Source organism: Xenopus tropicalis, chromosome 10 (assembly GCF_000004195.4).
Source record: "Xenopus tropicalis strain Nigerian chromosome 10, UCB_Xtro_10.0, whole genome shotgun sequence".
NCBI lineage: Eukaryota > Metazoa > Chordata > Amphibia > Anura > Pipidae > Xenopus > Xenopus tropicalis.
Window position 1 is genome coordinate 6,436,236 of NC_030686.2, and position 72,089 is coordinate 6,508,324.

The following is a 72,089-nucleotide window of genomic DNA, read 5'->3' on the forward strand; positions in this document are numbered from 1 at the left end:
ATAGTTTATATAAATACCCCGCTGTGTAGCCCCGGGGGCAGCCATTCCTGCACTGGTACAGCTGGGGTGTTTGCTACAGAAACCCTACTATAGTTTATATAAATACCCCGCTGTGTAGCCCCGGGGCAGCCATTCCTGCACTGGTACAGCTGGGGTGTTTGCTACAGAAACCCTACTATAGTTTATATAAATACCCCGCTGTGTAGCCCCGGGGGCAGCCGTTCCTGCACTGGTACAGCTGGGGTGTTTGCTACAGAAACCCTACTATAGTTTATATAAATACCCCGCTGTGTAGCCCCGGGGGCAGCCATTCCTGCACTGGTACAGCTGGGGTGTTTGCTACAGAAACCCTACTATAGTTTATATAAATACCCCGCTGTGTAGCCCCGGGGGCAGCCGTTCCTGCACTGGTACAGCTGGGGTGTTTGCTACAGAAACCCTACTATAGTTTATATAAATACCCCGCTGTGTAGCCCCGGGGGCAGCCGTTCCTGCACTGGTACAGCTGGGGTGTTTGCTACAGAAACCCTACTATAGTTTATATAAATACCCCGCTGTGTAGCCCCGGGGGCAGCCATTCCTGCACTGGTACAGCTGGGGTGTTTGCTACAGAAACCCTACTATAGTTTATATAAATACCCCGCTGTGTAGCCCCGGGGCAGCCGTTCCTGCACTGGTACAGCTGGGGTGTTTGCTACAGAAACCCTACTATAGTTTATATAAATACCCTGCTGTTTATCCCCCAGGGCAGCCATTCAAGCTGGAAAAAGGAGAAGAGGCACAGTTACACAGTAGATAAACAGATAAAACACCATTGTATTCTACAGAGTCTATCCGCTATATAACCTGTGCCTATTCATGGCTGCCCCCATGGCTACACAACAGGGTTAATATATAAACTATAATAGTCTCTCTGAAGCAAACACATAACTTGTACTGCTGCCCTGCACTGGTAAATTATAGGTTAATTACTTTGATAAATTTTCATTTTTTGGTGTTACTGTTCCTTTAAAGTGAGACCTTTCTTTTACTGGACGGTGCCCATAGTGGCACCCATAGTATTTTATATGTGACATATCACATTAAAGGGACATTATAGGTTCCTCTGCTGACTGATAATGTTCCTTGTATCAGTTTTGTTTACAGCAAGTTACTGCTTGTTGGTATTCAATAGCATTGCTTTTATAGCTAAAAACCACATATGTTCCTTTGACGGGAGGACTTCATGCGAGCCTTAAGGAACCAGCCTTTTAAAAGCTTTAACCGTTTGCACTTTGTATTTCATGGAAAGCTGATAACGTTCTCATTTTTCAATATATTAACTATTGGTAATGTTAATGGTACAGGTATGAGACCCGTTATCCAGAAACATGTTACAGGTTTCCCAACAGACTCCATTTTAAGGAAATGATTCACATTTTTTTAAAAATATTTCTCTGTAATAATAAAACAGTACCTGTACTTGATCCCAACAAAGATATAATTACCCCTTATTGGGGGCAGAACAGCCCTATTGGGTTTATTTAATGGTTAAATGATTCCCTTTTCTCTGTAATAATAAAACAGTACCTGTACTTGATCCCAACTAAGATATAATTACCCCTTATTGGGGGCAGAACAGCCCTATTGGGTTTATTTCATGGTTAAATGATTCCCTTTTCTCTGTAATAATAAAACAGTACCTGTACTTGATCCCAACTAAGATATAAATACCCCTTATTGGGGGCAGAACAGCCCTATTGGGTTTATTTCATGGTTAAATGATTCCCTTTTCTCTGTAATAATAAAACAGTACCTGTACTTGATCCCAACAAAGATATAATTACCCCTTATTGGGGGCAGAACAGCCCTATTGGGTTTATTTAATGGTTAAATGATTCCCTTTTCTCTGTAATAATAAAACAGTACCTGTACTTGATCCCAACTAAGATATAATTACCCCTTATTGGGGGCAGAACAGCCCTATTGGGTTTATTTCATGGTTAAATGATTCCCTTTTCTCTGTAATAATAAAACAGTACCTGTACTTGATCCCAACTAAGATATAAATACCCCTTATTGGGGGCAGAACAGCCCTATTGGGTTTATTTCATGGTTAAATTATTCCCTTTTCTCTGTAATAATAAAACAGTACCTGTACTTGATCCCAACTAAGATATAATTACCCCTTATTGGGGGCAGAACAGCCCAATTGGGTTTATTTCATGGTTAAATTATTCCCTTTTCTCTGTAATAATAAAAAAGTACAGTATAATTACCACTTATTGGGGGCAGAACTGCTAAGGTATGGAGATCCCTTTTAAGATCCCTTATCTGGAAAACCCCAGGTCCCGAGCATTCCGGATAACAGGTCCCATACCTGTATTATTATCTTTATGATAGTTACCACTTGATCAGACCTTACCAATTTAACATTTGTCCGGACTGGCGAGCACGTTGGTGTTGGTGCCAAGCAGCACCGAGCACTACCATCCAACAGGGCAGAAAAACACATTCAGCCGACTTGGCACAAGTATTCGCTTTCAGAAACGTTACAACTTTCCTCACAGGAACGTCCGTTTAATCATGAGATAGATCAGACTGTCGGGGCTCCGTCAGGACTCCCCGGTTTGGACAATAACGAGTTCCCTCGACCCCAACGTCTGTATTCTAAAGTGTGTTTGTGTGTTTCCCTCTCTTCCTACCTAACTATGCATTCCCTTTACAACGTCCCTTATAGCAGGTAATCTTTCTAAGCTTTGTACCTTTCTTAGTGATATTTGTTTTTTCTATCTATTTCTATAAATCTTCTATCGCTCTATCCATTGTATATAAGGTATTCGTTGGTCAACACAAGTTTTGCCACAGCCTTTTTTTTTAAAGTTGCAAATTGCTTATAAAACGCGTACGCTTTATGGCACAGATTTATGGCTGAATATCATCACGATACTTAGAGCCATAAAACTGTGGCATAGGGGACTATTGCCCATAAGGTTTAATCAGTGTTATAATGTTAAAGTTCTGTTTATCAATTATGCAATGTTCTCTACATCAGTATTTTCATAGTATAATATGGACTGCAGTCTTATAATGTGTCCCTCTGTAACTTGCTTAAAACCAATTCTTAAATAAAGACATAAAAAAACATTTGGTTGTGCTCTTGTGAGTTTTCATGCATTAAGTCTTTAAGTCATTGCCTTTACAGGGGTTGTTCACCTTTAGATTAACTATTAATATGAAGAGAGTGATAGTCTGAGACAAATTGCAGTTAGTCTTCATTTTTTATTAATTGTAGTTTTTAAATTATTTAGCTTTTTATGTAGCAGCTCTCTAGTCTGGAATGTCAGCAGCTATCTGGTTGCTAGGGTCCAAATTACCCTAGCAACCAGGCATTGATTTTAATGAGAGACTGGAATATGAATAGGAGGGTGACTGAATAGAAAGGTAAGTAATAAAAAAGAAATACTTTTTTGGCTCCTGGGGTCATTTGAAATTTGGAAAGAGGCAGGTTGGGTGGGGAAAAGGCTGATAGGACAGGGGAATGGGTGGGGGAATGGGCAGATCTGGTGGGAAAATAGGCAGGGCAGAGGTGTGCCTGTGACTATAAAGGCTGAAAAAGGGAGGCATTTATAGATTATTATAAACCAACAAGTACATTGCGGTAAGTTTGTAATACAAGTGCTGGCCCTAGCTGGTGGGGTATTTGAGGGTATTTTCTAAAGGGGAAAATGTCACCATTACAAGAGGATTTATCACTGATCAAATGAAGTCTTGTGCCAAAGCAGAGGCTTTTTCCTAGAATATTGACAAGGCAGCCTCCAGGGCTTCGTCATTTAGGGCCACAGTGGGAGATTAGATTTCTAGTGTGGCCCCTTCCTCCAGCACAGTTGGTTCCAGTTCAAGAGGGACAAATATGAACGGATGTATCACTATGCCATTGACGCCTATAAAATATTGGAAAAGTGTTGCACCAGGGTGCAAGTGCTGGAGCATGGGTTATTGGGGGCATAATTATCAGGTGGTAGGGGGCTCCATAATTTCCTTGGGTAAAAGTTGTCACACTTTATAGGAAAAGTAGGCCATGATATTAGGTTTTACCTTTCCTGACTTAAGGCCCACTGAGTCCCACTACAGCCACTCCAGGCCCTGCCAGGGGAAGACTTTCAGAACCTTGGTGGCACCTTATGAAGGGCTGAAAAAGTCACCCCTGATAATTATAGCAGCCAAATATATGTTTTGTGACTGGAAATTTGACTCTTTGAGCACGGGCAATTGGGCTCTCTATACCAATGAAATAGTGAAGCACAGGTTGACCCAAAACCCACCGGGGCTCTTCAACCTAGGGTTGAAATTTGGGAAACTATTGCAGGGTTGGGTGTGGGTCAGACTGGGGAAATACACTGGGGAAATATGCTCCTTTGCTCCTGTTAAAAAGTACCTCTCTTGGGTTGAGTGCATGTCCTACAATGGCAACATTTTGGGTTCAGGTTAAGCTTTAGCAGGTTAGGGTCGGGTTTGGGTTAAGTTCTTCCTGACCCGCACATCACTACAACAAATCCACCTGTGAAATACTTGCCATAAAATAAGAGGCAGAGCAGCTCTATATCTTGCAGGAATCCAACATTCTCTGTTCTAAAAAAATACTGGAAATAAATATCACCGTTGATGTTGCCCATAGCAACCAATCAGATCTTTGCTTTTATTTTCTGACTTGTAGGTGACTGTTTAAATCTAATTGCTGATTGGCTGTTATGGGCAACCTCACCGGTGATATTTATCTCTAATCTTAGGATGAGTGACTGTTAAACTGGCTATACATTATAAAAGCCGCTCATTTGGTGAGGTTGCCAAACGAGCGCAGGGTCGGACTGGGGGGTGCAGGGCCCACCGGGGCTCCCGCCCCAGGGGGGTCCCCCACCCGATGTCCTCCCCTGAGCACCAAATAACACGTCAGGGGAGGAACGGTCGGGCAGAGGGAGCGCCGGCAAGGGTCGGGTCTGGGCCGCCGGGGCCCACCAGGATTTTTTTCGGCAGCCCAGTCCGACCCTGAACAAGCGTATCTTTCCCCAAGGTGGACAATATCTGGCTGAATTGATTATTTAGATCACAACAACAGAGAAACAGATTGTCGGGGTGGGGACTGCATCAATGAGCCAATGTGGTCCTCAATCCAACAGGAAAATTAAACTTATCCAATCGACATCTGCCTGATTTTTGGCCGGGTCTGTCAGGTAGGCCTGTCCCAGAACCACTCATACAGGTAAATTAACTCCTGAATTGGTCTGAAACGGAAGCTTAAATCCGCCAGCGTATGGCCACCTTAACTCACAGTGCCTTGAAAACACAAGGGGCCCCTCAAACTATTTCATGTATTCATTAAATTTGATTAGTAGAGCGGAGGGGGGACCATTCTCTTTATTCCATTTTGCCCACTTCACAGACCTACCCTCCTATGTAAAGGTATACATGGGCTGATAAAAGCTGCGACTGTCTTTCTAGACCAAATTCCCAGAAAAGTCACCAGCGCTCGGTCTAACTCACTACAGAGCTGACCAGCTGCTATAAACGACTAGAGCCACCAGCTGCTCACAAAGAGAAAAAGAAAAAAAATTGCCAGCGCTCAGTTTGCCTTTAAAAGTGATTTTTACAAAATATGAGGTGTTAGTAAAACACTTTGGCCAAAATATATATGTAATCTCACGTGCCACGTCAAGGCCCCTCATTTTACATGAGTCCTGCACTGCCTATTAACATTATAAGTCTGTAATTCAATTAAATTCAAGTCCCCCAGTGAACAATGTGACTGAGTAGTAAGACCCCATTGCGCCTACCCTTTACCTCAGGGGGTGACTGAGTAGTAAGACCCTATTGCACCTACCCTTTACCTCAGGGGGTGACTGAGTAGTAAGACCCCATTGCGCCTACCCTTTACCTCAGGGGGTGACTGAGTAGTAAGACCCCATTGCGCCTACCCTTTACCTCAGGGGGTGACTGAGTAGTAAGACCCTATTGCACCTACCCTTTACCTCAGGGGGTGATGCAATTCAATTCAAGTCCCCCAGTGAACAATGTGACTGAGTAGTTAGACCCTATTGCACCTACCCTTTACCTCAGGGGGTGATGCAATTAAATTCATGTCCCCCAGTGAACAATGTGACTGAGTAGTAAGACCCCATTGCACCTATCCTTTACCTCAGGGGGTGACTAAGTAGTAAGACCCTATTGCACCTACCCTTTACCTCAGGGGGTGACTGAGTAGTAAGACCCCATTAAACCTACCCTTTACCTCAGGGGGTGATGCAATTCAATTCAAGACCCCCAGTGAACAACATGACTGAGTAGTAAGACCCCATTGCACCTACCCTTTACCTCAGGGGGTGACTAAGCAGTAAGACCCCATTGCACCTACCCTTTACTACAGGGGGTGACTGAGTAGTAAGACCCTATTGCGCCTACCCTTTACCTCAGGGGGTGACTAAGCAGTAAGACCCCATTGCACCTACCCTTTACCTCAGGGGTGACTAAGCAGTAAGACCCTATTGCACCTACCCTTTACCTCAGGGGGTGACTGAGTAGTAAGACCCCATTGCACCTACCCTTTACCTCAGGGGGTGACTGAGTAGTAAGACCCCATTGCGCCTACCCTTTACCTCAGGGGGTGACTGAGTAGTAAGACCCCATTGCGCCTACCCTTTACCTCAGGGGGTGACTGAGTAGTAAGACCCCATTGCGCCTACCCTTTACCTCAGGGGGTGACTGAGTAGTAAGACCCCATTGCACCTACCCTTTACCTCAGGGGGTGATGCAATTCAATTCATGTCCCCCAGTGAACAACATGACTGAGTAGTAAGACCCTATTGCGCCTACCCTTTACCTCAGGGGGTGACTGAGTAGTAAGACCCCATTGCGCCTACCCTTTACCTCAGGGGGTGACTGAGTAGTAAGACCCCATTGCGCCTACCCTTTACCTCAGGGGGTGACTGAGTAGTAAGACCCCATTGCGCCTACCCTTTACCTCAGGGGGTGACTGAGTAGTAAGACCCCATTGCACCTACCCTTTACCTCAGGGGGTGACTGAGTAGTAAGACCCCATTGCGCCTACCCTTTACCTCAGGGGGTGACTGAGTAGTAAGACCCCATTGCGCCTACCCTTTACCTCAGGGGGTGACTGAGTAGTAAGACCCCATTGCGCCTACCCTTTACCTCAGGGGGTGACTGAGTAGTAAGACCCCATTGCGCCTACCCTTTACCTCAGGGGGTGACTGAGTAGTAAGACCCCATTGCGCCTACCCTTTACCTCAGGGGGTGACTGAGTAGTAAGACCCCATTGCGCCTACCCTTTACCTCAGGGGGTGACTGAGTAGTAAGACCCCATTGCGCCTACCCTTTACCTCAGGGGGTGACTGAGTAGTAAGACCCCATTGCGCCTACCCTTTACCTCAGGGGGTGATGCAATTAAATTTAAGTCCCCCAGTGACTAGGCCCCCTCATATGATGACTATTAGCCCAATTTGGCCCAGTGTCTGTGTGGCTAAACTGGGCCCACATTGGCCAATGAGCAGATGTTCAAGTGAACGCCACTACTAGTGTTTTTACTACTTTTTAGAAAGCACACACGGGGGGCGGGGCTACAGAGTGGGCGGGGACATACGGGAAGAGTTTATGGCTGGGGGCGGTGTTTGAACGATAGAGATACGGGAAGAGGCAGGAAAGCCACATTCTGCGTCCAACCACCTTCAATTGTCAGACATTATGTTTCATTCATCCTTCCTGCTGTTTCCTCCTTCACTTATCAAACTCCCTCCAGTTTTGCCACCCCCTTTACACATCTTTTCCAAGAGAAAATGACCTGCTGTTTGTGACACATTGAAAGCAAATTATTAAATGGAAACGCTAAACATCCCGATTCTCCACACACATTGAAAAAAAAAGACACGTTTTTGTGTCAAAAGTTAATTTACTTCAACTCAACCGCATACACTACAAGCTGCTAAATTCGCTTAGCTGTGATTGGCTGAAAATAAACTTGCCGCAGCCTTCTATTGGTTGATATTGATCAGCCCGCCCTCTGGATAGCGATGATTGGTTGTTATGGAATGGAGCGGTGACAGGAGGAATGGTGCGTAGGGGATTCCAATATCTGTGTGTTTGTGTTCGCTGACGGAGAACTGACGGGAAGCAGTTTATTAAACTTGGCTGGGGGCGGAAATAGGGGCCCCGGTGCCGTGGGTAGACCCCCCCCCTGTGCTGAGGTAAAGAGATTAGTTTCGATTTGTAGCAGCCAATAGGTGGCGCTATTGAGTGAGCGGCGTGTATGGGATGGGACGTTCTGTCACTGTAGCAGTAAGTAACGGGGAACCGGAGCAGCGCAAGGAACCCACTGACTGCGTTACAACCGGTATATGCCTGAGCTGGGGAACCCGGGCTGAACCACTTCTCTGTGCGGAGAGGGTGCAACTGAGCACCCCTTAAGGTAAGAGCACAATGCCCTGAGCGTATGGGGGCTTGGGAACTACAAATCCCAGCATGCACCGGTAACATAAACATTTTGGCAACTACTAATCCCAGCATGCACTGTTAACTCATTTCAACTATGTTACGTTTATTATGTATTACTTTCATTGGAATATGGGAACACTGTACATAATATTGGCAGGTTTAGCATTGGAACCTTTCTGTAAATGTCATGTTGAAATTTAATGTAGGTTAGTATTTTGTTAGACCTCGCAACAGGTGATTGTGCCTAGGGCGGAAGCCCTTGGGTGCCTATATAGTCAATCAATCAATACAAAAAATAGGAACCCTCCCCAGCCCTCAGTGTTGGAAATCGCTGGAACATATATGATGTCACTCCCACAAGTACATGTGACATCACTTATACAACCTAGGGGGGCATATAGGTCGGGTGCCTAGGGTGTCATTGACCCTAAATACAGCGCTGGTAGGACCCCCCCAATACGACATCCCTGGATTTTAAGCATGAATTAACCCCCATCGAGGTCCCATACAGCAAAGCTGCATTTTTTCCCCCCCCGGGGTGCGTTCTACTGTATCTTTCTTTAAAATTTAGCACAAGACTTGTGTTGAAAATGTGTCTGTTCTTGTATTCTTTCCCCTTATATTAATTTTTCTTATCTAAAGTTGTTTTTTTGTTTTTTAACCGAATGCATTACCCTTTAAACAGGGTGATTTGTTCAAGGTGAGGTAATGAGCTCTGTATAAACAAGCCCTGATTTGCAGCCTCTGTTAGGCTTTGAGATAAGTAGCAGCTCATTATTTAGGGCTGATCTGGGGATGGGTAATTTCCTTTACCGGCTTCTTCTCTGCTCAGCAGAAACATGCATGTGACAGTCCTGTCTGGCATTAGCCATAAGCTGCTCATTATCAGGGCTACTCAGTTGGCTGGTAATTAGTTTTAGCAGGTACCAGGAAGTGCTCATCAGAACCAGGAAGTGCTAAAGTGAAACTGGTTTCATGATCTTCTTTTGTGCCAGAAATAACAAAAAATCAGAGATATTTCTAACTTAATAGGCAAAAAATGAGGTTCAGCCAGATCATGGTGAAAAGGGGGTGTATACTTTCCCCTTGAGTCGTAGCAACCTGCATCCTATGTATTTCTTAGTGAAGACCAACTGAAATGTTGCTAAGAATAGATCATTCTATAACTAAAAGTTAACCCGAAGGGGAACCACGTCGCTAATATTTGCTATCAAACCCCATGTTATGAATATTTCCCCCCGTGGTTAGTTCCCCTTTAGATATAATCCATCAGACATTGTGATGCCCCAGTAAGTGCCTGAGGCTGTTATATACATGTCAGTCTGAGCAGGGAAGTCAGTTCAGTCACCGAGTGTTTTCTTCCCGGATTACAGTCAGTCTCCTCCTCCTCCTCCTCCTCCTCTCCACTTACTGGAAATGAGCCTGGCATCAGGAACTGTCTCTCCTATGCCCTGTGCCTGCACTCACTCACATATATTCATTGTTCTGCCGCTCTCTTACCTTCTCTCTGACACTCTCATTTTGCCTTATGTGGCATTCTTGCCATCTGGTACATATACATAACTGCACAGCAGTCTGCCTGGAACGTTCAGCAGCTCTCCTGTTTGGAATTTTAGCAGCTATCTTGTTGCTAGGTTCTTCTTTACCTTAGCAGCCAGGCAGTAGGTTGAATGAGAGACTGGAATATGAATAGGAGAGGGACTGAGTAGAAAGATAAGTAATATAAATAATAATAAAATCGTAAGATCGCAGAACAGAGATTCGCAGAGATTTGGGATCTTGCCAATCTATCCCTTAGGCTGCCCCCCCCCCCCTTTGCAAGGCTCTGAGCACCCTTGGGGGGGGCACAGCCACAGGGAGACGATGGCGTAAGGTATGAAAGAAGTGTTTTATTCTTGTAGTATACGGGCAAAGTTTTTCCCAGTCCAGTAACTAAAAGTGACCAATAAGTTTAGGATCGGACTGGGCCGCCAGATCCGATCCCTGTTAGCGCTTCACTGCCCGATGGTGTCCTCCCCGGGCGGGGGGCACTATAGGGGGGTGCAGGCCCTGCACGCTCCAGTCCAACCATGAGTAACTTAGCTTAATGGTCTAAAGATGAAGGCAAATATCTGATTTGTTACCAAGGTTGCTGAACAGGGGCATTGGGCAAACCTTGTCCATGTTAGTAAGCAAGCCTCTGGTTTTGTGACCTTATTGTAAAGGTGGCCATATAGGGGCAGATTTCAGCTGCTGGTTTGGGTCGTTCAGACCAATTGGGCAGCTTATCTGCCGGTGTATGGGCACCCCCGACAGCCCTTCCCGACCAATATCTCGATCAAGCTGGTTTGATCTTCCCATTGAACCGATGGGGTCCTTGATTAGACGGCACATATACAGGTATGGGATCCCTTATCCAGAAACCCGTTATCCAGAAAGCTCCGAATTACGGAAAGCCCGTCTCCCATAGACTCCATCAAATAATTCAGAATTTTAAAACTGATTTCCTTTTTCTCTGTAGTAATAAAACAGTACCTGTACTTGATCCCAACTAAGATATAATTACCCCTTATTGGGGCAGAACAGCCCTATTGGGTTTATTTCATGGTTAAATGATTCCCTTTTCTCTGTAATAATAAAACAGTACCTGTACTTGATCCCAACTAAGATATAATTACCCCTTATTGGGGGCAGAACAGCCCTATTGGGTTTATTTCATGGTTAAATGATTCCCTTTTCTCTGTAATAATAAAACAGTACCTGTACTTGATCCCAACTAAGATATAATTACCCCTTATTGGGGCAGAACAGTCCTATTGGGTTTATTTAATCATTAAATGATTCCCTTTTCTCTGTAATAATAAAACAGTACCTGTACTTGATCCCAACTAAGATATAATTACCCCTTATTGGGGCAGAACAGCCCTATTGGGTTTATTTAATCATTAAATGATTCCCTTTTCTCTGTAATAATAAAACAGTACCTGTACTTGATCCCAACTAAGATATAATTACCCCTTATTGGGGCAGAACAGCCCTATTGGGTTTATTTAATGGTTAAATGATTCCCTTTTCTCTGTAATAATAAAACAGTACCTGTACTTGATCCCAACTAAGATATAATTACCCCTTATTGGGGGCAGAACAGCCCTATTGGGTTTATTTCATGGTTAAATGATTCCCTTTTCTCTGTAATAATAAAACAGTACCTGTACTTGATCCCAACTAAGATATAATTACCCCTTATTGGGGCAGAACAGCCCTATTGGGTTTATTTAATGGTTAAATGATTCCCTTTTCTCTGTAATAATAAAACAGTACCTGTACTTGATCCCAACTAAGATATAATTACCCCTTATTGGGGCAGAACAGCCCTATTGGGTTTATTTCATGGTTAAATTATTCCCTTTTCTCTGTAATAATAAAACAGTACCTGTACTTGATCCCAACTAAGATAAAAATAATCCTTGTTGGATACAAAACAATCCTATTGGGTTTAATTAAGGTTTTATTGATTTTTTTAGTAGACTTAAGGCATGGAGTTCCAGATTACAGAAAGACCCCTTATCCAGAATACCCTTGGTCTCGAGAATTCTGGATAATGGGTCCTATACCTGTACCAGCTGATCAAATTAGTCGGATATCACCCACCTTAGGTGGACAGATCAGGAGACGATACGCTCGTATGGGCACATTAAGACAGTATGAAAGCAATGTTACTCCTCCCTGAGTGATATCTGGCTCCTACAAGAGTGAATACAACCATTGTAACAGTTTCTACCCTTGTTTCATTCAGCTATCTAGCACACAAAATGGCGCAGTGGAACCAATTGCAGCAGCTGGACACGAGATACTTGGAGCAGTTACACCAGCTCTATAGTGACAGCTTTCCAATGGAGCTTCGCCAGTTCCTTGCCCCGTGGATCGAGAGCCAAGACTGGTGAGATTCCTGCCACAAATGTGTTTTTCCTGCTCACTACTTTGGGGACTTTCTAAAATGCAAACAAAAGAGCAGAGGGTGCTCAAGCAGTGTAATGCGCCCCCTAGGGGCAAGTGAGTCCTACTGCTCTCTATGGATCCTGAACTCTTTTTAAATACATATATGTTTGCTTGTGAGATAGCGCTAGGCACAATCCGTATCCTAATTATCCCATTTGTTTATAGGGCATTTGCAGCCAGCAAGGAGTCCCATGCCACACTGGTGTTTCACAACCTACTGGGGGAGATAGACCAGCAATACAGCCGATTTCTGCAGGAATCCAACGTACTTTATCAACACAACCTGCGGCGGATTAAACAGTTCTTACAGGTAACCAGAGCGGTGTCTTTGTAATGCTATTTTTATATATATTTATATATGTGTGTATTCTGGATAACAGGTCCCATACATGTGTGTGTGTGTGTATATATATATATATATATATATATATATATATATATATATATATGTGTGTGTATGTATGGGACCTGTTATCCAGAATACTCAGGACCTGGGGTTTTCTGGTTAATAGGTCTTTCCATAATTTGGATCTTCATACTTTAAAGGGGTTGTTCACTTTGATTTAACTTTTAGTATGAGAGAATTATACTCTGAGACTTGGTACTGTTTTATTATTACAGAGAAAAGGGAATCATTTAACCATGAAATAAACCCAATAGGGCTGTTCTGCCCCAATAAGGCGTAATTATATCTTAGTTGGGATCAAGTACAGGTACTGTTTTATTATTACAGGGAAAAGGGAATCATTTAACCATTAAATAAACCCAATAGGGCTGTTCTGCCCCAATAAGAGGTAATTATATCTTAGTTGGGATCAAGTACAGGTACTGTTTTATTATTACAGAGAAAAGGGAATCATTTAACCATGAAATAAACCCAATAGGACTGTTCTGCCCCAATAAGGGGTAATTATATCTTAGTTGGGATCAAGTACAGGTACTGTTTTATTATTACAGAGAAAAGGGAATCATTTAACCATTAAATAAACCCAATAGGACTGTTCTGCCCCCAATAAGGGGTAATTATATCTTAGTTGGGATCAAGTACAGGTACTTTTTTATTATTACAGAGAAAAGGGGAATATTATTTTTATTATTATTTGATTATAATGCAGTCTAAGGAAGGTGGCCTTTCTGGATAATGGGTAAACATTCTTTACCAGCGGAGTAACTAGTGGATGCAAAAAAATGTTTGAAGAGGCCCAGCGTGAACAGCCAACCAACAGCCAATGCGTGACCAAATCCTCCACCCCTCGCCCTCCTGTCCGATCGCTTCTCCCCCACTCCCTATCCACTCTTAGGTAGGAGAGCGGCTGGGCAGGGGGGTAACAACAGAGGAAGCAGACCCTGCTGCCCTAGGCCTAGGTTTGTGTGGCTTTGTGTTAAAAGCCGTAGCAAAATGTAAGTAGATCACCTCTACTGAAACACCACTGTGACACCTACTACATAGGAAGTTCCTATTCCCGAAGCATTCGTTTTGTGATGTTTGTTTGCTCATTGACTGGGGGGGCAAAAATGTAGGTTCTGACTGTAACAGGAAGAATTGTAGGAGTTAAAGAAACCACTGTGACCCAGTGATTCCTTCTTAGTCACGTAAACAACTCTCATAGCGCAATCAGCACACATTGTTCATTATCACAGAAACAGAGGATTTTCTTTTGTTATAAAAGCATCTTTTTATTTATTGCAGTTGTAGCTAAATGTATTATAGAACGAACGGTGAAGGAAAAGGAAGAAGAAGCTTGAACCAAGGTCACATTACTCATGTAGTTTAGATGGGTGCTCTCCAAAACCCCACATTTGCCAGCCAGTGGCGTAACTACCAGGGGAGCAGTGGGTGCAACTGCACCCGTACCCCCCCCCCCCCCCCAGTAGGGCCTGACATAGTCACCATCACTAAGAAGTAATCCATTGAATGATGGGTAGCCCTCCTTTCTTCCTCCAGCATGACTCTCGGACCACAAGATCCTACATATTGTGCACATTATTTAGTAATTCATATAAAATGCAACATTAAATGAATACTCATAGACCGTAAAATCTGTCTATCATCTGTCTATCTATCTATCTATCATTATTTAATATAACATCTATCTATCTATCTATCATCTATCTATCATTATTTAATATAACATCTATCTATCTATCTCTATATCTTTTATTTTTTAATATGACATCCATCTATCTATCTAGCTATCTATGATTATTTAATATAACATCTATCTATCTATCTGTCTATCTATCTTTCATTATTTAATATGACATCTATCTATCTCTATCTATCTATCAATCATCTATTTAATATAACCTCTATTTATCTATCTATCATCTATCTATCTATCCAGTATACCAAATATCTATCTCAGGTTTTTACTCAGAGTTTGTTATCACAGACACATCTGAATTATTCTGGTGTCAGCGACTAAAATGTTTGCTCAGTAAATGCGTTCAGTAAATGCATCCAGTCAAGTCTTCCCATGACACTGTACCCCTTTTAAGTAGACAAAAATGGAGTTTGGGGGTGGTATCATAGTTTCTAATATAATATCTCTGTGAGAAAGAAATTCCCTTTTATGTGTACATAATGACTTGACTTGTAAACGCGTCTGTGGCAACTGAGCCATAGTTAGGTAAAACGAGAAGATTAAACACCAAAAGACCTTAACCTCTCTTTTGTCTGTTATTACAGAGTAGATATTTGGAAAAACCCATGGAAATTGCCCGAATCGTGGCCCGGTGTCTGTGGGAAGAAGGGCGACTTCTCCAAACTGCCGCAGCAGCTGCACAGGTAAGGGCTCTCTCTGTCTAGATCTTTCCCTGCCAGACAGTACTTATAGTAGTATAAGTATAGTACAGTAGTATATATATATAGGATATATATATATATATACAAGTATATATACTTTCCTATAAAAGGTTATTGAGATTTCTGACAGAGTCAGGTTGGGTCGACCTTTTCTCCTCTTGTGATATAGGCCATAGGCCTTAAAGGGGCGGTTCACCTTCAGTTTAACATTTAGCATGTTATAGAATGGCCTTTTCTTATTAATTATCTTTTTATATAGGCCCTCCACTATTCCCTTTTCCACTGCCTGGTTGCTAGGTTAAATTGGACTAGCAACCATATCGCTGCTGAAATTCCAAACTGTTGAGCTGCTGCACAAAAGGTTAAATAATTCAAAAACCACAAATAACAAGAAATGGAGACCAATTGCCCTAGAATAGCATTCTCTAAATCATACTAAACATTACAAAGGGGTGAAAAACCCCTTTTAATGAGCACATATCCAGCCAAGTATCTAATGAATGTGTCCATTGAACCAGTCTCTTTGTTTCCATACAGCAAGGTGGTCCAGCCTCGCACCCCACAGCAGCCGTGGTCACCGAAAAGCAGCAGATGTTGGAGCAACATTTACAAGACGTGCGGAAAAAAGTTCAGGTACGAGGTGGATTTTGTTTATCCCTGGCCGTTGATAAACCCCTGTATTTTTTGCCCAATTTCATTGATTGCACAAAATGTAACAATCGGTTTTGCAGGACCTGGAGCAGAAGATGAAAGTTGTCGAGAACCTTCAGGATGACTTTGATTTTAACTACAAAACTTTAAAAAGCCAAAGCGGTGAGTTAAATAGACTGCAGTATGGTATTTATTTTATTAAACTTGTCCACCTTTGAGTTAACTTTTAGTATGATGTAGAGAGTGATATTCTGTGACAATTTGCAATTGGTCTTCATTTTTTTTTCAACTATTTCAGTATTTGTTCACCAGTTTGGAAATTCAGCAGCTATTTGTTTGCTAAGATCCAAATTACCTTAGAAACCAGTGTGTGGTATGAATAAAAGACAAATAAGTAATATAAAGTAAAAAATAACAATTAAACTGGAGCCTCACAGAGCAATAGTTTTCTGGCTCAGGGGTCAGTGACCCTCATTTGAAAGCTACAAAGAGTTAGAAGAAGAAGGCAAATAAACTATGACAAATAAATAATGAAGACTAATTGCAAAGTTGCTTAGAATTGGCCTTTCCTTCTGTATTATATCACTGGTTGCTTTCTGTTCCTGCAGACCTTTCTGAGCTGAATGGCAACAATCAGTCAGTCACAAGGCAGAAGATGCAGCAGCTGGAGCAGATGTTGACTGCGTTGGATCAGTTGAGAAGGGTAAGGTGTCACTGATAACTGAATTATTTCTTACTATTTCTTAAGTTGTTCTATGTGTGTAAAACTTGAGATGGAAAAGCATCACTTAAACTTCAAAAAGCTTAAAGGGAAAAGAAAGTCAAAGTCACTTGGGGGTGCCAAAATGTTAGGCACCCCCAAGTGACTTTGACCACCTACCTTTTACCCCGGGCTGGTGCCCCTGTGAGGAGGGAACAGCACCAGCCCGGGGTAGCTGCAGGCGCTTCCTTCCTCTTGTTTCGCTGCGCGCGCATGCGCAGTAGAGAGAAAAGCCGAACTTAAACATTAAAGTCGGCTTTTCACTCTACTGCGCATGCGCCCACCGCTGGCATTCAGGAAGAGGAAGCCAGAACACGGAAGCGCTGCGCTCCAGGTGCCCCGGGCTGGTGCTGTTTTCTCCCAACAGGGGCACCAGCCCGGGGTACGAGGTAAGCGGTTAAAGTCACTTGGGGGTGCCTAACATTTTGGCACCCCCAAGTGACTTTACCTTTCGTTTCCCTTTAAGTTATGTTTGGGTGGAGTTCCCCTTTAAAGGGGAACTCCACCCAAACACAACCTAAGCTTTTTGAAAAGTAAAAATAATTTCAAGCAACTCTGCAATATACATCAATTAAACAATATGCAGCCTTTTCATGATGTTTAATGTAATAATCTGGTTTGGAACAGTTCCCTAAGCCCCGCCCCCTGTTCCCCTGCTGATCTGGCTGACTACTTTGTGACTCATATAAACTGTAACAGTAGTTGCCTGTCCCTGAGCCTGCCTTCAGCCTGCCTCATCCCAATCCCACAATTCCCTGCTGCACACGTGATGTCAATAAGGAAAGGAACATCCCAGTGCAATGCATTGTGGGTTATGTAGTTCCTGCATGCTGTCTGAAAGCTGTGGGGAAGTTGTTACAATGTGTAACATCAGTGTTTAGTCCCTCCTCCCCTGCCAGGATTACAAATGATGCAGAAAGAGAAGAACAGTTTTGCAGCTGGATTTCAGCATATAAAAATGGTATTTATTCCTACTGTTTGAAGGAACAGATTACAGGGATAGGGATATTAGGGGTTTCTGGGCTGTGTGGGGCTCTTTTACAAATTTTGGTTCTGAAGCCGGAGTTCCCCTTTAACATAAGACTTCAAAAAAGGTTTATGTCATAAAAGTGTTCTGTGTAAAATATGTATTAAAAACCACACGCATCTACACTCTCAACCACATAAAAAAAGAGTTGACATGAAGAGATGATTTCCATAGTTATAGGGTAGTCCCCTGCAAAAGTACTATATTGTGCAACATCATCTTGCTTGTCACACTGTTTAACCTTGTGGGTCCCTAAGGGCAGGTAAGTGACAGCAGCACAGAGTATGTGCAGGGAATCAGCAGAAAAGAAGATGGGGGGGCTACTGGGGCTTCTTTGGGGGTACAGATCTTCCCTGCTAAAGGGCTGTGGGTGCCTTGGGCTGGTACAGAAGTCCAAAATATAATGTACAGCATTTCTGCCCTACTTGTTTGTGTGCGGTGGGAAAAAAACACCTAAGGGTAACGTACAAGTTAACCTTTGTGGCCTAAAAGAAATTCCCTGTTTATATTCACTTTCTGTTTTGGTAAACGGGTTAGTAAACCTATTAGGAAGTGTTTTAATAAGACTGAATTAAACAATGTGACCCTATTATAGATTGATCTGTACTTTCAACTGGTCTATTCGCCACACATTCCCTACCAATTACAATGAGGGACACATTCCCCAATTACTCAAATATAAGGCCAGACCCTGATTATACCCTGACCAGAGCCCCCAGTCTGAACCAGCAGAAGAAAATAAAGTGTGAATAAAGAGCAAATTCAGTACAAGGGGGACTGTATAAGCCAGAAGTTACAAGAGGCGAGAGATACAGGGAAAGGGACAAAGGCCTGAGAAAATTCAATAAGAAAACTGCCCTAAATTTATAGGTTTATTGGATAGAAGGAAGCGGATGAGGAGGCAAAGCAATGGACTAATGAGTTATCAAAGATAGACCAGAATACTTAGGATGCTCTTCTGGCTGCCACCTGTATAGTGTCATACCTTTAAATGTATATAATATACAGTTTGGTCATTTCTCTATGGGACCAAACTGTTAATTATATCCTTATAAACGGTGCTTAGTGATGTCATCAGTTATAATCGGGGCTTAGTGACGTAATTACTGTCACATGATTTACTGAAACTTGAAAATTATAATAAATAAAGTGCCCCCTGTTGTAAAATATGAGGATATTAGAAGTCACCTCCGATTTCCATGTCCCTTTATATGGTCATGGAACTCCTCTGTTACCATTATGTTACTTATAATATCCCTATACGTTACAATAGGGGGTACTTTATTCACTATATATTATAAGGAACTCCTCGGGGGCTTATAATATCCCTATATGTTACAATAGGGGGCACTTTATTCACTATATATTATAAGGAACTCCTCGGGGGCTTATAATATCCCTATATGTTACAATAGGGGGCACTTTATTCACTATATATTATAAGGAACCCCTCGGGGGCTTATAATATCCCTATACGTTACAATAGGGGGTACTTTATTCACTATATATTATAAGGAACTCCTCGGGGACTACTAATATCCCTATATGTTACAATAGGGGGTACTTTATTCACTATATATTATAAGGAACTCCTCGGGGACTTATAATATCCCTATATGTTACAATAGGGGGCACTTTATTCACTATATATTATAAGGAACTCCTCGGGGGCTTATAATATCCCTATATGTTACAATAGGGGGCACTTTATTCACTATATATTATAAGGAACTCCTCGGGGACTTATAATATCCCTATATGTTACAATAGGGGGTACTTTATTCACTATATATTATAAGGAACTCCTCGGTGACTTATAATATCCCTATATGTTACAATAGGGGGTACTTTATTCACTATATATTATAAGGAACTCCTCGGTGACTTATAATATCCCTATATGTTACAATAGGGGGTACTTTATTCACTTTATATATTACATATAAGTGATTTTTACAGTGAGCTGGGGGTTTCACATAGGCGATTACCATTTTTCACCTCCCAGTGATTGTAACCTTCTCCATTAACATGTACGAGACAAATAACAGATTGTTTGCCACCTTTTCAACCTGCAGACTATTATTAGTGATCTGGCCAGTCTGCTGTCAGCCATGGAATATGTTCAGAAGAATCTGACCGACGAAGAGCTCGCTGACTGGAAGAGAAGGCAGCAGATTGCCTGCATTGGTGGGCCCCCAAATATTTGCCTTGATCGTCTGGAAAACTGGTAAGTTAAGGGTTAATATTTGTTATGAGCAACTTTAGTCACAGTTATAAAAAAAACCATGACTAAACCTCTAAACCCACAAAAATCCAAATGTTGATAAATCTGACCTACAGTGTTATAGAATGGCCAAGTTTTCAATTGCTATTTATTTTTTATAGTTTTTGAATAACTTCCAACTTTCAAATGGGGGTCACTGACCCCGGCAGCCTAATTACTATTGCTCTGTGGGGCTCCAGTTTTATTGTTATGTCTTAATACTTATTTTTCTATTCTGGTCCTCCCCTATAAATATATCCGACTTTCATTCAAGCCACTCCCTGGTTGCTAAGGTCATTTAAACCCTAGTAACCAGATAGCTGCTGAAATTCCAAACTGGAGAGCTGCTAAACAAAAAGTGAAATAATAAAAAAAAAACATAAATAATACAAAATGAAAACCAGCTGCACATTTTCTTAGAATATTACTCTCTATATCATACTAAAAACTTGTAGTTTTTGAATTATTTCAGTTTTGTTCAGCATCTTTGGAGTTTTAGTAGTTATCTGGTTGCTAGGGTCCAGATGACCTCAGTAACCAGAGAGTGGTTTGAATGAGACAATGGTATATGAATAGGAGAGGGCCTGAATAGAAAAATAAGCCATAAAAGTAATAACAATAAAACTCGAGCCTCACAGAGCAATAGTTTTTGGCTGCCGGGGTCAGTGACCCCCATTTGAAAGCTGGAAGGAGTCAGAAGACGAAATAAAATAATTAAAAAACTACAGAATTAAATAATGAAGATCAATTGGAATGTTGCTTAGAATTGGCCATTTTATAACATACTAAAAGTTAACCACCCTTTTAAGTTGGAAGTAAACTATTTCTTATAATACACAAGTTCACTGACATGAATGACACAATACAAATAACTTGAGTTAACATGTAATAAGCACCATCTGTAAGTCACACACCCATATATATATATATATATATATATATATAACAACCTGGCAGGGGATAGCTGGGTGTGTATGTAGTACTGTTCTCACCTTACAGATTTACTGGAAATATGTGTTAGTTGGGACATAGGTATTAATTCCTCAGCCTGTCACGCATTTATCTTAAAAAGCCACAAGCAGGTGTAGCTGCCAGTTATAGCACTTTACTGCTGGTTCCTTTCAGCTAATAAAAAGTGCCCAAGGCCCCTCTGCCATAACTCGTGCTTCTCTGCTGCAGTAAACAGAGTTGGAAACCTGTTGGACCATTGCATACCTCCCATCATTTGAAAAAATGTAAAAAGGGAAAAATTTTGGACCTTGCCCATTTTTGTGACCACACCCCCAAAATGCCCCTCCCATTTTGGGATCTTGTTTTATGTGTTATTACAGTTTTGCTAAAAAGGTAAAATTGCCCTTTTAAGCAGCAAGTCTTAGTTCCCCCAAGAAAACTATATATCTTATTAGTTATAGGGATGCATTGAATCCAGAATTCGGTTCGGGATTCAGCCAAGATTTGGCCTTTGGATTTGGATTCGGCCGAATCCATGCTTCTGGCCGAACCGAATCCTAAAAATCACGTGACTTTTTTTTCACGTAAACACGTAAGTTTAACATTTTTCCCAGATTTAACCCTTTCAAAACCTAATTAGCTTTAGGATTCTGTTCGGTATTCGACCAAATCCTTTATGAAGGGTTTGGGGGTTCGGTCGAATCCAAAAAAGTGGATTCGGTGCATCCCTAATTAGTTACAATTGTATCTCATTGCAGGGGGTGAGTATTCTGAGCTCTGCCAAAAGCTTCCTTATCTAATTCAACTTGAGAAACTTTGTATCTTTTTTGGCATATAGTGCAGCAGATCTAAGGGTAATGAGGGACTTTTCAATAAGAATCCGGGACTGCGGGTTGAGCTGTTGCAATTCGGGACACTTGGGAGGTATGCCAATGGAGCCATGCAGATTCTATTGACCTTAGACTGGAGTGTTGTGTCGGGTCAGGTACCCACAGAATACTGCCAGTGTGGTTGGGATTTGGTCGGAAAACCCCTGTTACCTGTCCTAATGGTTTTTGTGAGAAGGCCCGGGCCTAGGGCGGCACAAATTGAGGGGCGGCATGCCGCCCAGCCACACCTGAAGTTTTCTTACCCCCTGAGCACTGTGGTCTTGGCACGTGTCCCCTGTGCTTCGGGTGTAAGTCAAATGATGCATGTGATCCTGGGGTTGGGATGGCTAATGGTGCCAGCCTCTGGGCACACTACACAGAAATCCGACCCTGCTAACGGGTGGTCCGTGGGTACCCTGCAGGGGTAGTTGGGAAGGATGTGGGCTGTTTAGGTGTGGAGAGTTTTTATTTTTTTATAAAAATACTAGACATTTTCTGCAGTGCTCACAGATTCGCTGTCACTTTTCAGGTTTTTGTGATGTTACTTGACCAAGAATTGTATGGCTCTCAGCAGGGGGCATGTCGGACAATTTAGCATTTGTCTTCGGGCCAGTTTGGGTTGCCCTGTGAATAAGCAGCTGTGTGGGTAAACAGGTGGGGTTGGATCTGTAACTGGCGGATCTGGGTCAGGCGTGGGTCTATTACACCTACGCAGGATGTAGTCTTCACCAGATGGGATTTTCAGCCGCCCCAAACAGTATCTGACCGATGCCTGGTTGGGTATTTATCAGGAAGGCCCTGTACCTAAGCATATAAACTGTGGACTGGAATAATAATATGTAATAATAATAATATGGCCCCTTTGTGATGTACAGGATAACCTCCCTGGCTGAGTCCCAGCTCCAGACCCGACAGCAGATCAAAAAGCTAGAGGAGCTACAGCAAAAGGTTTCCTACAAGGGAGACCCGATAGTTCAGCACCGACCCATGCTGGAGGAGAGAATTGTGGAGTTATTTAGAAACCTCATGAAAAGGTAAGAGCAGCTGCCCATTCCTTTTTCTTTCATAACCGCTCAGGTATGTTATTATTTGGTTTGTTGGGGTTAGGTGAGATGGAGCAGCTTCCCTCAGGCCTCTGTTATGACTTATAGTTCCCCATATATTGTCAGGTTGATCCAAGTCCTTTTATAAAATGACAGCTTTTACCGAAACGGCACAAATATTCCGGAGCGCTTTATGGAAACATCGTTCACAGATATAATTACCCCTTATTGGGGCAGAACAGCCCTATTGGGTTTATTTCATGGTTAAATGATTCCCTTTTCTCTGTAATAATAAAACAGTACCTGTACTTGATCCCAACTAAGATATAATTACCCCTTATTGGGGCAGAACAGCCCTATTGGGTTTATTTCATGGTTAAATAATTCCCTTTTCCCTGTAATAATACAACAGTACCTGTACTTGATCCCAACTAAGATATAATTACCCCTTATTGGGGCAGAACAGTCCTATTGGGCTTATTTCATGGTTAAATGATTCCCTTTTCTCTGTAATAATAAAACAGTACCTGTACTTGATCCCAACTAAGATATAATTACCCCTTATTGGGGCAGAACAGCCCTATTGGGTTTATTTCATGGTTAAATGATTCTCTTTTCTCTGTAATAATAAAACAGTACCTGTACTTGATCCCAACTAAGATATAATTACCCCTTATTGGGGCAGAACAGCCCTATTGGGTTTATTTCATGGTTAAATGATTTCCTTTTCTCTGTAATAATAAAACAGTACCTGTACTTGATCCCAACTAAGATATAATTACCCCTTATTGGGGCAGAACAGCCCTATTGGGTTTATTTCATGGTTAAATGATTTCCTTTTCTCTGTAATAATAAAACAGTACCTGTACTTGATCCCAACTAAGATATAATTACCCCTTATTGGGGCAGAACAGCCCTATTGGGTTTATTTCATGGTTAAATGATTCTCTTTTCTCTGTAATAATAAAACAGTACCTGTACTTGATCCCAACTAAGATATAATTACCCCTTATTGGGGCAGAACAGCCCTATTGGGTTTATTTCATGGTTAAATGATTTCCTTTTCTCTGTAATAATAAAACAGTACCTGTACTTGATCCCAACTAAGATATAATTACCCCTTATTGGGGCAGAACAGCCCTATTGGGTTTATTTCATGGTTAAATGATTTCCTTTTCTCTGTAATAATAAAACAGTACCTGTACTTGATCCCAACTAAGATATAATTACCCCTTATTGGGGCAGAACAGCCCTATTGGGTTTATTTCATGGTTAAATAATTCCCTTTTCCCTGTAATAATACAACAGTACCTGTACTTGATCCCAACTAAGATATAATTACCCCTTATTGGGGCAGAACAGTCCTATTGGGCTTATTTCATGGTTAAATGATTCCCTTTTCTCTGTAATAATAAAACAGTACCTGTACTTGATCCCAACTAAGATATAATTACCCCTTATTGGGGCAGAACAGCCCTATTGGGTTTATTTCATGGTTAAATGATTCTCTTTTCTCTGTAATAATAAAACAGTACCTGTACTTGATCCCAACTAAGATATAATTACCCCTTATTGGGGCAGAACAGCCCTATTGGGTTTATTCAATATTTAAATGATTTTTAGTAGACTTAAGTTATGAAGATCCAAATTATGGAAAGACCCCTTATCCAGAAAACTCCAGGTCCCGAGCATTCTGGATAACCAGTCCCATACCTGTATTGTGTCTAATGATAGTATTGCTCTTATGGCTGAATTGCAGAGTATTTCATTCTAAAATACTGTATTAATCAGGTTTTTCATCCCCCCGCAGTTCCTTTGTAGTGGAGAGACAGCCGTGTATGCCGATGCACCCCGACCGACCCCTCGTTATCAAGACTGGAGTACAATTTACCAACAAAGTCAGGTTTGTTGCTTCGAAAGCTGGTTTAACATTCAGAAATTGGCATAAATGCTGCATTTAGTTCTAAAACATATGGGTTCGCTGACAAGCTTTTTACACACATTTCTGAAAAATGTGTCCATCTTATGATACCTTGTATGGAAGAGTCATTTTTTATATTTTTTTTGCAGCTGTGTACAGCATTTTAAAGGGGAACTCCGGCTTCTGAACCAAAACCAAGAGCCCCACACAACATAGAAACCCCTAATATCCCTATCCCTGTAATCTGTTCCTTCAAACAGTAGGAATAAATACCATTTTTATATGCTGAAATCCAGCTGCAAAACTGTTCTTCTCTTTCTGCATCATTTGAAATCCTGGCAGGGGAGGAGGGACTAAAACACTGATGTTACACATTGTAACAACTTCTCCCCAGCTTACAGACAGCATGCAGGAACTACATAACCCACAATGCATTGCACTGGGATGTTCCTTATTGACATCACGTGTGCCGCAGGGAATTGTGGGATTGGGAGGAGGCAGGCTGAGGGACAGGCGACTACTGTTACAGTTTATTTGAGTCACAAAGTAGTCAGCCAGATCAGCAGGGGAACAGGGGGCGGGGCTAAGGGAACAGGGGGCGGGGCTTAGGGAACTGTTCCAAACCAGATTATTACACATTAAACATCATGAAAAGGCTGCATATTGTTTAATTGATGTATATTGTAAAGTTGCTTGGAATTATATTTACTTTTCCAAAAAGTTGTGTTTGGGTGTTTGAGTTCCCCTTTAATGCAACTAAACAGAATGCAGCTACAGTGTGTGTTTATTTTCAGGCTGCTGGTCAAGTTCCCCGAGCTGAACTACCAACTGAAAATCAAAGTTTGCATTGACAAGTAAGCAGAATTCTCTGTGCTAAATATTATTTGGATAAACCTGTTCACATGTATCTATTTTCTGTTTTGCTCTTTATTGCCAGATCCCACATTCCCATATAAAATTCTCTTACATTCAAGTGACCCAGGCATGCACCAATTCCTAAATCTGGATATTATTTATTTAAAGGGACACTGCCATGATATTTATGGGGCACTTTTTATCTCTAAATGACACTGTTACACAGCAAATATTTCCCTCTGCCATTTATCCTTTTATTCTCAAACCAACAAATGTATTTGTAGCTGTAATATTGGTGTGTAGGCGCCATCTCAGTGCCTTGTGCCTGAGTCTGAGCTTTCAGCCATCGCTACACATTAGAACTGCTTTCAGCTAACCTATTGTTTCTCCTACTCCCATGTAACTGGAGGAGTCCCAAGCCGGACTTGGATTTCTTACTATTGAGTGCTATTCTGATACCTACTGGGAGCTGCTATCTTGCTCCCTTCCCATTGTTCTGCTGATCGGCTGCTGGGGGTGAGGGGGGGGGATATCACTCCAACTTGCAGCGCAGCAGTAAAGTGTGCCTGAGTCTGAGCTTTCAGCCAGCGCTACACATTAGAACTGCTTTCAGCTAACCTATTGTTTCTCCTACTCCCATGTAACTGGAGGAGTCCCAAGCCGGACTTGGATTTCTTACTATTGAGTGCTATTCTGATACCTACTGGGAGCTGCTATCTTGCTCCCTTCCCATTGTTCTGCTGATCGGCTGCTGGGGGTGAGGGGGGGATATCACTCCAACTTGCAGCGCAGCAGTAAAGTGTGCCTCAGAATTGTATAATAAATGGCATTTTCTCCCTTGCAGGGATTCGGGTGAAGGCGCTGCACTAAGAGGGTGAGAAATGTTTTTGTGTGTGCTTTTTCTCCTTTAAAAATATATGTAGATATATTAAAATATAATGTAGAAAAGGTGCATAAATATAAATGTAGTTTATTTCACACAGACATACCTGATTCCCCAGATTGAAAAGAAGCCATGATAGTCTGCAATTCCTGTCTGACCGCTTCTTTCTACCTTCTATACCTTCTAGTTCACGGAAGTTCAATATCCTCGGTACAAACACCAAAGTTATGAACATGGAGGAATCAAACAATGGGAGCCTCTCTGCTGAATTCAAACACTTGGTAAGGAAAGGCATGCTGGGAGCACAAGCTGCAATATTTTATAGAAAATTATATTTTGTTTCTATGGTTAATATAAAGGGAACTTGGTCTAGTACATGGGACGGCTTCAGAGCTCCATTGTTAGTGGGGAACTCCGGCTTCTGAACCCCCTAATATCCCTATCCCTGTAATCTGTTCCTTCCAACAGTAGAAATAAATCCCATTTTTATATGCTGAAATCCAGCTGCAAAACTGTTCTTCTCTTTCTGCATCATTTGTAATCCTGGCAGGGGAGGAGGGACTGAAACACTGATGTTACAAATTGTAACAACTTCTCCCCAGCTTACAGACAGCATGCAGGAACTACATAACCCACAATGCATTGCACTGGGATGTTCCTTTCCTTATTGACATCACGTATGCAGCAGGGAATTGTGGGATTGGGAGGAGGCAGGCTGAGGGACAGGCGCTACTGTTACAGTTTATTTGAGTCACAAAGTAGTCAGCCAGATCAGCAGGGGAACAGGGGGGCGGGGCTAAGGGAACAGGGGGCGGGGCTTAGGGAACTGTTCCAAACCAGATTATTACATTAAACATCATGAAAAGGCTGCATATTGTTTAACTGATGTATATTGCAAAGTTGCTTGGAATTATGTTCAAAAAGCTTAAGCTGTGTTTGGGTGGAGTTCCCCTTTAAAAATGGTTTTGCTATTGAATCATTTACTTGTTTTGTCTTTCCCTTTAGACTCTGAGAGAGCAGCGATGTGGCAATGGGGGAAGAGCAAACTGCGACGTGAGTGGTTGATAGAAGTAACGATATGGTGCCCGTTTATCAGACCAACTTAATGAAACTATTACCCCCTCCCCCCCCCACAGTAGCAAGTATTTCCTATTAATCCACAATATAAGCGGCTCATTTATGTCCACAAGTGCATTGCACAATTATTTGTGTTTCCCAATTGCATCTGATTCGGCAACATTACTGCAACAACGGCCAATTTTCTTTTCTTTCTGTTTTTTGTCGCTCCTGGCGCCTGTATTTTTGTGTCGTAGCGCCACCTGCTGGCAGCACCTTGGTATAGCTACTAAAAGAATATATTCAAATATACACCCACTAATATCTTTGCTCTGTTACGGGGGAGATTTAGAAACGTTCCAGTTTCTTTCCACAATCCAGTTTTTTTGCACTAAAAAAAACTTGAATTTGAATTACGATTCCAAAACTTGAATATCGGATCTATTAAGTGCAAAAAACCTGCAAAATTGTAAAAATTGACCATTTAAAAGTACACAAGCTTCATAGGAAGTCTATGGGAATTGTTCCAGGCAAAGTCAAACCATATTGTCAATTCGAGATATTTAAGTTTTTCAGAATTCTTGGAGTCACAGAAAACAGCGACTTTTTCTAATTGTTGCCCCAAAACTATAATTTTTACGAATTGTCGCACAATAAAAACCAAAAACCACTAAAGTTTCAAAGCAAAAGAAGGATCTTCCAGGGAAGGGACATCTGCCATTGGCTTCTACATGATCTCGGCAAGTTTGTCAGTTTGGGATTTGTAGCCATTTCGTCACATTACAAATCTCAGAAAAGTTTTTTTCTTTCTGCCGGAGGAAAAAAAATCGGACGCTTAGTAAATGGCCCCCAAATGACCCAAGCAATACATTTCCAAACGTGCTAAGCCCTCCATTAAACAATGCTTCATGGCTAAAATAGTTTTTATTGTCTTTTCTTAGGCCTCCCTTATAGTTACGGAAGAGCTGCATCTCATCACATTCGAAACTGAAGTTTATCATCAGGGGCTGAAGATCGACCTGGAGGTATGAGATCAATAATAACATCACCGAATAGCAGCCCTCTGTGCCTTGGGTTTCTTTTATTGGTAGGAGTCAGGTATTAGCAACTTGATAGGTAATGATTCAACTCACAGGTCATGCCAGAGAGTTATAGTCACACAGGCCCTACATCCCACTACTGTGTGCAACCAAATGACTGCCTTTCTGTTAAATAGGTGATTCAGCAATGTTTCTATATATCTGTAACCTTGTTATGGGCTAAGGGGGCCCAGCCTGAAGGCCAGTTAGGGGGGGGATTTGGGGTGAGTGCTTATTTGTGCCCTGGGTACCCCTGGAACTATAGTGGGGTGACTGTTACCCCAATGTTTCTATATATCTGTAACCTTGTTATGGGCTAAGGGGGCCCAGCCTGAAGGCCAGTTAGGGGGGGATTTGGGGTGAGTGCTTATTTGTGCCCTGGGTACCCCTGGAACTATAGCGGGGTGACTGTTACCCCAATGTTTCTATATATCTGTAACCTTGTTATGGGCTAAGGGGGCCCAGCCTGAAGGCCAGTTAGGGGGGGATTTGGGGTGAGTGCTTATTTGTGCCCTGGGTACCCCTGGAACTATAGCGGGGTGACTGTTACCCCAATGTTTCTATATATCTGTAACCTTGTTATGAGCTAAGGGGCCGAGGTCAAACGTAGGCTCTTAAATCCAGGGTTTGAACTAGAAAACCTCTGCATTAATTATATAAGTACTGTGCATATTTTTAACCCTAGATAGAAAAAGCATCTTTCTCTGGAACTAAAAATGTAATTTAATTAAATTAATTTACTATTGTCTACTTTTAATACAGACTCATTCCCTGCCGGTTGTGGTGATTTCCAATATCTGTCAGATGCCCAATGCTTGGGCTTCTATCCTGTGGTACAACATGCTGACCAACAACCCCAAGGTAGGACTGGAACCATCCACGCCTGGTATTTTAGTGCCTTCTTCCCTTATATTGCCTTAAGATACAAAAAAGTTTTATTTTCTTACTGTACTTGTAGATATAAAGGGTAAATAACCCACTAAAGGCCATTTTACTAAAACTGCTTGTGATTACTTTATCTTCCCCTTCAGAATGTCAACTTTTTCACCAAGCCCCCCATTGGCACTTGGGACCAGACGGCGGAGGTGCTCAGCTGGCAGTTTTCCTCGACCACCAAACGGGGACTGAGTATTGAGCAGCTCACGACTCTGGCAGAGAAACTGTTGGGTACGGACTGTGGGCACTTCCTAGGATAGAAGCCGTGGTACTGCCGGCTGTTTCTCAATAATCTTATTTTTCCCACAACAGGTCCCGGAGTCAATTATTCCGGATGCCAAATCACCTGGGCCAAATTCTGTAAGGTAGATTTTGTTTAATTATTTATGGAAAGGCTTTATGTTTAGAATGCCGCTGTCCCACAATCCCCCAACCCTCGTCCCTATTTATGGTCTCCCAGATTACACAGCATATTTATGCAGCCTGCACTATTTAGATTGGGCATCACCTACTATAGTTGTAGTTCAGCAGCTCTGAAGTTTCAGCAGCTATTTGGTTGCCAGGGTACAAGTTACCTTAGCAACCAGGAAGTGGTTTGGATGAGAGACTGGTATATGAATAGGAGAGGGACTGAATAGAAAAGAAAGTTACAAAAAGTAACAATAACAATAAAACTGGAGCCTCACAGAGCAATAGTTTCTTGGCTGCCGGGGTCAGTGACCCCCATCCAAAGAGTTAGACGAAGAAGGCAAATAATTAAGAAACTATAACAAATAAATAATAAAGACCAGTTATTAGTACATTTTATTAGATAATTAAATAGATCATTGCAACCAGTCTGTGATCAACACAATCCCATCTCCCCATGAAATTTCCCACCTGAACCTTTGGATAACTCTTTGCATTTTAATATCCTTCCTCAGTGACAGAAAGAGTTGGCGGTTTCATGTGGATTACATGATCCACCATCAGATCTTCTGCTTCTTGCATGTGGTTTGTGTATCGAGCTGCTCACTGCTGAACACTGCCATTGTATTTGCAGGAAAACATGGCCGGCAAAGGGTTCTCCTTCTGGGTTTGGCTGGACAACATCATTGATCTTGTGAAGAAATATATCCTGGCACTTTGGAATGAGGGGTGAGTCTTGCTTACTAGCTGTCATGTTGTTCCTAAATGTAAATTGTTAAAGGGACACTGCCATGATTTTTGTGGGATACTTTTTATTTCTAAATGACACTGTTACACAGCAAATAATTCCCTCTGCCATTTAACCTTTTATTCTTGTACCAACAAATGTATTTGTAGCTGTAATATTGGTGTGTAGGCGCCATCTCAGTGCCTTGTGCCTGAGTCTGAGCTTTCAGCCAGCGCTACACATTAGAACTGCTTTCAGCTAACCTATTGTTTCTCCTACTCCCATGTAACTGGAGGAGTCCCAAGCCGGACTTGGATTTCTTACTATTGAGTGCTATTCTGATACCTACTGGGAGCTGCTATCTTGCTCCCTTCCCATTGTTCTGCTGATCGGCTGCTGGGGGAGAGGGGGAGATATCACTCCAACTTGCAGCGCAGCAGTAAAGTGTGCCTGAGTCTGAGCTTTCAGCCAGCGCTACACATTAGAACTGCTTTCAGCTAACCTATTGTTTCTCCTACTCCCATGTAACTGGAGGAGTCCCAAGCCAGACTTGGATTTCTTACTATTGAGTGCTATTCTGATACCTACTGGGAGCTGCTATCTTGCTCCCTTCCCATTGTTCTGCTGATCGGCTGCTGGGGGTGAGGGGGGGGATATCACTCCAACTTGCAGCGCAGCAGTAAAGTGTGAGTGAAGTTTATCAGAGCACAGGTCACATGGCTGTGGCACCCTGGGAAATGAAGAATATGGCTAGCCCCATGGGAAAAACAGATTACAATGCAGGATTCTGCTGGAGAAACTCTATTAACTGATGGGCTTTGAAAAAAAATGTTTTCCCATGTCAGTGTTCCTTTATAACGTATTGCCTTTAATATCTAGGAAATGTATTTTAAAAGTTTACATTTGGAAGGGATTTTAAATTTTGGTGCCCAAAAGCAATTCTCTCTGGCCCAACACTAAGGCTAAGAACCCATGGCCTTATTCACTATATTTCAATTTAATAAGCTTCACAAACACAATAGAGTTGTAATAACTACGGAGAATTTTGATGTGGCACAACAATGTTTCCCTGCAGATTATTTCTGTCTGATGGTGAGTAGCAGTAGGGTGAGTTGGCGAGAAGCTCTTGTGTTCCTAGTAGGCTTATAATACCCATATTTGTGATCACTCAGGTATATTATGGGCTTCATCAGCAAAGAGCGTGAGCGAGCCATTCTGAGTACCAAGCCCCCGGGAACGTTCCTGCTGAGGTTCAGTGAAAGCAGCAAGGAGGGAGGCATCACCTTCACCTGGGTAGAGAAAGACATCAGTGGTAAATATATTAGTGGAAGTTGTGTGTGTGTAAATATATATCTATATATAGGCTATAGGCATTTGATCCATTATCCAGAATGTTGAATTACAGGGAGGCCATCTCCCATATCCCAACTAAGATATAATTACCCCTTATTGGGGCAGAACAGCCCTATTGGGTTTATTTCATGGTTAAATGATTCCCTTTTCTCTGTAATAATAAAACAGTACCTGTACTTGATCCCAACTAAGATATAATTACCCCTTATTGGGGGCAGAACAGCCCTATTGGGTTTATTTAATGGTTAAATGATTCCCTTTTCTCTGTAATAATAAAACAGTACCTGTACTTGATCCCAACTAAGATATAATTACCCCTTATTGGGGGCAGAACAGCCCTATTGGGTTTATTTAATGGTTAAATGATTCCCTTTTCTCTGTAATAATAAAACAGTACCTGTACTTGATCCCAACTAAGATATAATTACCCCTTATTGGGGGCAGAACAGCCCTATTGGGTTTATTTCATGGTTAAATGATTCCCTTTTCTCTGTAATAATAAAACAGTACCTGTACTTGATCCCAACTAAGATATAATTACCCCTTATTGGGGGCAGAACAGCCCTATTGGGTTTATTTAATGGTTAAATGATTCCCTTTTCTCTGTAATAATAAAACAGTACCTGTACTTGATCCCAACTAAGATATAATTACCCCTTATTGGGGGCAGAACAATCCCATCTTAAAGTAAACAGATTCAAATTACAGAAAGACCCCTTATGCAGAAAACCCCTGGTCCCGAGTATTCTGGATAACAGGTCCCATACCTCTGTATATATGTGTATATGTGTGTATATATATATATATATATATATATATATATATATATATATATATATATATATATATATATATATACACATAACATACATTTAATCGTATACTTAAATTAGGGATGCACCAAATCCACTATTTTGTGAAATCCTTATTATATAGTGAATAATGTACCCTCTATTGTAAAATATAGGGATATTATACAGGTCATGGAACTCCGAGGTGACTTCTAATATTTTCATATTTTACAACAGGGGGAGCCCTATGTATTATAATATACAAGTTTCAGTGAGTCATGTGACAGAAATGACATCACTAAGCTCTGATTATAACTGATGACATCACTAAGCACCGTTTATAAGGATATAATTTACAGTTTGGTCCCATAGGGAAATGATCAAACTGTATATTTCATAGATATAATGTCCCCATTGTGATTTCACACCCAGGTAAGACTCAGATTCAGTCAGTGGAACCCTACACCAAGCAACAACTGAGCAGCATGTCATTTGCTGAGATTATTATGGGATATAAAATCATGGACGCTACCAATATCCTGGTGTCCCCTTTGGTTTACCTGCACCCCGATATCCCTAAAGAGGAAGCCTTCGGAAAGTACTGCCGCCCCGAGAGCCAGGAGCATCAGGAGCCCACTGACCCAGGTAGTAGTTGATTTTCCTACTTGGTTTATCACCATGAAATGGTTTGCAGCACTCTTGAACTGCAAATAACAGTGCCCATCTTGAGGCAACCAGCCAGGGTTGGCTGCTGGGACACCGGGGAAACACCCAGTGGGCCCCAGCACTCCCCCACTGACCTTCTCCCCCCGATCGCACCTAGTTCAGTATGAAATATGCATGTCCCTGGGATGGTAGCCCCCTTGGGCCCTGCACACCCCAGTCCGACCCTGCCCCCAGCCCAGTAAATAGGGCCTTTCCAAGTAGGTCTTACTGCAACTGCTAATGAATAGAGCTTTGATAGTGAGTTTCCATGACTGACACAAGAAATCCAACTAAATGTGGCCATACACATAGCAATTTCTCTCTTTCGGGGGACCATTGGTCGCACAAAAGCTCGTTCCCGCCCTCTACTGACGTTCAGGGCTGAATCGTCCGATAGAAATTCTACCTCCACCTGGCGGTTCAGCCCTGAACATAGATTTTGCTCTGGAGCCTTTAATGGGACCTGATCAAAATCCGCAGCCTTTTGCAATATCGGTCGCCTCTTCGAGCAGCCATACACGCACCGAATATTGTATGGAACGGGGTTTAATATGATATTATTGGTGCGTGTATGGCTGGCTTAAATTAGCAACAGATACAAATTCCTGTGAGATTCAGCCAATCTCCATACAGCTCCAGTGTTGGTTGTGCACCATTATTAGGCTAGCTGTGTTAGGGAATGTCAGGGTCACAAGGTAAAAATTACAATTAATATTACTGATAGGTTAAGAAAGAGAATCTGTAAGTTACATCCCACTGATAGGTCCTGAATATATATATGATCAATCAACAAAAGTTTTCAGTGAAATAAACAACCATTTATTGGCTCAAAATTAAACAAACAATTTAAAAAAAAGCAAACATACTATACCAAACAATGGATAGGTGCATCCCAGTGCTTCCTAACGCATTTCGCACCATTGGGTGCTTCATTAGAGGAGGTGCAGCAAAAAATGGGGGTGAAAATGAGAGCCTCAGTAAGGAGACATTTGGGATAGGGGAAAGGGAGGGATAAGGGATAAGGGGGGGGTTATGTGAGGAGCAGCTAGGAACGGAGAGAAAGAAAAGGAGAAAAATACCTGAAAAGAGCAAACAATCTGGGATTAGCAGAAAGGTTCAATTAGCAAAAGAGGACAAATAATTGGTGGAAATTAAGGGAAATAGGACAGAAATACATAAGAAGCATGAAAAAAAAGTTCCAAAGCAAAGTGGGAGACAGAAGGGCCCATCAGGGGTAGAAAGATCAGAAGGACAGAGTGAGGTGGCCCTTGAGTCCCAACAGTGCCGGAGGTGGGCTGCACTTGTAATATATATATATATTTATTTGTCTGTATTTATTAGAACAGTAGTGATCACCCAAAGGCCAAACTATTGGATCACATTGACACGATAGATTAGAATCTGGCCAGTTTTTGGCCAGATATCAGTCGGGTCTGGGGGCCCCATAAACAACCAATAAACTGCAGACTCCGACCATGGCAGATTTTATTGACCAAGTATGTCAGTATCTGGTCCTCTATATCAAACAGGTTGGACAGTACTGGCGGATCTTGCCTCTCTAGGTATCGACCAATCAGAATGCTGTTTTAGAATACAGAGTGACTTCTATTTATTGCACTGATAATAATTATCTACAATATTCTCTATTCCTAGGCACGGCTCCGTATCTAAGGACCATGTTTATCTGCGTTACACCGTAAGTAATACTGTGTTGCTATAATAACGGTAATTATTAAGTTGTTATAAATATTAATATACAGTACCTTTGTATTTCGTGTGTCACTAATGCTAAATTTCAGGAGTCTGTGTCACCAAACAGTCTGTAAGGGTCATTTAATAAAGTGTAGGGCAGGGTGATAAATGGATAAAATGGCTGCACACAATCCTATTTCACGCTCACTGAAGGTGGCCATACATGGGCAGATTTAAGATGCTGATTTGGATCCTTCAGCCAATTCAGCAGCTTATCTGCCCATGTATGGGGCCCTCCAGCCTTGCTGACCCATATCTGGCCTGATTTTCCCATCGGACCGGGGAACGCATTGGCTCATTGATCAGATCCTTCGCTGACTGGCCCTATTCCTGTTGTTGTAAATCAGTCATTTTGCCCCAGTGCCAAAGATGGAATTACTCCAATATCCCCCACCTTAGGTGGTCAGATTCGCTCGTTTGTCAAGTTCGCCAAACGAGCGGATATTATAGAGCAGGGATCCCCAACCACTGGCTCGGGGGCAACATTTGCTCCCCAACCCCTTGGATTTTGCTCTCAGTGCCCCCAAACCAGGGAGTTATTTTTGAATTCCTGACTTGGGGGCAAGTTTTGGTTAAATAAAAACAAGATTTCCTACCAAATAAAGCCCCCTGTAAGCTGATAGGGTGCATAGAGGCCCCTAATAGCCAATCACAGCCCTTATTTGGCTCCTCTATGAACTTTTATGGTGCTTGTGTTGCTCTCCAAGTCTTTTTTACAAGTAAGAAAGGTTGGGGATTCCTGTTATAGTGTATGGGCAGCATAACTTGCACGTTATTCAGGAAACAATGGCTTTTCTGCCTGTCATAGGCCCAAGGTGTAGAGAGCAGTATATATGTGACTCTCCATATCTTTCAGTGGGGTAACTAGTGTGCACCTGACCCCCCCTTCAAAAAAAAATATCAAAGGGGGTGCATGGTGATCCATACCCTACCCACCCCCTGCCAACTTCTTCAGCCTGCCTGAGTTTTTCCTCCCCAGTCGCTCTACTACTTTCCAATGGGATGAAAGACTTTACAGCTATAGAGGAAGCAGACCCCCCTATTCCCAAGCCCCCCCCCCACAACTGTGGGGTCTGCTTCTTCTATAGCAGGGGTCCCCAACCTACACTGCTGATATCTATAGTGCCAGTGATTACGTTATGGGCAGGCAAAGGTTTTTGTATCACAGCCACGTGCAAGTTATTGGGTCTATTTCCTATTCCATACTTACATTTTATAGTAATATGACTTTATTTGATGCTATTCGTATTTAATTTGCCAGGACAACGTGCACGTTAGATTTGCCAATGTCTCCCGGGACTTTTGATTCTGTGATGCAGTTTCCAGGGGAAGGGGAAGAATCCTGTGTTCGGAACCAGTTTGGTAAGTATTTATTTCCCCTGTAGTACAGTATGGTATAAACAGTATAGCCGGCCTGGGGGTGCATGGAATAGAATGAAATCGTGAAGGCTCAGCTTCTTTAGCATATAAACCAGAATCTGCACTTTAAGCTCTTATTTTGGCTCACTACATGTCCTCTTTCAATCCACAGAGTCCCTAACCTTCGATGTGGTGCTACCAGGGTCCGAATGCGCAGCTTCTCCCATGTGACCTGCCACTTATCTTCCTTTCACTTATGTTTCTGCATTGCCAACCTAGGTTAGCATGTATATTGCCTTTTGCTGCCTTCACTTGGCCCTGCTGCCCATGTATATATGCTATCTGAGCTACCCTGGGTGCTGCCAGACTGCCCGGTGATGCATTGTGCCCATGTACCCGTGCTATCTGAGCTACCCTGGGTGCTGCCAGACTGCCCGGTGATGCATTGTGCCCATGTACCCGTGCTATCTGAGCTACCCTGGGTGCTGCCAGACTGCCCCGTGATGCATTGTGCCCATGTACCCGTGCTATCTGAGCTACCCTGGGTGCTGCCAGACTGCCCGGTGATGCATTGTGCCCATGTACCCGTGCTATCTGAGCTACCCTGGGTGCTGCCAGACTGCCCGGTGATGCATTGTGCCATGTACCCGTGCTATCTGAGCCACCCTGGTTGCTGTCAGACTGCCCGGTGATGCATTGTGCCCATGTACCCGTGCTATCTGAGCTACCCTGGTTGCTGTCAGACTGCCCGGTGATGCATTGTGCCCATGTACCCGTGCTATCTGAGCTACCCTGGGTGCTGCCAGACTGCCCGGTGATGCATTGTGCCCATGTACCCGTGCTATCTGAGCTACCCTGGTTGCTGTCAGACTGCCCGGTGATGCATTGTGCCCATGTACCCGTGCTATCTGAGCTACCCTGGGTGCTGCCAGACTGCCCGGTGATGCATTGTGCCCATGTACCCGTGCTATCTGAGCTACCCTGGGTGCTGCCAGACTGCACGGTGATGCATTGTGCCCATGTACCCGTGCTATCTGAGCTACCCTGGGTGCTGCCAGACTGCCCCGTGATGCATTGTGCCCATGCACCCGTGCTATCTGAGCTACCCTGGGTGCTGCCAGACTGCACGGTGATGCATTGTGCCCATGTACCCGTGCTATCTGAGCCACCCTGGTTGCTGCCAGACTGCCCGGTGATGCATTGTGCCCATGTACCCGTGCTATCTGAGCTACCCTGGGTGCTGCCAGACTGCCCCGTGATGCATTGTGCCCATGCACCCGTGCTATCTGAGCTACCCTGGGTGCTGCCAGACTGCCCGGTGATGCATTGTGCCCATGTAACCGTGCTATCTGAGCTACCCTGGGTGCTGCCAGACTGCCCGGTGATGCATTGTGCCCATGTACCCGTGCTATCTGAGCCACCCTGGGTGCTGCCAGACTGCCCGGTGATGCATTGTGCCCATGTACCCGTGCTATCTGAGCTACCCTGGTTGCTGCCAGACTGCCCGGTGATGCATTGTGCCCATGTACCCGTGCTATCTGAGCTACCCTGGGTGCTGCCAGACTGCCCGGTGATGCATTGTGCCCATGTACCCGTGCTATCTGAGCCACCCTGGGTGCTGCCAGACTGCCCGGTGATGCATTGTGCCCATTGTACCCATGCTATCTGAGCTACCCTGGGTGCTGCCAGACTGCCCGGTGATGCATTGTGCCCATGTACCCGTGCTATCTGAGCTACCCTGGTTGATGCCAGACTGCCCGGTAATTGGAGTTTCAGCAACTATCTGGTTGCTGGGGTCCAAATTACCTTAGCAACCAGGGAGTGGTTTGGACGAGAGACCGATATATGAATAGGAGAGGGACTGAATAGAAAAAAAAACTACAAAAAGTAACAATAACAATAAAACTGTAGCCTCACAGAGCAGTTGGAAGAAGAAGGCAAATAATTCAAAAACTATAACAAATAAATAACAAAGACCATCTGAAAAGTTGTTTAGAATAGGTAACATACTTAAAGTTAGATTAAAGGTGATCCACCCCCACCGCCGTAACAAGATGGCAGCACCAGGCTCTCGGCTACTTGCTATTGGACCAGGCATCTTAAGAACAACATTCTAGTGCCGGATTTGCTATTTGGTACAGTGGGAGGGGCTTGGGCTGCTTACAAGTCACTGTATTTACGGTCTAAACGAATGAAAACCTGTATATGACTTTATTTGTTTTGGGGTTTTTTCTGTATTTCCTTGTATTTAAAGAAAGAGCCGTCATAGTAGGAAATGCAATGTACAAAGAGAAATTGCCGTGGAAACGTGAATGTGACCCCACGGAACGAGGGGTACAAATGTGTGCCGCATTCGGATCAGAACCCCCATTCATTTCAGCCACAGTCACCTGATCTCACAGGTGCGCTCGCGGGTCACATGATCGTCGTTGGCTGCCATGATTGCAAGCAACATGGCATTTCCATCGAAGCCCTTATACTGCCCAGGGTGGTAGGGTAGATGGTTCTTAAACAGTTTTAGAAATGATCCCAATAATTCTTTTTTTAAATATATATATATATTTTTTAAAATGCTTAACCCATTCAGCAATGGCCAATATGTTCCTGTCCTATCAACACGAATCTTTAACTTTCACCCTATTTATGGTCTTTATTGCGGCTTCATTTGTACTTTTTTGGTTATTTTTTTTCTAAGTTAGGAGTTTCAGCAGCGATCTGGTTGCTAGGGTACAAATTACCATAGCAACCATGGAGTGGTTTGAATGAGAGGCTGGTATATGAATAGGAGAAGACCTGAATAGTATAACTATAAATCTGTAGCCTCACAGTTTGGACTTTCAGCGGCTATCTGGTTGCTAGGGTGTGAATTACCTTAGCAACCAGGGAGTGATTTGAATGAGAGACTGGTATATGAATAGGAGAGGGGCTGAATAGTAAAATAATTAATAAAAAGTAACAATAACAATAAAACTGGAGCCTCACAGAGCAATCGGTTTTTGGCTGCCGGGGTCAGTGACCCCCATTTGAAAGCTGGAAACGCAGATCATTAAAAAACGATGAAAAATAAATAATGAAGACCAATTGAAAAGTTGCTGGCTGTTCTATAACACACTGAAAGTTAATATAAAGGGGAACAACCCCTTTGAGTGGCCTTGGTATTATTAATAAAATATAAACTTTTTATTTTGCCATTAAATTAGCCTTTGTACTGTGGTCTGGAAATCCGCTTGTCTCATTTATGGGGGCGGGGTTTAGGGGGTGGGAGGGCCTAACACTGTCACCGCTGTCACTCTTTATGTTTAATACAATCAGGTGGGGGTTTCTCCCAGGGTATTATTGCTGTTATTTTCTCATTAGTTCCTTTCCCTTTGCCCCCACAAGAGGGCGCTGCCAACCAGTGGCTCAGGAGCATCATGGTTCTCACTTCCCCTTCAATGTTGGTCCCAGTGGCCCTAGGAGCCCATTTTATAAAATTTCTGGCTTGGAGAGAAGTTTTGGAAGCCCAGAAACACAGTTTTACCCCTCCTGCAGGCCACATGGAGCTGCCTAATAGCCAATCACAGCCCTTATTCGCCCCCCCCCAAAGAAGAGCAGGCTTTATACACAATGGTGGAAGACAAGATGGCGGTTTCCCTGAAGCACTGCCCATACAGTGGCGCTTTGCCGATCTTCCTGCAATGTCATAAAATCATTGTGCTGCCCTAGTAAGCGGCAAACAGCAGCTCTTAGCCGGGCCCTATAATGGCCATGTCCCCTGGCAGGGGAGGAGGGACTAAAACACTGATGTTACACATTGTAACAACTTCCCCACAGCTTACAGACAGCATGCAGGAACTACATAACCCACAATGCATTGCACTGGGATGTTTCTTCCCTTATTGGCATCACGTGTGCAGCAGGGAATTGTGGGATTGGGAGGAGGCAGGCTGAGGGACAGGCGCTACTGTTACAGTTTTGAGTCACAAAGTAGTCAGCCAGATCAGCAGGGGAACAGGGGGTGGGGCTTAGGGAACAGGGGGTGGGGCTTAGGGAACAGGGGCGGGCCTTAGGGAAGTTACAAGGGTGGGATAGTGAGTATAAATGACATAAAGCTCATTGTTCCTGAACTGGAATAACCAGTACGACGCTCACTGGTCCCTAGCGGGAACATCGTTCTCCCTCCGTGGGGAGGGGCAGCAATGAGAAAGGACAATCCTACAAATTAGAAAATGAAAGCAGAGATCCGATTGGTTTTCCCATAGTTCCAGGGGGAGTTACACGTGGCCCAAGCGATAAGCAGGAAGTAGTGTTCTGGCTATTATGTTAGACATCTGCCCACCCCAGCCTTTATACATTACATTTCTTCCCAACTATAATAGAAACATATTTGATTTTGCACAGTCTGTCTCTTTACCCAGTTTCATTTTTACGCTGAACTGTCTCTTTAACAAAAAAAGGTCAGACCATTTTGGTCAACATGATATTATTAAAGGAGAAGTAAACCCTACAAATGAATATGGCTAAATATGCCCTATTTTCTATACACTGAGCTGAAGTTTCAACATCTCAATAGCAGCAATGATCCAAGGGGGGGTCATCATCTTGGAAAGTGTCGGTGGCACCGCACATGCTCAGTGGGCTCTGAGCTTAGGGGTCGAGCTCAGGGCTGATTATTACTTTCTGATGATAACTGCACTGGTTTCTGAGCTGCCATGTAATGAGAATCTGAATTAATTCTATATTCTATATATTTATATTGTTTATATACAGAATATTGTGAGTGGGTCCCTAAGCTCAGATAAGTGACAGTTGCACAGAGTAGCAGAAAAGAAGATGGGGGGGGCTACTGGGGCATCTTTGGGGGCACAGATCTTCCCTGCTAAAGGGCTGTGGGTGCCTTGGGCTGGTACAATGTAGAACATTTCTAGCATACCTTTTTAGTTAGGCTTTACTTCCCCTTTAAACCTCACAAGCTTCTTTCAAAGACTGGGCTGATAGCGGGACTCTAAAGGGTAACTAAACCCGAATCTTACACAAATGCCAGGATATAGAGAGGCAGCTTCCTGGATTCAAAACTGCTTAACTGGATACCCTAGTTACAACTAGCAACGGCTTTCTTGCTTTAATACACGGCCAGAGAGTTCTTGCTCTATACATTTGCGGGGGGGGGGGGTCCCCTAAGCTGGCCATACACATTCAGATTTATCTTATGACGATCGTTCTGCCATCGATCATACAGCCTAAAGCCAACACTCAGATTGAACCTGTAGGGGTTAAAGTCCTAAAATAACATTGGGTAGTCCATTAAAGGGGAAGTTCACCTTTATATTAACTTTTGGTATAATGCAGATTGATATCGGAGACAGTTTGCAATTGGTCTTCATTTTATATGTATGGTATTTCAGTTATTTAGCTTTTCATTCAGCAGCTCCCAGGGTTTGGTGTTTCAGCAGCTATCTGGTTGCTAGGGTCTTGTTTACCTTAGCAACCACGGAGTGGTTTAAACAAGAGACAGGGATATGAATAGAAAGATAAAGGAATAAAAAGTAACAATAATAATAAAACTGGAGCCTCACAGAGCAATAGGGTTTGGCTGCCGGGGTCAGTGACCCCCATTTGAAAGCTGGAAAGTAAATAGTTAAAAAAAAACTATAACAAGTAAATAATGAAGACCAATTGAAATACTGCTACGAATAGGGCGGTTCACCTTTACATTCAGTTTTAGTATTCCCTATTCCCAGCAACTTTGCAATTGCTCTTCATTATTTTTTTTATAGTTTTCAAACTATTTGTCTTCCTCTTCTACAGCTTTCAAATGGGGGTCGCCGACCCCCTTTAGAATATACAGTTTGATCATTTCCACTGGGAACCAAACTAAATTATATCCTTAGAAAGGGTGCTTAGTGATGTCATCAGTTATAATCTGAGCTTAGTGATGTCATTTACTGTCACATGACTCACTGAAACTTGTATATTATAATAAATAAAGTGCCCCCTGCTGTAACATACGAGGATATTAGAAGTCACCTTGGCCTTGTGCTTTTATATGGCACAGCTGAGCATAGCCAGGCTTTCAGGCTTCCTGATTGGCCAGCTGAGTCTAATCAGTCCCACCTGGTCAGTCTGTAGCCCTTACTCCCCTATAGCCGGTCCCTGTATAAGAAATGCCCATATATTCTGTTATTAATTATCTCCAGTAACTCGGGGACTTACAGTGATACAAGTGTATAAAAGAGACTTCCCACATACCAGTGACAGTGACGCATCAGTTGCAGCAATATTACAGACCCCTGCACAGGCAACTGTGTGTGTACAGGCCCATAGACTCCTGTATGTTGGATTTACCTCTCTATGTCTCAGTCACAGCTGAGTATAGCCAGGCTTCCTGATTGGCCAGCTGAGTCTAATCAGTCCCACCTGGTCAGTCTGTAGCCCTTACTCCCCTATAGCCGGTCCCTGTATAAGAAATGCCCATATATTGTTATTAATTAGCTCCTATACGTATAGTGACTCCATGTTACTGTTCCTACAACATTTATGTATAGGTTATACAGAAGGCAAATGGCAGTTTTATGGGAATGTGCAAGTGTTATTGTTTAACTACAACTCCCAGCATCCCCTGCCAGCTCACTTGGCATGTATGTATCCAATTGCAAATAACCCGATTGCTGCTCAGCAAGGAAAAAGCAACTATGCGGCTTCATGTTTGTCTCATAAATAACCAAGAAATAAAGATCTAAGGGGCAGTTATTTTGAAATAAAGTCATTTTGTTTTTTTTTACTTCTAGATCATTTTGAGATGGTTCACTACACACTTTCAAGGGAAAGTAAAACCCAAGAGTGATTTTTATTTATGGTATTTCAGTTATTTAGCTTTTTATTCAGCAGCTATCTGGTTGCTAGGGTCTTGTTTACTTTAGCAACCAGGCAGTGGTTTAAACAAGAGACAGGGATATGAATAGGGCCTGCACACAAAGATAAGGCATAAAAAGTAACAATAAAACTGGAGCCTCACAGAGCGATAGCTTATTGGCTGCCGGGGTCAGTGACCCCCATCTGAAAGTTGCAAAGAGTCAGCAGAGGAAGACAAATAATTCTAAAAAAAAACTACAGGAATAGGATCCCTTATCCGGAAACCATTTATCCAGAAAGCTCCGAATTACGGAAAGCCTGTCTCCCATAGACTCCATTATAATCAAATAATTCAGAATTTTAAAACTGATTTCCTTTTTCTCTGTAATAATAAAACAGTACCTGTACTTGATCCCAACTAAGATATAATTACCCCTTATTGGGGCAGAACAGCCCTATTGGGTTTATTTCATGGTTAAATTATTCCCTTTTCTCTGTAATAATAAAACAGTACCTGTACTTGATCCCAACTAAGATATAATTACCCCTTATTGGGGCAGAACAGCCCTATTGGGTTTATTTCATGGTTAAATGATTCCCTTTTCTCTGTAATAATAAAACAGTACCTGTACTTGATCCCAACTAAGATATAATTACCCCTTATTGGGGCAGAACAGCCCTATTGGGTTTATTTCATGGTTAAATGATTCCCTTTTCTCTGTAATAATAAAACAGTACCTGTACTTGATCCCAACTAAGATATAATTACCCCTTATTGGGGCAGAACAGCCCTATTGGGTTTATTTCATGGTTAAATGATTCCCTTTTCTCTGTAATAATAAAACAGTACCTGTACTTGATCCCAACTAAGATATAATTACCCCTTATTGGGGCAGAACAGCCCTATTGGGTTTATTTAATGGTTAAATGATTCCCTTTTCTCTGTAATAATAAAACAGTACCTGTACTTGATCCCAACTAAGATATAATTACCCCTTATTGGGGCAGAACAGCCCTATTGGGTTTATTTCATGGTTAAATGATTCCCTTTTCTCTGTAATAATAAAACAGTACCTGTACTTGATCCCAACTAAGATATAATTACCCCTTATTGGGGGCAGAACAGCCCTATTGGGTTTAATTAATGTTTTATTGATTTTTTAGTAGACTTAAGGTATGGAGATCCAAATTACGGAAATCCGGAATACCCTTGGTCCTGAACATTCTGGATAAAGGGTCCTATACCTGTATAAAAATAAATCATGAAGACCGATTGAAAATTTGCTAAGAATAGGGGATTCTACAACATACTAAAAGGGCGGTTCACCTTTACATTCAGTTTTAGTATTCCCTATTCCCAGCAACTTTGCAATTGCTCTTCATTATTTGTCATTTACTGTCACATGACTCACTGAAACTTGTATATTATAATTAATAAAGTACCCCCTGTTGTAACATACAAGGATATTAGAAGTCACCTTGGCCTCGTGCTTTTATATGGCACAGCTGAGCATAGCCAGGCTTTCAGGCTTCCTGATTGGCCAGCTGAGTCTAATCAGTCCCACCTGGTCAGTCTGTAGCCCTTACTCCCCTATAGCCGGTCCCTGTATAAGAAATGCCCATATATTGTTATTAATTATCTCCAGTAACTCGGGGACTTACAGTGATACAAGTGTATAAAAGAGACTTCCCACATACCAGTGACAGTGACGCATCAGTTGCAGCAATATTACAGACCCCTGCACAGGCAACTGTGTGTGTCCAGGCCCATAGACTCCTGTATGTTGGATTCACCTCTCTATGTCTCAGTCACAGCTGAGTATAGCCAGGCTTCCTGATTGGCCAGCTGAGTCTAATCAGTCCCACCTGGTCAGTCTGTAGCCCTTACTCCCCTATAGCCGGTCCCTCTATAAGAAATGCCCATATATTGTTATTAATTAGCTCCCATACGTATAGTGACTCCATGTTACTGTTCCTACAACATTTATTTATAGGTTATACAGAAGGCAAATGGCAGTTTTATGGGAATGTGCAAGTGTTATTGTTTAACTACAACTCCCAGCATCCCCTGCCAGCTCACTTGGCATGTATGTATCCAATTGCAAATAACCCGATTGCTGCTCAGCAAGGAAAAAGCAACTATGTGGCTTCATGTTTGTCTCATAAATAACCAAGAAATAAAGATCTAAGGGGCAGTTATTTTGAAATAAAGTCATTTTGTTTTTTTTTACTTCTAGATCATTTTGAGATGGTTCACTACACACTTTCAAGGGAAAGTTAAGCCAGGAGTAGCCCCGTATAAGGCAGGAGTGGCCCCGTGTAAGGCAGGAGTAGCCCCGTATAAGGCAGGAGTGGCCCCGTATAAGGCAGGAGTAGCCCCGTATAAGGCAGGAGTAGCCCCGTGTAAGGCAGGAGTAGCCCCCGTATAAGGCAGGAGTGGCCCCGTATAAGGCAGGAGTGGCCCCGTGTAAGGCAGGAGTGGCCCCGTATAAGGCAGGAGTAGCCCCGTGTAAGGCAGGAGTAGCCCCGTATAAGGCAGGAGTGGCCCCGTATAAGGCAGGAGTGGCCCCGTATAAGGCAGGAGTAGCCCCATGTAAGGCAGGAGTAGCCCCGTATAAGGCAGGAGTAGCCCCATGTAAGGCAGGAGTAGCCCCGTATAAGGCAGGAGTGGCCCCGTATAAGGCAGGAGTAGCCCCGTATAAGGCAGGAGTAGCCCCGTATAAGGCAGGAGTGGCCCCGTATAAGGCAGGAGTAGCCCCGTATAAGGCAGGAGTAGCCCCGTATAAGGCAGGAGTGGCCCCGTATAAGGCAGGAGTAGCCCCGTATAAGGCAGGAGTAGCCCCGTATAAGGCAGGAGTGGCCCCGTATAAGGCAGGAGTGGCCCCGTATAAGGCAGGAGTGGCCCCGTGTAAGGCAGGAGTGGCCCCGTGTAAGGCAGGAGTAGCCCCGTATAAGGCAGGAGTAGCCCCGTGTAAGGCAGGAGTAGCCCCGTATAAGGCAGGAGTGGCCCCGTATAAGGCAGGAGTGGCCCCGTATAAGGCAGGAGTAGCCCCATGTAAGACAGGAGTAGCCCCGTATAAGGCAGGAGTAGCCCCGTGTAAGGCAGGAGTAGCCCCGTATAAGGCAGGAGTGGCCCCATATAAGGCAGGAGTGGCCCCGTATAAGGCAGGAGTAGCCCCATATAAGGCAGGAGTGGCCCCGTATAAGGCAGGAGTAGCCCCGTGTAAGGCAGGAGTAGCCCCATGTAAGGCAGGAGTGGCCCCGTATAAGGCAGGAGTGGCCCCGTATAAGGCAGGAGTAGCCCCATGTAAGGCAGGAGTGGCCCCGTGTAAGGCAGGAGTAGCCCCATGTAAGGCAGGAGTGGCCCCGTATAAGGCAGGAGTAGCCCCATGTAAGGCAGGAGTGGCCCCGTATAAGGCAGGAGTAGCCCCATGTAAGGCAGGAGAGGCCCCGTATAAGGCAGGAGAGGCCCCGTGTAAGGCAGGAGTGGCCCCGTGTAAGGCAGGAGTAGCCCCGTGTAAGGCAGGAGTAGCCCCATGTAAGGCAGGAGTAGCCCCATGTAAGGCAGGAGTGGCCCCGTATAAGGCAGGAGTAGCCCCATGTAAGGCAGGAGTAGCCCCATGTAAGGCAGGAGTGGCCCCGTGTAAGGCAGGAGTAGCCCCGTGTAAGGCAGGAGTGGCCCCGTGTAAGGCAGGAGTGGCCCCGTGTAAGGCAGGAGTAGCCCCGTGTAAGGCAGGAGTAGCCCCGTGTAAGGCAGGAGTAGCCCCGTGTAAGGCAGGAGTAGCCCCATGTAAGGCAGGAGTGGCCCCGTATAAGGCAGGAGTAGCCCCATGTAAGGCAGGAGTAGCCCCATGTAAGGCAGGAGTGGCCCCGTGTAAGGCAGGAGTAGCCCCGTGTAAGGCAGGAGTGGCCCCGTGTAAGGCAGGAGTGGCCCCGTGTAAGGCAGGAGTGGCCCCGTGTAAGGCAGGAGTAGCCCGTATAAGGCAGGAGTGGCCCCGTATAAGGCAGGAGTGGCCCCGTATAAGGCAGGAGTAGCCCGTATAAGGCAGGAGTAGCCCGTATAAGGCAGGAGTAGCCCCGTATAAGGCAGGAGTGGCCCCGTATAAGGCAGGAGTGGCCCCGTATAAGGCAGGAGTGGCCCCGTATAAGGCAGGAGTAGCCCGTATAAGGCAGGAGTAGCCCCGTATAAGGCAGGAGTGGCCCCGTATAAGGCAGGAGTGGCCCCGTATAAGGCAGGAGTGGCCCCGTATAAGGCAGGAGTGGCCCCGTGTAAGGCAGGAGTGGCCCCGTATAAGGCAGGAGTAGCCCGTATAAGGCAGGAGTGGCCCCGTATAAGGCAGGAGTAGCCCCGTGTAAGGCAGGAGTAGCCCCGTATAAGGCAGGAGTAGCCCCGTGTAAGGCAGGAGTAGCCCCGTATAAGGCAGGAGTGGCCCCGTATAAGGCAGGAGAGGCCCCGTGTGAGGCAGGAGTGGCCCCGTATAAGGCAGGAGTAGCCCCGTGTAAGACAGGAGTAGCCCCGTGTAAGGCAGGAGTGGCCCCGTGTAAGGCAGGAGTGGCCCCGTATAAGGCAGGAGTAGCCCCGTGTAAGACAGGAGTAGCCCCATGTAAGGCAGGAGTGGCCCCGTGTAAGGCAGGAGTGGCCCCGTATAAGGCAGGAGTGGCCCCGTATAAGGCAGGAGTAGCCCCGTGTAAGGCAGGAGTGGCCCCGTATAAGGCAGGAGTGGCCCCGTATAAGGCAGGAGTGGCCCCGTATAAGGCAGGAGTGGCCCCGTATAAGGCAGGAGTGGCCCCGTATAAGGCAGGAGAGGCCCCGTGTAAGGCAGGAGTGGCCCCGTGTAAGGCAGGAGTGGCCCCGTGTAAGGCAGGAGTAGCCCCGTGTAAGGCAGGAGTAGCCCCGTGTAAGGCAGGAGTGGCCCCGTGTAAGGCAGGAGTAGCCCCGTGTAAGGCAGGAGTAGCCCCATGTAAGGCAGGAGTGGCCCCGTGTAAGGCAGGAGTAGCCCCGTATAAGGCAGGAGTGGCCCCGTATAAGGCAGGAGTGGCCCCGTGTAAGGCAGGAGTGGCCCCGTATAAGGCAGGAGTAGCCCCATGTAAGGCAGGAGTGGCCCCGTATAAGGCAGGAGTAGCCCCGTATAAGGCAGGAGTGGCCCCGTGTAAGGCAGGAGTAGCCCCATGTAAGGCAGGAGTAGCCCCATGTAAGGCAGGAGTAGCCCCATGTAAGGCAGGAGTGGCCCCGTATAAGGCAGGAGTAGCCCCGTATAAGGCAGGAGTAGCCCCATGTAAGGCAGGAGTGGCCCCGTGTAAGGCAGGAGTGTAAGGCAGGAGTGGCCCCGTATAAGGCAGGAGTAGCCCCGTATAAGGCAGGAGTAGCCCCGTGTAAGGCAGGAGTGGCCCCGTGTAAGACAGGAGTAGCCCCGTGTAAGGCAGGAGTGGCCCCGTGTAAGGCAGGAGTAGCCCCATGTAAGGCAGGAGTAGCCCCGTATAAGGCAGGAGCAGCCCCATGTAAGGCAGGAGTAGCCCCATGTAAGGCAGGAGTAGCCCCATGTAAGGCAGGAGTGGCCCCGTATAAGGCAGGAGTAGCCCCATGTAAGGCAGGAGTGGCCCCGTGTAAGGCAGGAGTGTAAGGCAGGAGTGGCCCCGTGTAAGGCAGGAGTGTAAGGCAGGAGTGGCCCCGTATAAGGCAGGAGTAGCCCCGTATAAGGCAGGAGTAGCCCCGTGTAAGGCAGGAGTGGCCCCGTGTAAGACAGGAGTAGCCCCGTGTAAGGCAGGAGTGGCCCCGTGTAAGGCAGGAGTGGCCCCGTATAAGGCAGGAGTGGCCCCGTATAAGGCAGGAGTGGCCCCGTGTAAGGCAGGAGTGGCCCCGTATAAGGCAGGAGTAGCCCGTATAAGGCAGGAGTGGCCCCGTATAAGGCAGGAGTGGCCCCGTATAAGGCAGGAGTAGCCCCGTGTAAGGCAGGAGTAGCCCCGTATAAGGCAGGAGTAGCCCCGTGTAAGGCAGGAGTAGCCCCGTATAAGGCAGGAGTGGCCCCGTATAAGGCAGGAGAGGCCCCGTGTGAGGCAGGAGTGGCCCCGTATAAGGCAGGAGTAGCCCCATGTAAGACAGGAGTAGCCCCGTGTAAGGCAGGAGTGGCCCCGTATAAGGCAGGAGTGGCCCCGTATAAGGCAGGAGTGGCCCCGTATAAGTCAGGAGTGGCCCCGTATAAGGCAGGAGTGGCCCCGTATAAGGCAGGAGTGGCCCCGTATAAGGCAGGAGTGGCCCCGTATAAGGCAGGAGTAGCCCCGTATAAGTCAGGAGTGGCCCCGTATAAGGCAGGAGTGGCCCCGTATAAGGCAGGAGTAGCCCCGTGTAAGGCAGGAGTGGCCCCGTGTAAGGCAGGAGTAGCCCCGTGTAAGGCAGGAGTAGCCCCGTGTAAGGCAGGAGTAGCCCCGTGTAAGGCAGGAGTGGCCCCGTGTAAGGCAGGAGTAGCCCCGTGTAAGGCAGGAGTAGCCCCGTGTAAGGCAGGAGTGGCCCCGTGTAAGGCAGGAGTGGCCCCGTATAAGGCAGGAGTGGCCCCGTATAAGGCAGGAGTGGCCCCGTGTAAGGCAGGAGTGGCCCCGTATAAGGCAGGAGTAGCCCCGTATAAGGCAGGAGTAGCCCCATGTAAGGCAGGAGTAGCCCCATGTAAGGCAGGAGTGGCCCCGTATAAGGCAGGAGTAGCCCCGTATAAGGCAGGAGCAGCCCCATGTAAGGCAGGAGTAGCCCCATGTAAGGCAGGAGTAGCCCCATGTAAGGCAGGAGTGGCCCCGTATAAGGCAGGAGTAGCCCCATGTAAGGCAGGAGTGGCCCCGTGTAAGGCAGGAGTGTAAGGCAGGAGTGGCCCCGTGTAAGGCAGGAGTGTAAGGCAGGAGTGGCCCCGTATAAGGCAGGAGTAGCCCCGTATAAGGCAGGAGTAGCCCCATGTAAGGCAGGAGTAGCCCCATGTAAGGCAGGAGTGGCCCCGTATAAGGCAGGAGTAGCCCCGTATAAGGCAGGAGCAGCCCCATGTAAGGCAGGAGTAGCCCCATGTAAGGCAGGAGTAGCCCCATGTAAGGCAGGAGTGGCCCCGTATAAGGCAGGAGTAGCCCCATGTAAGGCAGGAGTGGCCCCGTGTAAGGCAGGAGTGTAAGGCAGGAGTGGCCCCGTGTAAGGCAGGAGTGTAAGGCAGGAGTGGCCCCGTATAAGGCAGGAGTAGCCCCGTATAAGGCAGGAGTAGCCCCGTGTAAGGCAGGAGTAGCCCCGTATAAGGCAGGAGTAGCCCCGTGTAAGGCAGGAGTGGCCCCGTGTAAGACAGGAGTAGCCCCGTGTAAGGCAGGAGTGGCCCCGTGTAAGGCAGGAGTAGCCCCGTATAAGGCAGGAGTAGCCCCGTATAAGGCAGAAGTAGCCCCGTATAAGGCAGGAGTGGCCCCGTGTAAGGCAGGAGTGGCCCCGTGTAAGACAGGAGTAGCCCCGTGTAAGGCAGGAGTGGCCCCGTGTAAGGCAGGAGTAGCCCCGTATAAGGCAGGAGTAGCCCCGTATAAGGCAGGAGTAGCCCCGTATAAGGCAGGAGTAGCCCCGTATAAGGCAGGAGTAGCCCCATGTAAGGCAGGAGTAGCCCCGTATAAGGCAGGAGTAGCCCCGTATAAGGCAGGAGTAGCCCCGTATAAGGCAGAAGTAGCCTGTATGTGGCTGATAGAGTAATAGAAACAGAGCCAATGGATCTGAGCAAAACAGAACATTTGTACCGGATGCCCAACCGCTGGCTTTCCAGCTGTCTCAAAGCCTTTATAGATCACATTTTTGCCCAACTGACTATATATTTACCCTCCCATATAGATTGTAAGCTCTACGGGGCAGGGACCTCCATCCTCTTGTGTCTTTGACTCTTAACTTATTGCAACTGTATCTTGTATTTATCTGTATTTATTGTTATACTTTGTATTTATCTATTTTAATAACCCCCTGTTTATATTAATGTATTTTACTGTACAGCGCTGGGTACATAAGTAGCACTTTATAAATAAAGTTATACATACATACATACATCAGTTGCAGCAATATTACAGACCCCTGCACAGGCAACTGTGTGTGTCCAGGCCCATAGACTCCTGTATGTTGGATTCACCTCTCTATGTCTCTCAGTCACAGCTGAGTATAGCCAGGCTTTCAGGCTTCCTGATTGGCCAGCTGAGTCTAATCAGTCCCACCTGGTCAGTCTGTAGCCCTTACTCCCCTATAGCCGGTCCCTGTATAAGAAATGCCCATATATTGTGGTGCAATACACACTTTCAAGGGGAAGTTAAACCCAAGAGTGGTTTGCTACACACTTTCAATGGGCAGTTGAGTGGTTTCTGAGTAATTTCACACAGAGTTTAACATGAAAAATAAAAACTAAATAGTCATTTACAGGCTGTCCTTCGCCTTTCAGATACAGGAAAGAGTTAAAGACTGCAAAGTATGCTGGGTAAAGGTATAAAACCCCTCCCCAGAAGTCAGTTCAGCTTGTGCAATATGGAGGAGGATATCGTAGTTCCTGTACTGTGTGCTGTCATTTATGCTTTGGAGCAATGGGAAGAGGAGTCCCAAGAGGGGAGGGACCAAGAGGAGCCCCAACAAGGGAGGCTAGAGGAGCCCCAAGAGGGGAGGGACCAAGAGGAGCCCCAACAAGGGAGGCTAGAGGAGCCCCAAGAGGGGAGGCACCAAGAGGAGCCCCAACAAGGGAGGCTAGAGGAGCCCCAAGAGGGGAGGGACCAAGAGGAGCCCCAACAAGGGAGGCTAGAGGAGCCCCAAGAGGGGAGGGACCAAGAGGAGCCCCAAGAGGGGAGGGACCAAGAGGAGCCCCAAGAGGGGAGGGAACAAGAGGAGCCCCAACAAGGGAGGCTAGAGGAGCCCCAAGAGGGGAGGGACCAAGAGGAGCCCCAAGAGGGGAGGGACCAAGAGGAGCCCCAAGAGGGGAGGGACCAAGAGGAGCCCCAAGAGGGGAGGGAACAAGAGGAGCCCCCCGTCCCTGTGCCACGTGTTAGGATCAGACGGTCTCGCCAATTCTGGAGGGCTGTCCCTTCCTTTGGCGAGCTGTCTGATGATGAGGTGCTGCGGATGTACCCCCTGAGCCGCGCCGCCATTTTGCAGGTGTTTGACCTAGTTAGATGGGATCTAGATCCTGTGACGGCGCGGTCTCAGGCGCTGCCCGGGATTTGCAAGCTGCTTGCGGTCCTGCATTTCCTGGGCAGCGGTAGTTTCCAACAGGTCTCCGCGCACCTCGCCGGTATGAGCCAGCCCACCTTCAGCCGCATCCTGACGCAAGTGCTCCGGGCGCTTCTGCCGCACTCGCAGAGGCTCATTTCCTTTCCCTCAACCGAGGCAGAGTGGACAGGGGTAAAGCAAGACTTTTACCTCATTGGCCGTTTTCCAAATTGCCTGGGAGCCATTGATTGCACCCATGTTCCGCTCACACCGCCTCGGGCTCACCGGGAGCGCTACCGTAACCGCGAGCGCTCCCATTCCATCAACGTCCAGGTGGTGTGCGATTCCCACCTGCGGATCATGAGTGTGAGATCTGGCTTTCCCGGAAGTGTCCACGATGCCCATATCCTGCGTCAGTCGGCCCTCTACGAGCGCTTCACCCAAGGAGAGATGCCCCGGGGCTGGCTGGTGGGTAAGTACTTCCACTGTTTAATGCCAATTTCACCATAAAATCATGTTGGTTCCTATAGGGGTTATTGACTTTTGAATTAACTTTTTAGTATAATGTAGAGAGTGGTGATCTGAAAAAATTGCAATTGGTCTTTTTTTATTTGTAGTGTTTTTTTTAGTTCATTTTCAGTTCAGCAGCCTCCTAGTTTGGCGTTTCAGCAGCTATTTGGTTGCTAGGGACCAAGCTACCTTAGCAACCAGGGAGTGGTTTGGATGAGAGACTTGTATATGAATAGGGGAGGGACTGCTTTGTAAAGGTTAGAAAAAGTTACTATAAAACTGGAGCTTCATTGAGCAATAGTTTTCTGGCTGCCGGGGTCAGTGACCCTTATTAAAAAAAAAAAAAAAAAAAAAAATGCCAAGTAGAAGGCAAATAATTAAAGAACTACAGGTATGGGATACCTTATCCATAAACCCCTTATCCAGAAAGACCATCTCCCATAGACTCCATTATAAGCAAATAATTCAGAATTTTAAAACTGATTTCCTTTTTCTCTGTAATAATAAAACAGTACCTGTACTTGATCCCAACTAAGATATAATTACCCCTTATTGGGGGCAGAACAGCCCTATTGGGTTTATTTCATGGTTAAATGATTCCCTTTTCTCTGTAATAATAAAACAGTACCTGTACTTGATCCCAACTAAGATATAATTACCCCTTATTGGGGGCAGAACAGCCCTATTGGGTTTAATTCATGGTTAAATGATTCCCTTTTCTCTGTAATAATAAAACAGTACCTGTACTTGATCCCAACTAAGATATAATTACCCCTTATTGGGGCAGAACAGCCCTATTGGGTTTATTTCATGGTTAAATGATTCCCTTTTCTCTGTAATAATAAAACAGTACCTGTACTTGATCCCAACTAAGATATAATTACCCCTTATTGGGGCAGAACAGCCCTATTGGGTTTATTTCATGGTTAAATGATTCCCTTTTCTCTGTAATAATAAAACAGTACCTGTACTTGATCCCAACTAAGATATAATTACCCCTTATTGGGGCAGAACAGCCCTATTGGGTTTATTTAATGGTTAAATGATTCCCTTTTCTCTGTAATAATAAAACAGTACCTGTACTTGATCCCAACTAAGATATAATTACCCCTTATTGGGGGCAGAACAGCCCTATTGGGTTTAATTAATGTTTTGATTCTTTAGTAGACTTAAGGTATGGAGATCCAAATTACAGAAAGACCCCTTATCCGGAATACCTTTGGTCCCGAGCATTCTGGATAACGAGTCCTATACCTGTATAACAAATAATGAAGACCAATTGAAAAGTTGCTTAGAATTGGCCATTCTATAACATACTAAAAGTTTAACTTAAACAGTAACTATAACAGGAGCGACATTCACATCTTCATTATGTGCCAGGTTACTTGCCCTCGTTTGTGTTGGAAATCATTGCTAATTGGATCTGTAAGTGGGAAAATTCAAACCTTAAATTGATAAAATGACTAGGCATCTTGGGAATGGTAGTTTTGTAAAGCGCTTGTTTGAAATAGTCTCTTTCTAATTAATGGACCAATTAACTCCTCACACCTGGTCATGCGTAAGGGAGACACACGGAGCTACTAGTAGCAGCTACAGGAACAGACAATGCTGATCATTTACTGATAACTGTCTCTATGTGTTTAGCAGAGGCAATTCTCAGTATTGTCTATGGCAGGGGATTTTCTGGAGTTTAGTAGCCGTTAAAAAGTAGGTGCTACTAGTAGCCCAGTGTGTCTTCACCCTTAGCTGCTAATAGTAGCTCCGCATGTCTTCACCCTACTTGTCGCGGCTACTAAAACAGACAATGCTGATCATTTACTGATAATTGTCTCTACGTGTGTTTAGCAGAGGCAATTCTCAGTATTGTCTATGGCAGGGGATTTTCTAAGGTTTAGGGTGGAGACACATGGAACTACTTAGTAGCAGCTACAGAAACAGACAATGCTGATCATTTACTGATAACTATCTCTATGTGTTTAGCAGAGGGAATTTTCAGTATTGTCTATGGCAGGGGAGTTTCTGGGGAAGACACACAGAGCTACTTAGTAGCAGCTACTTGTCACGGCTACTAAACGCCAGAAAATCCCCTGCCATAGACAATACTGAGAATTCCCTCTTCTAAACACACGTAGAGACAGTTATCAGTAAATGATCCGCATTGTCTGTTTTAGTAGCTGCTACTAAGTAGTTCCTTGTGTCTCCACCTGAATAGGGGGGATTTTTAGGGAATCTCTCTCGTGTATCTGACTGTGTAAATAAGGGCTGGATGTGTTTCCCCTCAAACCTTTTTGTTTTTTTCTTTTCTCTTTCTTTGCTGTAGGAGACGCAGGATACGGGGTTCTGCCCTGGCTGATGACCCCCATACGTTTTCCCCGCACACCTGCCCAACGTAGGTACAACCGTGCCCATCGGAAGACGCACAAGGTCACCCAGCGCCTGTTTGGGGCGCTCAAGTCGCGCTTCCGATGCCTCTCAGTCAATGGGGGAGCCCTTCTTTATTCCCCCATTAAGGTTTCAGAGATCATCATTGTCTGCGCCATGTTGCACAATGTGGCACTGCAGCACGGCCTACCCGCAGACATTGATGATCATCTGGAACCTGAGATTGAGGGGTACGTTGGCAGGCGCTGGGATAACCGACAGGGGAGAAGAGTGCGGAATCAGCTCATCGCCTCGCGCTTTCGTTGTAAGTTGAATGTTTCTATCACTAATAATATTAATAATAATAATAATAATAATAATATAAGTCATTAATGTGTTTAACTTCTCCTTGAAAGTGTTAGGAACTGTCTAATTTACCCTTGGAAATGCGTTACCCAGAAGACAATTATTCAAACCAAAATATGTACAGGCATCTGACCCCTTATCCAGAAACCCATTATCCAGAAAGTTCTGAATTACGGAAAGGCAGTCTCCCATAGACTCCGTTTTAATCAGAATTCACATTTTTAAAAATGATTCCTTTTTCTCTGTAATAATAAAACAGTACCTGTACTTGATCCCAACTAAGATATAATTACCCCTTATTGGGGCCAGAACAGCCCTATTGGGTTTATTTCATGGTTAAATGATTCCCTTTTCTCTGTAATAATAAAACAGTACCTGTACTTGATCCCAACTAAGATATAATTACCCCTTATTGGGGCAGAACAGCCCTATTGGGTGTATTTAATGGTTAAATGATTCCCTTTTCTCTGTAATAATAAAACAGTACCTGTACTTGATCCCAACTAAGATATAATTACCCCTTATTGGGGCAGAACAGCCCTATTGGGTTTATTTCATGGTTAAATGATTCCCTTTTCTCTGTAATAATAAAACAGTACCTGTACTTGATCCCAACTAAGATATAATTACCCCTTATTGGGGGCAGAACAGCCCTATTGGGTTTATTTCATGGTTAAATGATTCCCTTTTCTCTGTAATAATAAAACAGTACCTGTACTTGATCCCAACTAAGATATAATTACCCCTTATTGGGGGCAGAACAGCCCTATTGGGTTTATTTCATGGTTAAATGATTCCCTTTTCTCTGTAATAATAAAACAGTACCTGTACTTGATCCCAACTAAGATATAATTACCCCTTATTGGGGCAGAACAGTCCTATTGGGTTTAATTACTGTTTAAATAATGTTTTAGCAGACTTTAGGTAGATCTGAATTACAGAAAGACCCCTTATCTGGAAAACCACAGGTCCCAAGCATTCTGGATAACGGGTCCCATACCTGTACTGTGTTTTTGTACTAAATGCTGGAACTGTATGAACATAATGGTGACTTTGCCGAGTGCAGTAATAACTCTGATAGGTGTTTGGCCTTATTATACAGGGATCTCATTACAGTGTAGATGTAGAACAGAAGTTTGTGGGGCACACAATCTGAATGGCCACGCTACACCCCCAAACAATGTACGTCTCTATAACAATATATTGCATAAACAGCTCATATGTAAAGCCCTGCTTCATCTAAATAAACCATTTTGATATAAATATACTTTTTTTTAGCAGTATGTGCCATTGGGTAATCCTAAATAGGAAACTGCCATTTTAAGTACTAAGGGCCGCCCCCTGGGATCATAGGATTCACAGTGCCCACAAACAAGCCAAGGCACACATACATGTTTGTCCATTCATTGGCTGATGGGGCCTGAGTTCTGCCTGTTACTCCCACACTACTTCCTGTTACAGTTAGAGCTGCATCACTTCCTGTCAGCTGATCTCTGAGGGAGCACACAGCCCAGCACAAAATGGCGGCTCAAGGGAAAAGATGTAAAAAGGACAATATTTACTGATATATATATTCCAGTTTGGGGAGATTATTTAATAGGCCCCTTAATATGATATAAACAGTGTGTTGGTTACATATTCACTCTGGGGGGGTTTAGTTTTCCTTTACAATGAGTTTGGTCACGTTATCAATGCAACTTCTTAATGTAACCAATCTGTTCCTTCCTTACATACATAGAGGCGGCTGATGGTGATGTGCCGGCGTGCCCCTAGCCGTAAGGCCTGCCCGGGACTCCTCCTGCTGTAAGTAGAGACACTTACAAGAAAAAAAAACAGTGCTGTGAAATTGAAAATATTCCCATTATTAACTAATTCTCCTTTTAGGTTTGTGGGACCCTCCCGTGCTGTCCCCCCCCCCCCCCCCCACCGGCACCCTTTGCTGCTTTGTAGCGTTGCTATGGAGTGTGTCTATGGAGAAGCCTGAACCTCACTTCTGCTACTGGGATGTCTCTCCTGTGACCCACCGTCTGGGAGACAGAGCTGCCGAGGAACTGACTGCTATTTGGCCACATTCAGGTGACTGCCGCTTTCTCTGCATTAAAGGGACACTGCCATGATATTTATGGGGCACTTTTTATCTCTAAATGACCCTGTTACACAGCAAATAATTCCCTCTGCCATTTAACCTTTTATTCTTCAACCAACAAATGTATTTGTAGCTGTAATATTGGTGTGTAGGCGCCATCTCAGTGCCTTGTGCCTGAGTCTGAGCTTTCAGCCAGCGCTACACATTAGAACTGCTTTCAGCTAACCTATTGTTTCTCCTACTCCCATGTAACTGGAGGAGTCCCAAGCCGGACTTGGATTTCTTACTATTGAGTGCTATTCTGATACCTACTGGGAGCTGCTATCTTGCTCCCTTCCCATTGTTCTGCTGATCGGCTGCTGGGGGTGAGGGGGGGGGATATCACTCCAACTTGCAGCGCAGCAGTAAAGTGTGCCTGAGTCTGAGCTTTCAGCCAGCGCTACACATTAGAACTGCTTTCAGCTAACCTATTGTTTCTCCTACTCCCATGTAACTGGAGGAGTCCCAAGCCGGACTTGGATTTCTTACTATTGAGTGCTATTCTGATACCTACTGGGAGCTGCTATCTTGCTCCCTTCCCATTGTTCTGCTGATCGGCTGCTGGGGGAGGGGGGGATATCACTCCAACTTGCAGCGCAGCAGTAAAGTGTGAGTGAAGTTTATCAGAGCACAGGTCACATGGCTGTGGCACCCTGGGAAATGAAGAATATGGCTAGCCCCATGGGAAAAACAGATTACAATGCAGGATTCTGCAGGAGAAGCTCTATTAACTGATGGGTTTTGTAACAAACATGTTTCCCATGTCAGTGTTACTTTAACAAACCAATATATTGCTGATGTTTAAAAATATTTTTATTTTCAAGATGAAAATCAAAAATGCTTTCTGATTGACGGCAGCAAGTGGACTCCCTGCCAGGATCAGACTGCCCCAATCCCTATGAAGGTGACCCGTTATGCCTGACTGACGGCGCTGTTCTAAGGGGACCTACAACTTGGCCCGGGCAGGTAAGTGACTGTTTAGACAAAACAGTCGTAGAGAGTATTATTCTAAGAGTTATGCAATTGGTCACTTTTTTTTTTTTTAGTATTCTTTGTTCATTCATAAAACATAACATTATATACAGTTTCCTATTGTTTGTCATAATCATTAACCTTTTGTTATTCAACTTTCTTTCAGGTTCTTAGTTTGACTATTGAGAATTACAGTTTAAGGTTGGTGCATAAGGAAAAGATGTGGATTTTTAACCAGGTAAGTAAGTGCTTTCTTTATTTATATGGGTAGGGGACCCATTATCCAGAATGCTCGGGACCTGGGGTTTTCCAGATAAGGGTTCTTTCTGTAGTTCAGATCTCCTACCTTAAGTTTGCTAGAAAAATTATTTAAACAGTAATTAAACCAACTAGTATTGTTCTGCCCCCAATAAGGGGTAATTATATCTTAGTTGGGATCAAGTACAGGTACTGTTTTATTATTACAGAGAAAAGGGAATCATTTAACCATTAAATAAACCCAATAGGGCTCTTCTGCCCCCAATAAGGGGTAATTATATCTTAGTTGGGATCAAGTACAGGTACTGTTTTATTATTACAGAGAAAAGGGAATCATTTAACCATTAAATAAACCCAATAGGGCTGTTCTGCCCCCAATAAGGGGTAATTATATCTTAGTTGGGATCAAGTACAGGTACTGTTTTATTACAGAGAAAAGGGAATCATTTAACCATGAAATAAACCCAATAGGGCTGTTCTGCCCCCAATAAGGGGTAATTATATCTTAGTTGGGATCAAGTACAGGTACTGTTTTATTATTACAGAGAAAAGGGAATCATTTAACCATGAAATAAACCCAATAGGGCTGTTCTGCCCCCAATAAGGGGTAATTATATCTTAGTTGGGATCAAGTACAGGTACTGTTTTATTATTACAGAGAAAAGGGAATCATTTAACCATGAAATAAACCCAATAGGGCTGTTCTGCCCCAATAAGGGGTAATTATATCTTAGTTGGGATGAAGTACAGGTACTGTTTTATTATTACAGAGAAAAGGGAATCATTTAACCATGAAATAAACCCAATAGGGCTGTTCTGCCCCAATAAGGGGTAATTATATCTTAGTTGGGATCAAGTACAGGTACTGTTTTATTATTACAGAGAAAAGGGAATCATTTTTCCAAATGTGAATTATTTGATTAAAATGGAGTCTATGGGAGATGGCCTTTCCGTAATTCAAAACTTTCTGGATAATGGGTTTCCGGATAAGGGGTCTGATACCTGAACTAGGGTTTTTTTTTTAATCTACTGATCTAGTTAGGGTGGTAAAAGAATATTTTTAGTTTGTTGAGAAAGTAGGAGACCCATGGTTGCTATGTTATAATTTTTTTGTGGTGTTAAGGTCCCCATACACGGGCCGATTGTAGCTGCTGATATGGGTCCCTTAGACAGATTCGGCAGCTAATCGGCCCGTGTATGGGCACTACCGACGGGCCTGCCCGACCGACATCTGGCAGATCTCGATCGGGCAGGTTAGAAAATCTAGTCGGATTGGGGACCACATTGGCTCGTTGATGTGCCCCCCGAACAGACTTTGCCTATACCCGTCGGAAAGACCCCTTATCTGGAATACCCTTGGTCCCAAGCATTCTGGATAACGGGTGGATAACTGGTCCTATACCTGTATTGTCATTTTGTACATTTTGTTAGTATTCTTTTATAGTATCTATGATTTCTTTACTACAGTCTGGATCATCTAACAGAGTACCATTCAGCCTCCATTGCCAAGAGGAGAAGGTTTTATTAGGTATATTAATTATTACCGTTGTCACTGCATGATCAGACCATAGTGTATTGTCAGTATTGGCTTCTCTTGGCCAATGTAAATAGTGGTGTGAAATGAAAATATAATCTATCTGGGAGTAACTATTTACTATTTACTCACTTAATAGTGAGTATATTACTTTGAGATAGATACCAGGACATTCTATAACCCTATCTTAGCGATTGTAGGGCTTTTGTAGGGGGAGAGTATAATATGCCCTTTAGAGGTGTCGTTCTGGGGGTCTAGGGGGAAATTAAAGTTCCCTCCTATAATAAACATACCTTTAGTAAATTTCAGGTATTTTACTTGCCAATTTGCTTAGAGGGTTTTGATTTGTATTGGGCAGATAAATACTACCTATGCTACAAGGTACATGACTGGGGGGTGAAGGGCCCACTGGGTCTCCCGCCCCAAGGGCCCTGCAGGTGCCTATGCTGCCCCCCTTCCCCACCCAACGTCCTGTCCCGGTGGCCCAGTCCGACCCTGGTACATGATATAGTCCTTTAATAAATAAATACCTTCCATTTGGATCACACAGGGTATCTTCCAATTGCGCAGTGCTCTTGCTACTCCTTTAGTTCTTGGTCTGGATTGTTACTGAAATACCATTGGGAGTAGGCACCTAATTTCTGCATTGGTTATGGGTTGCCCTTATCTTTTCTCATTATATTAACTTTGTTTTCTCTTTTCAGATACATTAAGACCATTCAAAGAAATCACTTTTTAGTTTGCTCTCCATCATTGGTTATTGGTAAGTGAGTGTTCATACATTTCCCTTGACCAAAGTGTCATTTGGCACAGACCAGTGTAAAGAAAGCGGTATTCATAGTCAAAATTAAGTTATAGGACATTCAACAGTGAACTTATTAACTTAAACCATATAATCATTAGTAGGTATACATGTATAAGCATATTTTGTAATGGGCACATTGCCCGGAGGCAAATTTTCCCAGACAAATAGTTTGCCCATGAACGTGGGGGGGTTGATGCGCTCTAGCTCCGAAAAATATTAACATCAATTTGCTTTTGGGAGGATATATTCTGTATGTATCCAAAAATGTGGGGTGTTTTTATCTCATCCATTGTCGTTGGCTCGTTCTTGGGGTAGAAGTTTTTCCATCCTTCTATCATCCATACACAGATTGTACTGTCTGTTTCAGAACCAGTTGGTCAATTGTTTCTTCTTCTGAGGTTGCATCGTCTGCCCCGATTAGCGAGATCCTCAATTCTGCGGGTAAGTAAATGGATTGCTCTACTTTGCGTTACTGTGACCCCCAATAGTGTTTCTAGTGGAGCTTCCACAGATTCAGATCTGTTTTCAGTGTCTAATGGGGCTAATTAGTTCACTGTGAGTCCTGGGTGCAGTGTCGGACTGGCCCACCAGGATACCAGGAAAACAACTAGTGCATAATATATAATTATTGCATATATAATGTAAATGTAATTATTAAATGTTATATTATGCACTTTATTATTATTACATACAGCTTAATAAAGTACTTTGGTCCTTGTCCTGATCAGTAGAAATCTTCCTGGGCTTCGCATAGCGGTCATGGCTGTGTAACGCATCAGGGAGTTGGGATCACAGGTGATTGGGACCAGAGGTGGCCCGATTCAGCCCGGCACCTGTCCCCGGACCAGTGGTGGAGAGTGAAGGTTACATCTGGGGGTACTTGGGGATTAGGGGGGTTAAATAGAGGGGTGTGGCACAGGTAAGTGCTTTGTAGGTGAGTACAAGAATCTTGAACTGAATCTTGTATGTGACAGGTGCAAGGGTTGGCAGAGGGGCGGCACTTTTTGGGGCAGGAGGAGAGGGGTATGAGTCTGGCAGCACTGTATGATGGACTGGACTGGAGTTTAGAGCAGTGAGTTGCAGTAGTCTAAGCGGGATATGACAAGGATGAGAATTTTGGCAGTCTCGTGTGAGGAAAGGTCGAATGCTCTGTTGGCATTACTTTAATCTGTGCAGGTAAGTCTGTGAGTCTCGCTCTGTAGGCAACGTTCTAAGGTAAGTAAGAGCACCTCCATCTGTATTTACAGAGTCTCATTCGGATTTCACATCTGTTTCTTCTGGTCTCCCCATCTCGGAACCGGCCTCGCGCGCGTCGCTATCCTGCTCCCCCGTCATCAGAAATGTCTTTAACAAATCAGTAAGTTTGTTCCCCTTCAATTCATCTCTTTGGGGATCTCTATTTTTGCCGTGTTTCCCCCATCTTCAAAGGAGAGATTCTCACTTATACACGGAGCTTCAGGGCTAGGCGTCCATCTTGGCAGCCAGTTGGCCACTCCCCTTTATTATGTGGGGTTTTTGTTTTTGTTTTTTTTTTGTTCAGCTGCTCTCCAGTTTGCTAAGATAATTCAGCAACCAAACTCCAACCAGGCAGTAGTTTGAATGAAAGACTGATGTATGGATAGGGGAGGGCATGAATAGAAAAATAAGTAACAAAGCTGGAGCCTCACAGAGCAATATTTTATGGCTGTTTGGGTCAGTGACCCCCATTTTTTAAGCTGGGAGAAGTTGGCAGAAGAGAAATGAAGACCAATTGAAAATGTGCTCAGAATTGGCCATTCTATAACCTAGTAAAAGGTGAACCTCCCCTTTAAATAAACACTAATTGATTCTTTATTTTTTAGGAAATTTCCATTCTATTGGCCACAGAGAGGACTGCGGGACTGAGACTGCCATTTCCCCTGATGCTCAGGATGTGACTTTTGCCCCGCTGCCTGTGTTCCCTCCACTCTATGGTCCCGTAGGGACTGGAGCAATAACTTTTTTTTTTTATATTTACGCTTTCACAACTATATTGACGTAGAAAATGATTATGTTCAACCAAAATAAAGAAAACAATAACCATTTAGACTAATATTTTTCAGTAAAAAGATACAAAGGGATACTGTCATGGGGAAATGTTTGTTACAAACCCCATCAGTTAGAGCTTCTTCGGCAGAATCCTGCATTGTAATCTGTTTTTCCCATGGGGCTAGCCATATTCTTCATTTCCCAGAGTGCCACAGCCATGTGACCTGTGCTCTGATAAACTTCACTCACACTTTACTGCTGCGCTGCAAGTTGGAGTGATATCCCCCCCCTCCCAGCAGCCGATTAGCAGAACAATGGGAAGGGAGCAAGATAGCAGCTCCCAGTAGGTATCAGAATAGCACTCAATGGTAAGAAATCCAAGTCCGGCTTGGGACTCCTCCAGTTACATGGGAGTAGGAGAAACAATAGGTTACTAGAGGGGAATCTCCATGTTGGTGTACCTCAAAAGCCAGCTGCTCTTGGTGCTGCTGCTCCATGCCCTCTCTCAGAACAGCCACTTCCTGCCTCAGGTCAAACAGATGCCCCTCCAATAGGAGCCATGCAGCACCATTGGCAGAAATTGTGGCTTTGTTGTTGCACAAAAGCAGCTGGAGAATGGCTAGTAAGCTCCCAGGTCCCCATCCAATCCCCTCTGGTACCTCCACAGTAGGCTCTTCCAGTCCTTGTCTTCTGCCCTTCCCACTTCCCCCAGCAGCAGCAACTGCCCCAGCAGCATCTAAGATAAAGGCAAAAAAATCCTATGGGGCTTATTTATCAATGAAAGTTTAGAGCTTAATGCACCCAATCTCCCCCACTTTCTGTTCATTCCTATGGGATATACTCATAAAATGGCTGCTGGAGCACTTCCTGTTTAGAAAAAATAGAGGATTCAATGGAAATTTCACTTTTTTTTTTTCCCAAGAAATAGCGATATATTCTGGAAAATTTTGTAAAACTTTCGCCCAAGTTCTTGAATTTTTCGAGAAACTTTTGGAGATCAACTTACTAATTATCGTGGCATCTATACACTGACTGGATGGCAGGGACTTTATTCTGTGGGACACTGAGCCCCTTTATCTGGTTGCCCTCCCATACGTTATATACGTTACTTACTGCGACAGGTTAATTGCAGCAGAATAAATCTGAATGGGTAATGTTACCGCTAATTCCCTCCGTTTATTTTGGACACCCTAAGGCAATGGGAACTGCCTGAGGAATAAGCACAAAATGTTCATGGTTACTACATATACAGCCGGGCTTATTGTCTACTTTATTGCTACTTATTATCAGTTGTAAAGAGCTTTTCCAGGAAATTATAATCAAACGTCTTCTTCCTTTTAAAGTAACTGCGAATGAATGGGCTGATAGTGGTTCCCTCTGGTCTGGCAGCGTCCTCTCAAGCAGGCTATAGAGTTCCATCAACATATGTATCCAGGTATGGGACCTGTTATCCAGAATGCTTGTGACCTGGGGTTTTCTGGATAAGGATTCTTTCTGTAATTAGTACAGTTCTGCCCCAATAAGGGGTAATTATATCTTAGTTGGGATCAAGTACAGGTACTGTTTTATTATTACAGAGAAAAGGGAATCATTTAACCATTAAATAAACCCAATAGGACTGTTCTGCCCCAATAAGGGGTAATTATATCTTAGTTGGGATCAAGTACAGGTACTGTTTTATTATTACAGAGAAAAGGGAATCATTTAACCATGAAATAAACCCAATAGGGCTGTTCTGCCCCCAATAAGGGGTAATTATATCTTAGTTGGGATCAAGTACAGGTACTGTTTTATTATTACAGAGAAAAGGGAATCATTTAACCATGAAATAAACCCAATAGGGCTGTTCTGCCCCAATAAGGGGTAATTATATCTTAGTTGGGATCAAGTACAGGTACTGTTTTATTATTACAGAGAAAAGGGAATCATTTAACTATTAAATAAACCCAATAGGGCTGTTCTGACCCCAATAAGGGGTAATTATATTATTAAAAAAAAATTGATTTTTTAGCAAATCTGCCCCACAGACTTGGAATCTTGGGTTACTTCTCAGCACGCTGTGTTGCTAGGCCTTGGCTAGGGAATATTATCTATACACTGACTGGTTGGCAGGGACTTTATTCTTTGGGACACTGAGCCCCTTTATCTGGTTTCCCTCCTATACTTTACAGGTTAATTGCAGCAGAATAAATCTGAATGGGTAATGTTACCGCTAATGCCTTACGGGTGCGCGGAAAGAAGCGGATGGGTCAGAATAAAATTTGTCTTTTAACCCAAAATTCTATTTACGCACAGAAAATAATTGTGTAAGCGCCGGGCTCAGCGTTGGGTGGAGGTTCCGTCTCGGTGTCGCTGCTTTACTGCTCTGTCACGCAGCTTCCTGGGATAAATGTCCCAGTTTAGTACCCATACATATGTTTTTTTAACGTTTACAATTGGAGAAAAGAAAATGTTACATATATTCAAACACATATCAAATAAAGAATTAAGTTTTAAGTGTAAGTCTGCAATCTTTGTATCTGGTATATAAAGTTTGTGCTGTATTTCTATAACTTTATGGCCCATCCACAGGGGTGTAGTTGGTGCCGGTGCTGCCCTGGGTACCAGATCCAAATACCCCCCTACGCCATGTGTGTGACGTTACTTCCACCCCCAAGTGCCGTCGGCAGATTTAATATGGAAATCCCCAGTGGAGGTTGGGGGTGAATTTTGTTTTTTAAATAAAAAAAATAATTTATAGGCACCCGAGGGCAGAGTCAGACTGGGACCCCAGGGGCCACCAGAAAACCTAAGACTGTGGGCCCACTCTCCAAACTATATTTCCTCCTTTCCTCACCCAACCTCTTTCTTCTCCCAGTCTCTTTTATTTACATGCTAGCATCTATTCTTCCATCTATTTCTCCTCCTTCTTCCCATTCAGAAATAGGGAATGACCATGAAACAGGCCAACTGGTTAGAAGCAGGAGGGACCCCTGGGCCCACCGGGAGTTTTCTTGGTATCCTGGTGGGCCAGTCCGACACTGCCCGAGGGCCGCCCCCTAAGGCCTGATGCTCCAGGCACAGGCAGGGTTGGATTGGGGGGTGCAGGACCCACCAGGGCTTCTGCCTCAGGGGCCCCTGCACCCCCCAATGGTCCCCTACTGCCTTCACACCCCCCCCCCCCCGCAGGAGCCCCCAACACCCTCCCACCCCCTCTTAAATGTGCCTAAATGAAACTCACCTGCGGCACATTGGGGGAGGGAGACCAGTGGATCATGGGATCACCCTTGGGGGGTTCGGGTCTGGGCCGAGGGGACTCACTGGGTTTTTTCCCGGTGGCCCAGTCCAACGCTGGGCACATGCCCGCGGGTGCCTTATTATAAATATATCCCTGTCCATCCAGCCGAATTATAATTAGGAAGGGGAGGGATAGGAGAGGAGGTAATTAAACAGATTGTTATTAAGTAATGCCATAAGCTTTTCCATCTCTTTTGTCCACCATAGCTAATTGCGTATCTCTTTCATTGTCGGGGGCATACCTCTCCAACTTTCCATCAGACATCTGGTAGTTGTGTATAGGTGTATACAAACTATGTGTGAGTTGGTTTGGCTGCGTTAGGGAGGCACTGAATCCACTATTTTAGAATCCAGCCGAACCCTGAATCCTTTATGAAAGATTTCACCGAACCAAATCCGAATCTGCATCTAAAAATGCTGATTGGTAAGGGTTACAGGGAACCACACACGTTGTGCGCTGAGAAAACATATGTATTTATCTATATATACACCCACGTAATGGCATTAAACCTATGTGCAGGGGATGCATATAATATATATCTGTCCATAAGAAATATTTGGCTTGCACGGCCCATCACACAGTCCTGGCCAATGTCTTCAGATAAGAAATGTCTCCAGTGAATGTATTTATATCCAGAGATTGCACCGAAGGCCGTAGCTACACAGCACAGAATGACCCACGAGATATCCATAGAGCAACGCAGCCTGCACTGAATGCACATAACTGAACCAGCAATGGTCACGTTTAAACATAAACATGCATATACAGGTATGGGATCCGTTATCTGGAAACCTGTTATCCAAAAAGCTCCAAGTTACAGGAAGACCATCTTCCATAGACTTCAATGTAAACAAATAATTGACATTTGAAAAAATGATTTCCTTTTTCTCTGTAATAATAAAACAGTTGATCCCAACTAAGATATAATTACCCCCTATTGGGGGCAGAACAGCCCTATTGGGTTTATTTAATGGTTAAATGATTCCCTTTTCTCTGTAATAATAAAACAGTACCTGTACTTGATCCCAACTAAGATATAATTACCCCTTATTGGGGGCAGAACAGCCCTATTGGGTTTATTTCATGGTTAAATGATTCCCTTTTCTCTGTAATAATAAAACAGTACCTGTACTTGATCCCAACTAAGATATAATTACCCCTTATTGGGGCAGAACAGCCCTATTGGGTTTATTTAATGGTTAAATGATTCCCTTTTCTCTGTAATAATAAAACAGTACCTGTACTTGATCCCAACTAACTATGGAGATCCAAATTACAGACCCATTTTCCCCAGCATTCTGGATAACAGGTCCCATACCTATGAGGTACTGTATTATTATCACAGAGAGGTGGCACTAGCCATGTTTGAATGTGCTCCAGGCATCTCCGCCATATTTATCACCCCTGGGTGCTTAATAAAGTCAGTAGCCATTCTCGTGTAGTGCATTTCCGTTCTTGGTACAGTGTGTGTAGATCAGAGAAGACACACTGCAGACACATTATTCTACAGTTTTTAAATCAAAAAAAGGCTCAGTTCTGACAGCATACACCCCTGGGCAGTTGGGAAACGTCTGAGATTGAGAGGACAGAGCGAGATCCCAGCGAGATTTATCACGTGCTGTCAGAGCGGAGCTTTCAGGGATCACTCCATTTAGTTCTGTTATCAGGCAGCTTTAAATAAAGCAGCACATTTTTTCATACCCCCCCTGCCCCCTAAAAATAATGCCTAGTATAGCAGCACATAAACCTTCCCTGCAGTCTCACCCTGCTCTGAACTGGGAACCAAGAGGGAAGGAACACCTACGGCACAGCTTTCTAAAGTACAGGTATGGGACCTGTTATCCAGAATGCTCGGGACCTGGGGTTTTCCGGATAAGGGGTCTTTCCGTAATTTGGATCTCCATAAAATCATTTAAATATTAAATAAACCCAATGGTCTTGTTTTGCCTCCAATAAGGATCAATTATATCTTACCTACCAGTACAGGTACTGTTTTATTATTACAGAGAAAAGGGAATCATTTAACCATGAAATAACCCCAATAGGGCTGTTCTGCCCCAATAAGGGGTAATTATATCTTAGTTGGGATCAAGTACAGGTACTGTTTTATTATTACAGAGAAAAGGGAATCATTTAACCATGAAATAAACCCAATAGGGCTGTTCTGCCCCAATAAGGGGTAATTATATCTTAGTTGGGATCAAGTACAGGTACTGTTTTATTATTACAGAGAAAAGGGAATCATTTAACCATGAAATAAACCCAATAGGGCTGTTCTGCCCCCAATAAGGGGTAATTATATCGTAGTTGGGATCAAGTACAGGTACTGTTTTATTATTACAGAGAAAAGGGAATCATTTAACCATGAAATAAACCCAATAGGGCTGTTCTGCCCCAATAAGGGGTAATTATATCTTAGTTGGGATCAAGTACAGGTACTGTTTTATTATTACAGAGAAAAGGGAATCATTTAACCATGAAATAAACCCAATAGGGCTGTTCTGCCCCCAATAAGGGGTAATTATATCTTAGTTGGGATCAAGTACAGGTACTGTTTTATTATTACAGAGAAAAGGGAATCATTTAACCATGAAATAAACCCAATAGGGCTGTTCTGCCCCAATAAGGGGTAATTATATCTTAGTTGGGATCAAGTACAGGTACTGTTTTATTATTACAGAGAAAAGGGAATCATTTAACCATGAAATAAACCCAATAGGGCTGTTCTGCCCCAATAAGGGGTAATTATATCTTAGTTGGGATCAAGTACAGGTACTGTTTTATTATTACAGAGAAAAGGGAATCATTTAACCATGAAATAAACCCAATAGGGCTGTTCTGCCCCAATAAGGGGTAATTATATCTTAGTTGGGATCAAGTACAGGTACTGTTTTATTATTACAGAGAAAAGGGAATCATTTAACCATTAAATAAACCCAATAGGGCTGTTCTGCCCCAATAAGGGGTAATTATATCTTAGTTGGGATCAAGTACAGGTACTGTTTTATTATTACAGAGAAAAGGGAATCATTTAACCATTAAATAAACCCAATAGGGCTGTTCTGCCCCAATAAGGGGTAATTATATCTTAGTTGGGATCAAGTACAGGTACTGTTTTATTATTACAGAGAAAAGGGAATCATTTAACCATTAAATAAACCCAATAGGGCTGTATGGCACTAGTTCCGCTGTTTCCTCACTACTCTATTGATATGAAAATGCTGATCTATATATACAATAATGAGTGTTTCTGTAGCAGTACAACCTATCGTAACGATCAGCATTTTCTATGCCTCGTCAGTACACTGAGCACACACGGAGCTACGATGGCCGCACACACGAGTCGCTCCTTATCACGGGACATCTCTGCTGCCTTTCCATGTAGCACCGAGGCGGCTTATGGGGGTGGGGACTGAGGAGAAATGGGTGGCTTACAGCCCTAGGTAGTAAACAGCGGGTAGCAGAAATCATATGACTTCCAGATGGTATTGGAGGGGGGGCAGGAAACAGACAGAGGCTGAGAGCTACAGATAGAGAGATATACACAGCGACACACATAGGCACGCAAATAGACGCACACACACACGTATAAATAACCACACGCACAAATATGTCCTACACAAACACATAACCACACAGAGCAGGCAGGGGGTTGGTTAGCAGGGTGCGGGGTGACACCGAGTAACCCGGTATTGAAGTGGAGCCCACGCCAGGCTGATATGCAGACAAGCCAAGGGCCACGGCTGAAACTATGTACACGGCAGGACAAAGGTGTCCAGCTGCCGGCCCTCCTGCTGTTGTGGTGAAACCTGTGTCTAAAGCTGAGAGAGACTGTGGACTGTACCACTTGGGGAAGGGCCACGGAGGGCTGGGTATCCATCCCATCACGTTATTTCTATATGTTGGTTGCTCCGTGACCTGCTCTTGTGTCGCTATTAGTAACTAACAGGCTGCACTCTTATCCTTATTGGTTCATTGCCTTATAGGACAAATCAACCCAAAATATAAAATTTTTGCCAAATAAAAGAAAACATCATTCTAAGCAACTTTACAATGGTTATAATATGGTATAACTCCAAACGGGAACAAAAACTGAAATAATTGAAAAACTACAAATAATAAAAAAAATAAAGACCAACTGCAAATTGTCTCAGAATATCCCTCTCTACATCATACTAAAAGTTAACTCAAAACTTCAATGCTACAGAGGCTTCAAAATGTTGTATGGCTGCATAACATATTGTGTATTTTTATGTGTTATACACTGTACGCACACTTATTTGCTTTCTGCATACAGGCTTAACGTTTTAATTGTAATACAAGCATCGAATCCGTTATCTGGAAACCCAGAAAGTTCCAAATTACGAAAGGGCTGTCTCCCATACACTCCATTATAAGCAAATAATTCAAATATTTAAAAATAATTTATCCCAACTAAGATATAATTACCCCTTATTGAGGGCAGAACAGCCTATTGGGTTTATTTAATGGTTAAATGATTCCCTTTTCTCTGTAATAATAAAACAGTACCTGTACTTGATCCCAACTAAGATATAATTACCCCTTATTGGGGGCAGAACAGCCCTATTGGGTTTATTTCATGGTTAAATGATTCCCTTTTCTCTGTAATAATAAAACAGTACCTGTACTTGATCCCAACTAAGATATAATTACCCCTTATTGGGGCAGAACAGCCCTATTGGGTTTATTTACTGGTTAAATGATTCCCTTTTCTCTGTAATAATAAAACAGTACCTGTACTTGATCCCAACTAAGATATAATTACCCCTTATTGGGGCAGAACAGCCCTATTGGGTTTATTTACTGGTTAAATGATTCCCTTTTCTCTGTAATAATAAAACAGTACCTGTACTTGATCCCAACTAAGATATAATTACCCCTTATTGGGGCAGAACAGCCCTATTGGGTTTATTTCATGGTTAAATGATTCCCTTTTCTCTGTAATAATAAAACAGTACCTGTACTTGATCCCAACTAAGATATAATTACCCCTTATTGGGGCAGAACAGCCCTATTGGGTTTATTTACTGGTTAAATGATTCCCTTTTCTCTGTAATAATAAAACAGTACCTGTACTTGATCCCAACTAAGATATAATTACCCCTTATTGGGGCAGAACAGCCCTATTGGGTTTATTTCATGGTTAAAATAATATAAACGCAAACTATCTACTGAATGGTAGTGTGTTGGGGGTAT

At 43.8% G+C, this 72,089-nt stretch overlaps 2 protein-coding genes across 3 annotated transcripts; both read left to right on the plus strand.

Moving 5' to 3' along the window:
- Positions 1-7,788: 7,788 nt before the first annotated feature.
- On the plus strand, positions 7,789-39,864 carry stat3.2 (signal transducer and activator of transcription 3, gene 2). Of its 2 annotated transcripts, none has more exons than XM_031894685.1 (24): positions 7,789-8,452; positions 12,254-12,397; positions 12,622-12,766; positions 15,146-15,244; positions 15,800-15,895; positions 15,994-16,075; positions 16,522-16,616; positions 19,776-19,927; positions 22,659-22,817; positions 24,637-24,729; positions 25,542-25,601; positions 26,447-26,476; positions 26,673-26,766; positions 27,491-27,538; positions 28,483-28,566; positions 29,383-29,481; positions 29,652-29,787; positions 29,869-29,921; positions 30,599-30,693; positions 31,864-32,003; positions 33,268-33,480; positions 35,194-35,236; positions 36,554-36,654; positions 36,824-39,864. In XM_031894685.1, exons 2-24 carry the CDS (start codon positions 12,270-12,272, stop codon positions 36,880-36,882), a joined length of 2,304 nt encoding a protein of 767 aa, XP_031750545.1. In that variant the 5' UTR covers positions 7,789-8,452; positions 12,254-12,269; the 3' UTR covers positions 36,883-39,864. The 2 variants fall into 2 exon arrangements, with proteins under 2 accessions (XP_031750545.1, XP_031750544.1); XM_031894684.1 differs by having other exon boundaries at positions 7,791-8,452; positions 33,268-33,483.
- Positions 39,865-51,985: 12,121 nt separating this feature from the next.
- Positions 51,986-57,817, plus strand: LOC116407990 (putative nuclease HARBI1). Its single transcript, XM_031894594.1, has 4 exons — positions 51,986-53,129; positions 55,488-55,853; positions 57,633-57,697; positions 57,779-57,817. Coding segments are annotated over exons 1-3 (1,512 nt in total). The 3' UTR covers positions 57,635-57,697; positions 57,779-57,817.
- Positions 57,818-72,089: the final 14,272 nt, after the last annotated feature.

Bases quoted from the DNA above. Each gene is read 5' to 3' on its own strand.
- stat3.2 (XM_031894684.1), top strand. From the start codon at position 12,270: ATGGCGCAGTGGAACCAATTGCAGCAGCTGGACACGAGATACTTGGAG. The intron at 15,245-15,799 runs GTAAGGGCTCTC...GTTTCCATACAG, and splicing joins CTGCCGCAGCAGCTGCACAG to CAAGGTGGTCCAGCCTCGCA. The intron at 19,928-22,658 runs GTAAGTTAAGGG...TGTGATGTACAG, and splicing joins CTTGATCGTCTGGAAAACTG to GATAACCTCCCTGGCTGAGT.
- LOC116407990 (XM_031894594.1), top strand. From the start codon at position 51,986: ATGGAGGAGGATATCGTAGTTCCTGTACTGTGTGCTGTCATTTATGCT. The intron at 53,130-55,487 runs GTAAGTACTTCC...TCTTTGCTGTAG, and splicing joins GCCCCGGGGCTGGCTGGTGG to GAGACGCAGGATACGGGGTT.